Raw genomic sequence first — 71,589 nt, 5'->3', positions numbered from 1 at the left:
TGGTCTCCAGCCCTCTCAGTAATGCTCTTATTTCTGGATGGGTCACAGGGGATGCTCTCACACTTTTAATCTGTAGCTTATTGTTTAAAGATTTATTTGTTTTGCAAGACTACCACCAGTGCTGATCACAGGCTAGCAACCATGGAAGGAGTTGGGCAATTGGAAGAGTTTTCACTTATTCCCCAATGCTTATCTGTGATAAGGCTGCTTTGAAAGATTCAAGTAATTTGCAAACATCATCTTAAAACTGCAGGTGCTTAATTGTTTATAGGAGAAAATGAGGTGCAAGCAGTAATCCCCTGATGGTGCAGAATAGCCTTTTTTTTTTTTCTTTTTTCCTTTGTAGGAGCGCCTTGTTTCCATGGCTACCCTTTGTTAAGATTCCTATTGTTGGGATCAACTTTAATTCTAGAAGTACCCGAGGGTGCCCAGCAGTAGGATGGTTTGGTCTCAGGAGGGGATGGGTGCAAGGTTTTCCCCTCACATACTGGCAGCACTTCCTTTGCTGGGCTCTGCTAAACCCTTCTCCCTCACTTTTAAGAAGACAATCTCACATGCCTTCTTCTCCCTCCAGCAGACTTTGCCACTTCAGGGACACACTACCACAACAGGCAAATTAATTAAGCCAAGAAACCTTAAAGAAAACACTGATCTTTTTCCCTTCTGCCAATTCAAGACAGAATAGCCAAGGAAACACTGGAATTCTTGCTCTGATCCCTCTGTTCATCCAGTGTTCAGTCTGTATCCTGCTAAAAAACTCCAAAGAGAAAACCAAGCCCCAGCCAAAACAAAAAAACTGCTGTCTCTTGGAACTGCTCCTAATTGCAAATAGAGATACTAATGTTGATGTTTCTGTCTCATATTTTTCCCATGATATATTTTTTTTCTTTTCTAGATTCTCTCTTCCCCATGCAGGCAACAACATGTTGATGAGATGAAGTGTTAAATTTTGGTTGTTAGTATAGCTGTACTCATATGCTACAGTCTCAGGAGTGTTGGGTTGGAGATGAAATAAAGGCTGTAATAATAGGGAAAAGCTTTTGAAAGCCTAATGGTGGTTTGATAACACTGATAACTTCTAAAAGTTTGCTTGAGTGTTTCTGTGAGTTTCTAAGTGTGTCACATATTGATCACTTGATTCCCTCTCTCTCTTTCCTGTGTTGAGATTTCATGTTTTTGTCAGTGATGTGTGTCTAGAAGCAGTCAAATTCAAACCTATTCGTGGGTATTTGTAACTTCTCGTTATCTCTTTCCCTTTGGAACTGATTGAATATAGTGCAGACTGAGCTTTCTCTCTTGTCACAAAAAGGAGCAAAGCTGCTTGCAGTCTTTCCTCCTACTTATCTATTTCTGTAGCCATGAGGTACAAGAGAAATCTCAGCTTCTATTTTCTTCAATTTTCCGCTAAATTTCCTTTGAAGGTTATCTTCCCTGGAGGCTTCAACTGATCCATTTTCTTTTCATTTCCTTCTCTCTTATTTTCTTTTTATTCTTTTTTTTTTTTTTTTTGGTACTGCATAATGTGTTCATGTAAAGAAGAAAAGATAGGAGAAGAAAGTGCACCTTTCTGCTGGAATAAAAACTCTTCAGTTCTTACTCTGCTTCTGGGCTCTCTGCTTAGAGATGCTAAATACAGCCATGCATCTCTTTTGTGTCATAAAAGGGAACACAGCTGTGAAGAATGCTATTTGAGCTAATAATTTTCCTTATGGACTTTGAATCAGGCCCTTTTGTAGGAGATCTGTTGTCCATGTATGCATTCGTGTAATCATAGCTCTCTGTTGTATTGATTTAAAGTCTGTTTTAATTAATCCTTACTTTTCTAATTCATCTGGAGCCAGTGCAGCTAAACCACATTGATCATATTTTGTAGAGGGTATGAGGTTAGGAGGGTAGTTCCTGCTCCATAAAGCAGGCTGGTTTTGTTGTAGGGGGGGAAATCCCAACACTCCTGCCCAAGGCCTCTGCCAGGACCAAGCAGTCAGGTGAGGAACAGAGCCATGCTGCTGCTGGGAGTTGAAATGGAGCATGCCTGGGTGCTTGTGGTGTCCCAGACCCAAGCCACCCTTCCCTGTATCCCTGCAAGGCAGTGAAGATGAGTTATGTTTGTTCTCTCTCCTGATGGAACTCATCCTCATTTACAGAATTCATTGATGGTGTCTTTTCCTGAGCTCACTCAGCCTCAACCTTTACTTTAGCCTTCAACACTCAATGTAGAAATTTCAAAAAAAAATAATCTTTTGACAACTTTTGCTTTCTCAGCAGCTCTTCTAGGCTTTTTAATATTTTCTGGCTGTACCTGAGCGCATCTGTGAGCTGTCTGAGGGTTTGGTGAGTATTTACAAAGCATTTATTTACACATTTCCCAGTATGTAAATAACCAAACAGATGGGTAAGTCACAGTCTGTACCTCAGAAGTAATCTGGGGAAAGTATTGCATCTCTGCAATTCAGAACCTCTCTTGTCCAAAAATCATCCTTAGACATGCTGAGAGCTGTTTGTGTTAGAGGAAGATGTGATATAATGCATTTCAGATCAGCCCTGCTCCTGTCACAGGCTGTCTGAGGGGGCTGTAGGATGGCTGGCATCACAAAGTCTCCTCAGATTCTGGGCACTCTGTCCTAGAACCTCTGTCTGATTTAAACCTGCCCTTTATATTGACACCAAATTTCCTTTGCAGGATGAAGGATTTGGTCTGTGTGTTTCTCAGCTGAAAAACACAACCCTAAAATCCATGAGAAAAGCAACTTTTCCGTTCAGTAGAGCTAATGTAGCTTTCCTATATATATTTGCATCTTCCTCACTTGCTCATATCCATGCTGCTTTTCCTTCTGCTTTAAAAGACTTTCTAGTTCCCTTTCTATATTTCTCTGGACAAGCAGTAACATTTTGGCTGATGCAGAGTTATGGTAGGTCAGGATTGATGCCCTTTTTAGTCTGCCTGTTCTTTCATAATAGCCATTTTTCCTCTCTGTGTGACTACTTGCTTGGGTTTCTGTCCTCCATCCAGCTGATTTGCATAAAGAAAAAAAATCTTAAATGGTATGTCAGATTTGGCTGAAATTGGTATTAACAGGAGTATCAGTTTGCTGCTTATGCTGAATAACTTCAATGTGCTCCTTTTGGGCCCCAAGTCATCTTATGTTTTTTGAAATATTTGCCTATAAGCTTTAAAAGATACCAGTAATTGAGCTTTAATCCTCTTTTTTATTTTTTCTGTGGAATTTTATTTATTCATAGGGGAGCAATCTGATAACTTATGTAGCATGTAGACCATTGGCTATATGACTTTAGTAGAAGGTCATTGTGCAGAAGATTAATAAAGGTATTTGACTGTGCTGCATTTCCTCTTTATTCATTGTATGAGCAGTGTTGATGTGTGTGGTGCACTGATACAGATTGTACTCTTTCATCCAACTACACACAGTCCTATTCTCCCTATGTTTTGCCTTTAAAGTGAGCCACTTGTAGTTGTGAATGATGTGATTTATTTTATTAATGGTATCTTTGCTGCAGGCAGTAGCATTGAGTCTCTTTGTCCCCATGAAGTCTTTTTTATGACAATGAGAATATATGGATTAATGTTTGTTTCAGTAACAAGGAGACAACTGTATTTTGCATGTACTTATTTTGTCAGTCTCAAATTCTTTGTCCATTCCCAAAATAGACAAAATGGGCTGAAGCATATGCAGAGATCCTCATTTCAAACTTAGAATTGGAACACTATTTTTAACTGGAGACAATAGCTCAAGAAAACCAATGCATTCCTTAAGCATATCCTTAGGTTTCATTGAAATCAATCTAAGATTTTGGGGCAAGTTCAGTAACCCCAGCCTGTTAAACTTCCAAAGTTAACTGGAACTGCAGATCACTGTGTTTCTTGCCTGCACATAAAGAGAGAGCCCAAGGGCCCTGCATGGGATTTGCTAGGAGGGCAAATCCTTGTCTCCAGCTGCAGCAAGGAGTTGGGATGCAGTTGTATAGGCTGGACATTGCCCAGGGTATCAGGAAACCCTGCTCCAAGAGAGAGTGGCCTGGTGCTTTTACTGACCCCTCATCACCAGGGCTGCCCTTTAGAGCCCTGTGTAAGAAGAAGCAATGCTGCTAGAGTAACTCCTTGCAAACCTTATCCTGCAGTTCTGCCTCAGCGCTGGGTCGAGCCCAGCTCTCATCAGCATCGTTTCCTGCCCACATTGGTGCCACTTGGAGATCTTCCACTGCAAATATTGGTCCAGCTTACACTGCTTTTCTTATGAGATCTGAGGAGATGACAGCATTTGGCCTTCTGGCTGCAGGCTATTATGAATGATTACAACATGAATCAGAAACTCCACCTACCTGCGAGGTACCATGTTTGGGATTCTTTTCTTTTCTTTTCCATTCCCTGCCCACACAGTCTTTAGCCCAAAGATTCTACCTGGGCAGGGAAACGTGCTGCTGGAGGAATCAGGCTGGCAGGCTGCCTTCTGGTTTGTGTTTCTGTCTCAAACACATCAGCTTTTTCTGTTCCTTACATGCTTACAATAAAGCCTTGGGTGAGTGGCAATGTTTGGAGGTCTTTTAGCTCCAGCTGTGTCACTGCTTGTTCAGTTCAGTGTCATGATTCACAGGTCTGCATTCTTTGCACTGAATCAGACATTAGACATGCAAAAGGTCTGTTAGGTCATCTAGCACACCCTTTGGTGACTCTTCCTTTCAGGATGTAAGTGCAGTTTCTGTTCTGCTTAGGAGAAAAAAGGAAGCAGGGTTACACAGTGTCTCTGCAGGTCTGGATTGCTGTGTGAACCCAGGTCATTGGTCCTTTGTGCTTGTGGAGAGCTTTAGGTCCTTATAGTTTCAAAAAATCTGTATTGCTGCCTTTTTTTTTTTTTGCCTGATCATGTGTGAGTTGATACAGCAGAGGCAGAATAAAAGGTGCAGTGCATTGGGTAATCAAAGGGGAAAAACTTTCTAAATTGTGGAGCTTGGGAATTTGTGTCACCTATTCTTTTCCATCACTCAGGGACAAATACAGCACATGTGTATCTTCCCTGGCTTATTTTTTCCCCTTCCCTGACATTTCTTTTCCTGCTGCACTTAAAAGCATTGCTAGAATTGATATTACTCTGATGAGCCTCTCCAGGGTCTTGTTGATTGTCTCACTTAGGAGAAACTTGTGAAAGAGCTACTGACTGCTAGGAACAGATCTTGTTCATTTGAGAAGCCTGTAGTCTTCCTTCAGCACTAAAGCTGACTCAATCCATGCTCTTACAGCTCTTACACTCTCCTTTGCTCACCAAGGTGTTTTTCATGATTATACTGCTGTGCTTGTTCAGGGTGAACTTCCCTCTCTCCATGCTCCGTGCCCCTCCTTGGCTCTATGTGCATCTCTGAGTGTCCAAGGACAAAGGCAGGACTCAGACTAAAACCTCCTGCCGTACTTAGGGTTCTAGCTAGGCTTGCATTTCTGCTCGACTTTGTGTTCTATATTTTGGAGATTATTTCAAGTACCAGCTCTCAAAGAGGAGTTTATTAAAGCCATTAAAAAAAAAATGGTCAGTGTTTAAATCCCATTGATTTAGTGAGGTGTATCTATCCCCAGCAAGAATCAAACTAGGATGTTACCTGTGTTTCAGCAAGACCTGAATGGAAATTTGTCTTACTGGGTTCCATAAATGTATGGTGGGGGACAGCCTGAATGTGGAAGAATTCACTGTTTGAGGAGGCACTGCAACAAAGGCTAAACAAGACAGAAACAGTAAAAGTAACAGATTCAAAGCAGCACACAAATCAAGCTGGAAGTCTGACTTAGAGGCTCATTCCCAGGTGTGCCCAAGGCCCAAGTACACCATCCCTGAACTTCTCAGGTACTCTGCTGAATAATTTTTAAAGCATTGAAACAGTAAAAAAAATCTGATGGGTTTAAGACCATCATGCAGGATTCTCATTTCACTTCATTTCATACTGAGGAGACTTCCTGGATGAAAGGTGGAGTTATCAAATCTAACACAGGAGCCTTTCTTCTCAGTGGAAAAGGGAGTTGCTGCCAACTTGTTTGGATAACAGCAGCTAGCCAAGCCTGTGTCCTGGAGTGTGCTTTAACCCTCAGCAATTCCAGGTTCTCCAACTGGATCGTGGCAGGCACAGTGGGAGCACAGGTTTGCCAGAGCTTCATGTGTGACCTTCTCACCAGCCCTAGTGTGGGGGCAGCCTGGACTTTCTCTTCCTCAGTGAGAAGCACACCGAAGAAACAAGTGCAAAATAATTGCAAGTTACAAGTTAGGGTTAATTTGTGTTTCATTTGCTGGTTAGCAAGACAAAAAGGATAACAGCAAAGACCTTTCCTCATTTTGTAAGACCTAAACAGGTCTTACAAGTCCTTTGAAATTGGGCTACTTAAGGGGAAAAGTCTCCTCAGAATCTCACTGCTCAAGAGAGGTAACAGTGATTTCAAGCAGTCTCTGTCCTCTCCCAAGCCCAAAAATAACCTAATGCTGCTCTCAGGCAGAGGAGTGTTTGTACCTCCTTCCAGCAGTGTCTCTCCACAGTGTCCCACTGGGATGTGGGGTTGCAGGCAGGACAGTGGGCAGTGGCACTGTGGCTGCCAGCATGGAGGATGACAAAATAATGACTTTTGTCCCCTTTTTGTTGCAGCTCTGCATCCCCCTTCTCATACTGTGAGGACATTTTAACCCCACCCTATTTCTCTTGAGTAAATGATGTGTAGAAAATGAGGGAGGGGTTGGTTTTGGTTTTAGTCAGCAGCTGAGTTTTGTGTTTTATTTATGTTTGAGGGAGTGAAAAATTCATGTCCAATTGCTCAGGGTGGGAGATCTTGCCAATATTGTTCTGGTCATGCCTCGAGGCTCTTTGGGAATTCAGTTAATGAAGTCCATACTAACAGCTAAAGACCCATACATAAGAAATGCTTTTTAGAGTTTTTATAAAATCTATGAATCTTTCTTAATGTTTTAGGTTTTGCTTTAATAAAACAAGTGATTTTTTTAAATACAGCAATCTTTCCCCACATGTTGGTGACCTGAGTTTGTAGTTTAGGGGCCCAACAGTCACTGGAGGACAAGACATTTCCCAGAGAGGTGAGTGCCCAGATCTAGTGGAGACACTTCTAAAGGCTGCACTTGCTCTTCTGTTGGACCCATTCAAAGGAGAAATTATTAAGTTTCCCAGCTCGGATTTGTTTTGTTTTGTTTTATTTGCATTTTTCTTACTTGTACCAGTAAAGCCATTCTAGGGTATTGTGAGGAGTCATAACATGTTCCTCATTCTCTGGGTCTGAACTGGTCCCATCAGGGATACCCCCTACCTGGCTTATTTCAGATTACCTTTCACAGAAAATTCAGGGTGCTCAGCAGCTCAAAGCCTTGTGTTTTTGCTGCATCTGCTTGATTATATCTAAAATAAGTAAGAAAATACGAACTTAAAAATAGATAAAAATTATTTTTACCGGAAAATGTTTGGCTTGGAGTTCTTAATCCGTTCATTGATGTCTGTCTCTGAAAGGGCAGATGAATTTCACATTTCCAAGAAGACTATAAATACAGAGCAATATAGTCTCATTTGCTAATATTATAAAGCTAATTTGGCTGTAAATTCAATCGTACATCTATCTAAACCATCAAGTAAAAAGTCACCATACTGGGAAACTGAGTTCCCAGCAAACATCTAAGCAGGAACACAAGTGTCTACTCTTCTCTTTCTGTAAATCACAAAAACGGTGTCCTCTTGAAGTTCTGAAATTAGAAAAACTTTGTAGATTGTGTCTACTGTTGTTTAAAGGCACCTTTATATATATATCCTTTTAATTTTTCTCTGTTTTGTGATTTCTGTGTGTTTAAGGATTACAGAATTTTCCTGCAGGTAAAAGCAGGAAAGTGTCTCCTCAGTTATTAATTTTTAAAAAAATAATGAGAGAAACTTTTGATGGTCTGCCTGGTGTTTTTCCAATAATTGAGTGATAATATGCTAGTCTAGATATCTTGAACAACTCATCAAGCCTTTCAGCACTAAGCAGGCCACTAATGGATGCAGAATCAGTCCCCACTAAAATAATAAATAATAAATAATAAAATACAATAATCTTTACTGGAAATGGTAAGCCTGTGACAGTGTACTCCAGTGTAGGGTGGCAGGGATCTACCTGAGGTGGAATTTGGTGAGACACACAATTTATTGTCACTGGCTTACAAAATGTTCCAGGAATTTCTTCTGATTTTCTGAACTTTCCCTCACATCACCTGACTTTGACTCAGAGCCCAGACTGCAAAATGTAGTTTGGCTTATGAGATAAGGTTTTCAATTTCAACTTTAACAGAATTAAGTATTGACTTGACATTTATACAGATTATGACTCGTGGGATGAGTTGACTGATTAAAATGCGGACAAGCAATCTACCAGAGTGTGAAAAACAATGATGAATAGTGAAGAAATAATGACTGATAGTAATTAGGGAAGATTATATCATGTCTGTAGCTCTGTAAGACTTCATACTCAATGATCTGCAAAAGTTCGTTAGGAGACCCTTCCATAAAAAAGCAGAAAATTCCAGTGAACTTCTTAAATGTGGTTGACTTGAGAGTTTATTTAGTGCAGGTCTTATTACATCAGGTGAGTATTTAGCAGAGGTGTACAATATCAGTTCACACCTTTCTCCTCCAGTAAAGAGGCCAGGACAAAGCTCACTTGCATGTCTGTTTAAAATTTGAATTGTACTATGCTTTTTTCATAACCTTTAATATTACTTTCCATTATCTAATTTTTGAGTGACTGCTAAATAAAACAGAAATGATGAAAAGGTGCTGTAACAAAATATATTGGGGGGGCACAGCTTTTAGAAGATGGAGACTGAGCAAATAAGGAGCTGCATCCTCAAAGTTCTCACTTCTTGTTAGATTTTATTTGCTTTTTTGCCACATATTTTCTTGCCTGCTCCTGTCACTCTTTCCTCTTTAGGAAAAGGTTCCACTGTGTCAGAACCAACTCCTAGACTGTGAACTTCTGCACTGAAACTGACTGAGCACAGTATTTGTCTACATTTTAAAATTCATTAGAAGTGGTGTAATTCATTAGAAGTGGTGTAATTTATGTTAATTATCTCTATGCTGCATTCAGAAATAGACTCTTAGTTTCTGTCTGATATTCCTAGGCAGTACCTTAACTCAAACAGTAATCTGGCAGTCGTATGGAACCTGTCAGTAGATGACCTTGGAAGCTAACATTTTAGAACCAGATTTGTCATCTTTTGTTCCTTTGTATAAAATCTGTCATGATCTATCCATAGCCCCAGTCTACACCAACTTATACCCTGGAACCATGGGGAGGCAGCATGAGGAAATATTGTAAAATCTCTCTAGTAACAGCAGATGGGGGGAAAAAAAATCCTGCTTTGCTCCCAAAGGCAAAATATCTGGGCACAGAGACAAGTATCATTTATAGCAAGAGCTGATAATATTTTAATTTTTTTATTAACTTGCTTCCCTCTGGAAAATGCTGCTTGCTTGCAATGATCTACTTTAGTGAAACTGGGAAAACTGTGAAGCAGTTCAATATTGAAATGGATACTTCTAGACTTCCTTCTCTCCTTCACATTCTTCCATTTCTTTTGCTCCAATGTCTTGGCTTTATTCCCAGGACAACGTGATAAGAATGATCCGATGTTATATATTGTGTTGGAATATTTTGATGTTCAGAGGTTTTCATCTCTATTTTTATTCATGTTCACTAGCTTCCCATTCTCTGTTGTTTGGGGGTTTTTAAAATTTAAAGTTAGTTTAACCTTTGACACTGTTTCCCACCTTCCAATACCTTGGTCCATTGCTCTCCTCCTTTAATTTGGCCCTTAACCATGCCTTTAATGATGTCCTGAACTTTTAAATCTTGTTCTTTCTTTTTGTTGCATTTGTTTGACAATGCCTAAGGAAAGGTGTTAAGGTAAGGATTTTTTGTGATTAACAGTGTCCTAGGAGAAGCCTTGGGACACTTCCATGCTCTTCTGATGCACAATACCTTTTTCTTCTCTTTACTTAGGGGAAACAAGCTACTACAATTCCCAGATTATGTTCCCAGCACATCTACTAGCTATTCACCTTAACCTGTGGGATAATGGGTTTTCATTTTGTCCTCTTGGTGATGATGAGCATCAGCCAAACTCAGTGCAAAATCTTGGTATGAGGGACAAGTGGGCAATTCTAACAGGGGGGTCTAACCATGATTACTGTCATCTCCTTCTTTTATGCCTGACATGTGCTACAGCTCTTGAAAATTCTCAGCAATTACTCCTTTCCTTGCTGTTACTGCTATTTATGTTTTTACAAATGCATCAAACATAGCTTGAGGACACATTTAATAGACACTGTATTAGCCTCATGCATGACCTCTGATCTCAGACATTTATGTTCTCAAAAAGCCTTCCATGAATTGTAGTTCTGTCTCCAATGTGCTTGAACAAAATCTTGGTTTAGCACATTGCAGCTGAAGAAAGGAGATGATGGCAAAGACACAGGGTTGCATTGAGAAGAGTTTCTTGGGAAAGCTGTAAGGAAAGAAAGGGAGAAATGGCAGCGACGATGGAAGTGGGATTGTGTCAATCACTGAAGCTGGGAAATAGGAACACAAAGGAAAGAGATCAGCAAAGGAATTCCTTGGAAGAGTGGATTCCAACACAGTGTGAAGGGAAAGATGACTTACTGTTAGAGCCCTACTGTGACCAGCCTAGGGCAAAGTAAGGCATTGCTGTGAGGGGTTTGGGAGCCCGTGGGGGGAGTTTAGAAATAATCCTGTTGAGTGGGGATCAAGCTTTCCTAGCGGGGGATGTCTCTGTGAGATTTGAACTGAAGAAATGAGTGCTGGGCAAGCAACTCTTCAGATGCTGTGGCTGCTGAGAGAATAATGAGTGGTGAGGAAGTCTGGAATAAGAAGTAGGTGGAGAGATAAATGGAATCTATTTACTAGAAGTTTGTGACAGGGTGGACACGAGCTGCTTTTTAATTGAATGAATAACTGTCACTGCAACTACCGTGTAAGTGAATCTACTCTTTATCCCTAATGTATAATCAGTGAAGTCCTGGCTGACTGTTCCAAGTCTGGCTGTTCCAAGTGGAGGTTAAGGGCTGTTGCAAACCAGACTGCAGCTCAGCTTTCACATTTCTTCAGCATCGTTTTATGTGTGGTGGGTTTATTTGCTTTTCTCATTCTGCTCATTTCTGTTTCAAATACTGAAGGGGAGGAGGGGGAGAGTATTATTTTGTTGCTGGTATTTCTTATATGTGTTATTTAAGGAAGGGCAAAGTTCAGTAGTAGCTAGTGCAACCTGCCTTCTGGGCAGGTGCTGTCTGAAGCTGAAAGATTTGGGAAGCTTTGCCCTGTAAGGATGTATGGGTTGAATTGCAGCCCTCGTGCTTAATTTCTCCTAAGCTTGGCCTTTAAAAATAAATAAATAAATAAATAGATAAACACAAATATTGGTTGCTGGATCACAGATTACCTCCCGTCTTAAGTACCTATATTTATAAATATTATTTTATTAGTAGTAGTGAATAAAATCCAAACATTCCATTGCAGCAGTGGAGTGCAAAGAAAGCTTCTGAAAGCTAGAACGCAGCCTCTGTGGCAATATCAAAGGAAGCTCCTGGGGAGTCTGACACAGTTCATGTGCCATTTCCATGACTAAGATAAGGTAAGTGACCCTGTTGCCTTGCAGAAATCTGCCTATGCCTGTGACCTGTGGCTCACCCTCCTGAAGAACAAGGCCATCTCCATGTAAAGGTGAAATGGAATTGCCTCTGTTTATCGGTTATAGAGAACTGAAGTGTTTGGTGTACACTTAATTGCTTGCAGATTGCTTGCAGATAAACACTTAGGACTTAAAAAGCAAACACTTAAACACTTTAACACTTAAAAAGCACATCTATTTCCTGTTTCTTCATGTATCCTCCATAGTGGCTGCAGAGCCCTTTTTTTCTGTCATATTTGATAGCTACAATTCTTATTATCTCTGCAGTAAAAACATCACCAATTTCAGCCAGTGTTGCATTAACCCCTTAAAAAGGGATAGATAAGATGGCACTCCCGGGGTGAATTGCTGAGTGTTTTGCTTACCTCACCATGGATGCTTCAAGCTCAGGAACCCTGCAGTGAGATCAAATTCATCCTAATCTCAACGTAGAGGGTTGGGAAATGGTACAAACGCATCTTTATCGTCCAGTAGGGGAAACACAGGGAAACTGTAGCTCCTTCAATTGCTTTGTTTCTACAACTGACTTTCTATCTGTGTCCTTTTCCCTTAATATGGTAGTTGCATAGTTAGAGAACCCAAGAGCTTGTTGATAGTCACACCTGTGCCCTCATATATTTCTCTGAAAAGCATTTCATTATCCAGTGTTTTAATTGTCTAACTGGGGATTCATTGCCTTCATTTTCGTTTCTGAGAAAGACAGAGTAACATAAAAAGTACATGCTGTATGCATTGAGATTTTGCCAAGGTTTTATGAACTTACTACAAACCTATTTTAAAATACTTACTATTATATAAATGCTGAACTGAAACTACTAATACAAGAAGCCATTTCTGACATTTCTAAGGAAAAAAAAACAAAACAAAAAACAACATTAACTGAAGAAATTTCTAAGGTCACAGAATCACAGAACAAGTCTGTGAATGGACCACAGGGGAATCATCTTGTCCAACCTCTCTGCTCAAGCAGGGTCATGCCATGGCACAGGATAGTGTCCAGATGGTTCTGGAATTCCATTGAGGGATACTCCCCACCCTCTCTGGGCAGCCTGTTTAATGCTCAGTCACTTCACAGTAAAGAGGTTCTTTCTCATGTTCAGGTGGAAGTTCCTGAGCATCAGTTTCTGCTAAGCAGTGTGCAGTGCTTCCCACAGGGGTCTTGTTAGTCACTCAGGAAAAGTAAACTGCATTTGATGAAGTTCACCCTAGTATTTCAAGGATGAGAGCTCAGATCAAGCTGACTCTTAGAGAAAAAATAAATGATCTGTTGAAACAATTAAACTGAGAAATGCCACACCATGCTATTTTGGCAGTGATCTGAATCGTGACACACCTTCTCCCATTTGTGTGGGAGAGATCTCAAGTGGAATGCAAGATTAATTATTTGGTGATGGTTGAATTTTTTTCCACCGGAGATTGCCTCTTTGCATAGCTATGAGCTGCTGGTGGAAGTTCCTGTCCATATCCCCAGTAAAAGCATGTCCCTGTGTCACAGAATTGAGTCAGAGACCACTGTCAGGTACAGCTTCACCTGGTGCAGGAAATGGGGCTTGTTTCTGTACATGCTGCAGTTCTAAACTGCTCTTGTCTAACAGTCCCCATGTGACCTGCTGTGTTTGCACAGAGACCAATTTGATTTCAGAAAGGCTCTGTGCAGTCACTGCAGCCTGTCTTGTTGCTATCAGCTAAGAGATGAGTGTCATAGATCTTAATTCTCATTGTTAAGGAGTGTCAAAAATACACAGCAGGAGAACTTATGTTATGTGTATATTACTTAGACCTGTGTGTTATCCTGAGGGCAGCTTTTTTATATATTGAGACACAAAAATAGTACAGTCATGCTGCTTTGGATGTAATGTTTATAACTGTGTGCAATCCATTCCCATATGGCCAGAAAAAGTGGTCTTTGCACTATGCCTCTGATTATTAAATGCAGATGGACATGAAAGAAAGAAGAGGTTAGGTTGAATCCATGCTCAGATACAGCATCACACTAAAAGGTCAAAACCAAAACTGAAGCTTTGTCAACATTAGACATTGTTTCCAGAAAAGAAAAGGCCTATCCTTTACTCCCCACACTGGAAAGCATTTACACTTCATTGCCTGATTGTCTATGAAGGTTCTCCAATCCTACGGCAAGTGCCAAAAGAAGAGTCAAAAAGCCTGTAGGGCATGGATGATGACAGGTTTGTCTTTATTCCTTCCTAAAATGAAATGAGAAATTACTTTACTTTTCTGAGAGTGGGAATTGCAAAGAAATTTGGTCAAACATGTAATATGAAATCTTGCTTTCAACAAAGCTAGAAGCATTTTCAGCAAATTCAAAGGCATGGCTTAGTTGAAAGTATTTGGAAGCCAAAGCCTTTTAATCGCTTTGGGCCTAAGTGTAAAAAATTTTAATGCCAGTACTAATGTGAATGTCTATCATTTCACTAATATCAGGTAAGTCCAAACAAAATGAAAATCCAAAAAATGAACAGACCATACGTCTTGGCTGCGTCATCAAGGGGCTTCTGGTGATGGGATTCTTATGGCCCTATTGAGGAGCAAGCTGGGTTTGCTTGTCTTGAGCCCCATCGTGCCATGTAGGAGGCTCCCTGGCCACAGCCAGACAAGGGTCCTCACTGCTGTGGGCTCGGGCTGAAGCCGCACACTCACCTGCTGCCAGTCCCTTTGGGGATAGCTGACTTGGCAGTTCTTGGTTTGGCTGTGCTTGTGATCTGATCTGGTGCCAAGCTGTGATCAGGACTCCACTGTTCTGTCTGATCCTGGAGCTGTAGCACCGCTGTGCCCTTGGTCTGTAATTCCCTCACAGCAGCACTATGGAGCAATTGTCATGGAGCACAAGTTGTGTTTTCTGCCAGCACAGTTCCCTGCTCCTCTGGTTGTGTCCCTAAGAAGAGCTGGGTAGGCCTGTTAAGGGAGCACAAGGAAGAAAAATGTCTGTTGTGTCCACCTCACCTCAGAGTCCTCTTTAGAGGTGGGCTGAAGGGCACAAAATGGCAGCAGCTCTGCTGGTCATGGTGACCTTTTGGAAGTCTCCTCTCCACAATGTGGAGAGGCTTAAAACCACCTGGGGCTCAGGTGGCCTTTTGTGAGGTTCAGCAGGCACAGCCACTCCATGAATAGAGTGGTTGGCCAAAAGCCTTGGTGAAAGGGAAAATGACCAGTATCTCTAGTGATTAAAAAAAAATATATAGAAAATGGGACAGGATAGAAGGTCTTGTGTCACTGTGGACAGGAGGGAGAAAGGATTTCTTTGGTGAAGGGTGCTTTTTATGTCTTGCATGATCCAACCAGCTGGTTCCTTTCATTGCCTTTCTAGGCCTCATCAACTCTTCCTCCCCCATCCATACAAGATGTTTACACAGCCTTATTCCTTCTGCCACTCTCTCCACTGCCTCCCAGGAAGCAGACAGCAAGAAAATCTCTCCTCACCCTCCCCCCTTTCCTGAGCTGCACGGCACAGCCACTTGTCAGCCGCATTTTTCTCCAGTGAAACACGTCGTCCTCAGCCTGTGATGTTTCCTGAGGGTTGTGGAGGCAGCAGTCACAGCCCATGCCAGAATGCTTAAAAGGTCAAAAAGGACATAGAGGGCCAGGACAGACACAGTCAGAGAAACCATGCTTCCTCAGAAGCACAGAGTGAGGTGTCCCAGAGTGTGAGGGTAAAGCAGGCACACCTAAACCTTTCCTCTGGAAAACAGAATGGGATAGAAAAGTCATTGAACTCCACCCTACCCTGCTCAGTTGACCCTGCTAATGAAGGCATGGTCAGACACAGAGGGTCATCTGGCTTCTCCATCTACCCACAGACTGCAGAAGATGAGCATGAAGCTACTGAAGAAATAGTCCTTGCTTGGTCCAGATGGAAAGGCTCAGCCAGTTCCTTGCAGAAGCTGTGTAGGACACGACAGCCATCAGGGCTGCACTGTTTGTGCCGCCTGTGCAGTTTGCACGTTTGTGTCTAGTCTGTCAATCAGGACCTCCCATATTGTAGTCAACGAAAAAAGCACATTCCATTTATTCACAGTATTTCATGGCATGTGGTGAAACTAGTCCTGTTCCCCACAGCCATGCCAGTATGGCTTCACCACCAACAGCACAGAGGGCTCTCAGCCTCTGCCATTCCATGCTGTGAATGATCCTGCTTGGGAAGGAGGTTTGGGCATGATGGAGGAGGGGGAAACACCGATACCACAAGGCTTCCTGGGGCAGCCTGCGGGGATGTCTGCAAATGTGTGTTGCTTGGTCTATCAGTGGACTGAGTTCCCACTGGCACTCCTTGAGGGCTATGTAGCTGGAGCTGTCCTGGGGTGGGGTCTGGTTGGATCCCAGAAACCTGGGGTTTTTGAGCTTTCTGTGCTGTCAGGCACTGACCCCCTGCAGAACACTGCTTTTGACCTGAGGCCTTGGAGACAGCTTCTAAATATGAGTGATGAAGTTAAAATCACGAGTGTGTAGTGAGATAGAAGTGTGTGCTTTCACATGGTGATGGGTTTGAAATCTGAGGTTGCGATGGTTGTGCATTGAAGGCACCTGGGGCGGGAGGGCACACTCGGAATGAGGAGATTCTGTGAAGGTTGGCTAAAAATCCTTTTGTAAGCTATGGGGATGGACTGTACTACATTAAAAATTCCTATAAACCGTGGAAAAAGGCATGGGGGCTTAGAGTGTTCAGAAGATCCTTTGCCCCAAGGGAAAAAGGGGATCTCTGTCCTGGGGATGAAGTATGAACAGAGAAAAAGAGGACTTTTGCTTTTGAACAGTTCATTCTTATGTAAATAAGAATGTAAAAGTAAATACCCCATGAGTTTAACATGGCCCATAAACACAGTATGGGAGAGCTGTGAAGATGGGAGGAGTTAGTGAAAAGTGAGGCCATGAGAGAACTGGGGTTTTTTTATTCTTGTGGAAAAAACCCTATAGCTGAACAAAGAGGAGAGGTTCTCTCTTTCTTAAGTGAACTGAAAAAGATTAAGTTGGTAACTGACTGAAGTGTTTCTGTGTGTTTTTGTTAAGAAGGTGTGGGAGGGGGGAGGAAGGGGCGGTCTGAAGGTTTTATTCTGAATTTATGATTTTCTTTGTGTTGTTAGTAAAGTTTTTCTTTACGCCCTTTTAAGTTTTAGGCTTGCCTTCCTTTTGCTCCTAATTCTATCTCACAACAGAAAATGAGTATATTGAAATTGGCAAATCTAAACTATAGCATTTATTGGTGCACTGGCCGGGAAATCGAGCTAAACCAAGACAGAGGTTTTTATAGTACAGTAATAAGGATGGGACAATATGGAAGATTTTAGGCATTGTCTCTTTCAGTGTTCATCTTCTTTCTTCTTCCTTCTTCTCCATGGGTTTCAGGTAGTAGTTTCTGGTTGGTCGGTCAGTGTCACACTAAGGGTCATGGGAAGTTAGTTATTGGGTTAAAAGGATAAATAATATAGCTGTTAATTCTCTGTTGGACCGTTTGGCTTTAAGAGACCTTGTAGCAGCTGGATCTTTCTCCATTTTCCTCACTTCTAGCAGGTAGCTGGAAGTGCTTTCAAATGCTCTGTGATTTCTGATAAGATTTAGTAAACAACCAAGCCTGAACATGAGGAAATCCGTTTCCATCGTGTTTTTGTGAATCCTGGCTCTGAGTGAAGACAGAAGAGACTGAAACAAACCACTAATTAAGTGGTGCAGGAGGGTCTGAATGGGAGAATGGGATTGTCATAAAGGGGAATCTGTGGAGAGCACTGTCTTCAGTGCTTCAGTGAGACCTCTGACTCCCAAAGTCCAAACTGAGGTTTGGAGGATAGCTGCAGGATTTAGAGGGTGGCTGACAAGGGCCACAAAGAGCTTGAGAAACTCAATGCCTTTTTCTTCTTCACCCAAGCAAAGGCTGTTCAGAAAGAGCCATTTTACTCTGGATGTCCTGAGGAGCTGCTTTGGCTGCCACAAGAGGCCTCTCATTCTGCCTGTGGCCCAGCTCAGCACTGGGAAGAGGTCTGGACAGCAGGTCCATGGGGTCAGCTAGAATAGGACAAGGAATGTTAACAGGAACATGGTCAGAAGTAAAATGTGTGAAAAAAATCTTGTCTCCTGATCTACTCCAGTTTCACTGCATTCCTTGTTAGCAGGCAGTGCTCAGGCAAGAACTTCTATGTTTTCATTTGCTGGGAGCCAAGTAGGCAAATATTTCCTTGGATCATCTGAGCTGTTCCAAAGAAGTGCAAATCTAATACAGTAGACTTGATGCCAGACCCTGGAACACTGCAGGTCACTTTCTGCACTTCCCCACATGGCTCCTGCCAATGTGATAATGTGAGAAGAAGTTGCTGGTTTCCTGCACAAGCTCTGCTGCAGCCAGGGAAGATGTGCTGACCTTGGGGTTGGATACCTTGCCAGCTCTCTTGTCACCACTAAACGAGTTATTTTAAATTGTCCCTGCTGATTTTCATTTTCACCACCTTCTTTTTGTCCTTTGTGCTTTTTGAGATGTCGCTCGTTAAAACCAGGCCGTAGCCTTGACAATGAGTTTGGAGAATGTCCAGGCAGAAGTTCTATCTGGGGAACAAAGAAATTATTTAGTTGGGTAAGAGTTAACTTGGATATTACTCATTAGCATTCATTTACTACAAACTAGTAACAGCAAGTAGTGTTTTGAGTACATGAGTGAGTTTGGTGAGAGGTGAATGCCCACATTTCAGTGAGCTCACAAGTGTAAGCTCCTCAGTGTGAGTTTAGTCTATGTAATATAAAGATATATTTATATTTAGTGGTAAATTTAATTATTATTATAGTTTTTCCATTGTGATTTTGTGTGACTACTACTATTTTTAAGTATCTTTTAAATACACTTTCCTTTAATAGGAGATTTGACAGTCAGCCAAAGCATCTTAAAGATTTTGCTTTATTGCATTAAGACTTTTAAAGATGGGAGCTGGAGTCACTAGGAACAGAAAATCTTAGAGATATGTTTTTTCAATAGTTCTGAAAGAAATTATTTGGCACATAGAACATTTGTCTTGCAGGAAGCTTATCAGAGAAGACAGAATTTTAAAAAATTGTACATTGAAAAAATAGCGTCTGATTACATACAACATGTTCTGCCAGATATTCTGAGACAGCACCAGAAGGCACCACATTTCAAGTGGCAACAACATGTCATGGAAATATCTGAAAAGTCTCCTTCTCAGTGAAATGTCTATTTACCATGCACTTGTTATTAAGCTGGCTTGTTTACTTTTACCTGAATTTCCCCATTTTTCCATTGTTAGATATATTTTCTGTTTTTTCAGATGGATTCTTATTTTCAGTGACTTAAGAGCATAAAAAAGCAGAATATTTGTTTTAAAATATATGTTCATAGGTAATTCATTCCTACAGCAGATATGTTGAGTTCATTGACTCTTATTGACTTCAGTCTCTTGTTTTCACATACATAAATGAAGACAGCAAAAAGAAAATAGATTTCAACAGCTTCTTCACCTGTGGTGTTCCTACTGATGAATTAATAGGCTGATTTAGGGGAAGAGAGTGTCTGGAGCAGAAATAAGTAAAGGCCCTGTGTTGTTCATACCCCAATATGGCTCACTTAACTGTTGTAGTCCTTCTGGGTGTCCTCAGGCATATTCCTTGGCATGTTTGTGCTTGAATGCCCTGTCTGCAATGGGATAATAATATTTTTTCTGTCTGTCTAGATGGTAATTTCCTTGTGACAGACACTGGATCTTAGAACATGTTTGTGCAGAATCCACTGGTGCGGTCCACTAGTATTGCTTCCTTAAATTGATGGTAAGTAACAAATCGACAAATATGAAAATTAAATGTTAATTCCTCAGCTGACATCTCAGTACAGTCTAATTTCATATATTTGAACAAGTGTTTTTTTTCTGCTTGGTGACAGTCTCACAGGTCAAAACATGAGGGATTTGGCAAAATCTCCAAAGTATCACCTTTGAATCAAAACCTCAAGTGCCTCTGAAGCTGGACAGAAGATATTGTGAATATAGGGTGTTTTGGTAGGTGTGTAGGGTTTCCTTGAGGTATGCAGATTGGGGCAGGAGGAAAAGGAGTGGAAGAGGAATTACTCAAACTCTGCAACAGGCTATTTCATCTCCTCTAGCAATTATTCTTCCATTCTTATGTTCCCATAGCTAAACTGGGACAAGCCAGAAGACAGCAATCTCACTTGTACAGTGTATATCTGTTGAGTTTTGGAGAAAGACCCTTCCAGGTCCTTGTGCTGGCATTCAGCAGTGCCTCACAATACCTTGAGGTATCCTGAGAAAGGGCTGTTGGTGACATGAAGAGCATGGAAAGTGTGTTGACTTCATTGTTCAGTGTGTGTTGAGATTACAGGGGATTTGATGAGCCCACTACACTGCAGGACTCAATGACAGAATATTAGAAAAAAGGCCAGCAGTGGAAATCAGTGGAGAGCTTGCCAACAAGGAATAGGAGCAAAATACAGCAGGAATGGTAGACAGGAGAATAAGATAGATTTTACAAGATTTTTACATTGGCATTTCAATTCTCATACCCAAAGAAAGTGAACTGCTGAACCTTCTCCTGTACACCCACAAGTGACCTTATGTGATGAAATGACAGTGCTGAGGGAAATTGTTGTAGGCTGTGAAAAAAGTTTCCCTAAGCGATAGTTGTGATTTCAGCTGGCTGTGACATTTGAAAACACAGCCAGACTAACCTGTCCTTTATTCCCTAGCAGCAGAGATGCCCTGTTCTGTTTCATAAGCAGCTGTGATCAGTAGCTGAGTTGACCCAAATTATAAAGGAAATCTCAACTGTTGGGGCATCTTGGAGGTACAAAAAAAAAAAAATATGTGGCACTCAGGTAATAGGATGGATAAAAAAGAGAGTGAAGATGGGAAAAGTATTTCTTTAAAAGAAATTCATGTCCCCCAGCAGCTTTTAGTCCTAGAAAGAGTGATGCTTATGTATCTGTGAACCTCTCTCCAGACAGGATCTTGCTGTATAAACCCCATTGCTAGAAACAACACTGTTTCAAAATATCTCTAGGTGAAGAATCCTTCCTGCCTATTTTTAGCACTGGAAATTTAAAAGATGATGTAATTATTTTGAAGAACAGCTCTTCTTGTGGTGCCTAGATGGTGATGCCACATTGCATGGATTTTTGGTCATTTCATACACCAGCAAAGGTGGTGTCTGAAACAGAACATGACAGCTTGAAGAGCCAAACATTGGACAACCAACAGCAGAAGGGTTCTCACCATTAGAGCAGCGCTGATGGTTCAAAGAAGAGCCCCACATTTCTTACCAATGAAGACAGAACTTGCACAAATAAGTGCACACTGGAGAGGCAGGGTTGAAAAACTGCTGTGGGTACCAAAGTCATGGATTCACATGTAGATATACTTGTTTAAATATACTTGCAGTATCTCTATCCTATCCAGTAATCTCAGTTTTTTAAAACCAGTCTGAAATAATGATTCTTTAGAATCTCATAATTTCCTAGCCTCAGACATCTGGTAAACTCCATCTGTGCTGTGGAACTATGCTATTTCAAGGTCATGCATTTCAGTAAATGATTCCTAGTGCATTTTACTCCTCTGTGGATTTAGAGTTCTCAGAATTAACCAGACAGATCTGTGCATCCAGCTGAGGTACAGAAATACTGGGACAATGAATTCTAGAAAAATTGCACCCCAAAGTTAATCAGTGGGAATGGGTCACGAAGGGTAAAGGGAAATAGAACTGAGGCTGGAAGTGAGTGGCCTTACAAAAAGTGAGTTTATTGGAAATAGCAGAGTAGGCAGTTTGCTAAATAAATGCCATGAAGCATAAGCACACGTCACCTCAGTGCAAAAGGAGGATGGGAATTTCAGTCAGACCAGTGCCTCAGTCATTAGCTGTCCTTTGATCCCAGCATAAGGAGGAAATATGCAGAAAATGAAATGTAGATCATCATACTAATGAGTTATACTAAAATGGTAATACAAGCCTTTATTGTGGAAATTACAGTGTAAGTTAGCCAGAGAAATGAAGTTCAAGGAAGGATATATCTAAAAGTATATATGTAAAAGGAGTTCAGGCTCAGGTGGTATAAAATACCAAGAAGCAAGGAAAAGCAGCAAGGAAAGTTTTTTTCCCAGTTTTTTTTCTAATATACTTAACTGCAGTCACATAACTAACAAATTCTTGTCTACAGGCAGAACAATATGTCCATTGTTTCTGAATTGCATTCTCTTTTTCTAGAACTTCCCTTTAATTCTTGTGGTTATTCTAAAGTCTTGTTTTCTTCCCTAGCATGCAGCTTCTGAAAATGTAGGACATGTGCTTTCTTGTTTCATAATCTAGGTTATTACTAAAATATTTAATAATACTAGATTGTGTGACATCTTCTGGATTGTTGTGTGCTGCTTGTCAATGAACCACTGAAAATCACTGGGTCCAGCTGTCCCACCTGCCCTGCTGCAGCTTTACTTCTGCCATGTAGCATAGCACAGGGGTTATGTAATAGCCTGATTATAAGCACAGAGAATCATAAAACCACAGAATAACCTGGGTTGGAAGGGACCTTAAAGATCATCCTCTTCCAAACCCCTGCCATAGGCAGAGACAACTTCCAATAGACCAGGCTGCTCCTTCAGCCTGGCCTTAAACACTTCCAGGGATGGAGCATCCACCACCTACTCTGAGCAACCTGTGCCAGTGCCCCACTACCCTCACAGTGAAGAATTTCTTCCAAATATCTAATTCAAACCCACTCTCTTTCAGTTTGAAGCCATTCGCCCTTGTCCTGTCACTACTGGCTGGCATAAAAAGTCCCTCTCCATCTTTCTTATCAGCTCCCTTTAGATATTAGAAGGTACCATTACGTCACCCTGGGGCCTGCTCTTCTCCAGGCTGAACAAACTGAATCATGAAAGATAACATCAAGGTATAGGATGCCTGCTACTCATGTGCCTGTTAATGGATCACAGGTGAACAATATTTTGATTTGACACCATTTGTTCTTGGAGAAGGACGTATTTGTTGTCAGTTGCCTCCTTGTCTTCTTAGAGGTATTTACAAATAGTTTAATTATTTGGTTTAATACTTTTTCTTCCGGAAAACGAGATTAGAGTGACTGATAGACAACTTTCTACTCTTCATTTTCTCCCTTTTTACCATTCTCCTCAACTTCTTGCCCACTTTCTATAAAAAGGGTAAGGATAAGGTTCTAAGATTCCTCTGAGTCTGCTAACCACGTACCTTCCAACAAATGTTGTCAGACTCAGATGATTTAGTCCAACCTACCTAATTTCTTGCCCTTTTTTTCTCTAATCAAGCTTAACTATCACCTAAGTGGATCTAGAGCAGTACTGGTGTGGGAGCTTTGGTGAGAAGTGGAAATGGAGCTTTCTTGGCTGCACTATCTTGCCAACTCCAAAAACACAGTAGAAGCCAACTAAGAGGTGCCCACTGACCTTCAGGATTTTGCAAGGTGAGCAGCACAGTACACCAGGGGCAGCTGATAAAAGCTGCTTCTCCATTTTGGAATTGCAGGATTGTGAATGATGGAAAGGTGTATGAAAATTTGACTGTTCCCAAGGCTGAGATTCAGAGGCAGATTTGGATAGCTCTGTTTCCTACACAAGAACCATCTTTTTATTGTGCTGCCTCTTGTAGTTCGGTGGAAACATCATAAATGTAAGAAAGCAAACAGACTCATAGCATTAGGGGATAAGAAGTTTCTTATATCCTGTATGAGGGGAACAGAAACCAGCAGTGTTTAGCAGTTTTGGTGGTGAAAGAAAAAACTGTTTTCTGAGTCTCGTGGGGGCAGAGGTTCTGATCATACTGTGGTGGTACATGGAGTGGCTGTGTGCATTACTTAAGGTAGCTCATTTTCTGACCAAGGAAGTCCAGCTGGTTTGTGGAATTGCCTTTCACAGCACTACCGGTCCATCCCCCTCCAAATCCCCCCGCATTGTGGAGTGGTGCATGCAGTGAGCTTGGCTGCTGAGCCCCATCAGGCTGGAGGGGCCCTCCTGCAGTATGACAGGAGAGAGGGGCAGCTCTGTGAGGTGTGCTGATGTAAGTCTGGCAGGCTGGGAATCCTCCAAACCGCCCTCATGCAGGCGGCACATGCTGCCATTAGGGACGCACACTGGGACCAGTGCAGGGACAGAGAGCTGCAGGTGTTACCTCAGCTCTCAACTCTGAACTCGCCACCCACGGGTTCTCTGCAGCAAGTCAGGAGCTGCAGGGCTCTGCACTCTCACTGGGGGCAAGTTGTGGTGCTGCATGGCAGCTGCTTTCCGGAGAGACAGCCCCCAACCTTCCCCTGCATCGTGAAATGGTGGATGCAGTCATCCACCAAGGGATGGACACCATAACACAATCTCCTCTAGGTTCTCTCTGGCCCAGAGACAGCTCTCAGAAGATGCCATGAAGACCCTGCAAGGGGTACAAACAGCAACCAAGGGCACGTGTGGAGCTCACCAGCCTCTGGGGAAGGCTCCTGTGGGGTCCCATACTATGAGGAAGATGAGTCAGTCATGACCACAATGGATAGAGAGGGACTTGTGGTGCAAGGTATTGAAGGCACCAGCTCCATGGTGCAATATGGGCATGGTCACTCTGCTCCAGAGGGAATGTCATCTGCTCTGAGCTTATATTTGTGGTGTACCACAACCAGTGTTTGTGCCCACACTTACTGCCTTCATCTTGAAAGGGATCAGGAAAAGTACACACACCTTTCCAACACAGTAAGGGTCTTCTTTCAAGTGGTAATTAGGAGGTGATTTGTGGAGGAATTTCCTTTTGGGATCACTTTCTCATTTTTAAGGTATGTGGGAAAAGTCTAAAAGGTACCAGTTTAGGTTTCTTTCCTGCCTCTTTTTTATCCTAGTATCACAATTAAATAAACAGATAAATGAATACATGTGTAAAAATAGATAAATATGTATTTTCTAAATATGCCTGGAATCTTATCTATCAAATCAATTAAGATTGGATTGCTTTGTTTGGTAGAGGATTGACTGAATGCCCAGGTGTGCAAAACCTGAGCTGCTCACTAGAGCTGATGCTGGTGCATTATCTAAAAAAAAAAAACAAAAACCATAAATTGACCCACACGTTAATTGCTCAAGGCAGTTATGTAAACGTTAGGGAAAACATACAACATCACAAACTTAAACAATCTTATCTAAAAATCCTATTCCTACACAGTTTATTTTACTCTTTTCTCTTGGGATATTATTTCTCTGTAATTACAACTGGATATAAACACATGTGAATTGCTAATGGAATCATAATAATTAATAAAACTTGGTAAACCCATCTTCAACATCACAGGAAAAAAAAATAGGACTTCTGTTCATAGATCAGTTTCAAGCCTAAAAGAAAATTACACATTTTGAATTGTTTACTACAGACTACTTTACTGGAATAGGTAAGTGTAAAAATAGATCAAGATTTATAAAAGGCTGTAGCTACTTGGCTGAAAATAGTTTTTCTTTTTACTCAGATAGAAACTAATATGTGTGTCTGAGGAGAAACTACTTAGTTTTGTCCCACTTTCTGGGGGCTCATTGCTCATTAAATAGTTCAAATTTTTTTGTATAGACAAGAAATATTATCACCTGTTTTATTCTGAATTAGGTCTTACATTCCTAGTCCAAGGAAAACCAAATTGTTTATATTTTTTCTTTCTCAAGCTTTTTGTTTTATGGCTTTGGGAAAGCATATTTCCTTGAATATTCTTATGGTCAGCAGTGGAGTCCTTGATGGGAATTGCAGCACATGGGTGTGCTTTAGGTGAAAATACCCACAATAGGAGGGATGATGTTTAAGGCCTGTTTGAGCAAGGCCAATGATAGGCACATATATAATCCTAAATCAGTGGAATAAGTCAGAGTTAAAAGTTACCTGCCACTCTGACTCAGGTCCCAAACATTTTTGTAACTTTTTTCTGTGCTAAGCCTGAGAAGAAGTTTTCTTCTAATTAAGCTTTTAGTTTCTCATGGAGTGCTTTTTAGCTTTCAATATGTCTCTTACTGCATACACGTCTTCCAGCCTTCCAAACCCACATCTTGCCAGGTTGCCAATGTAAAATAAAACTCTGGATCTTTCCCTCAAGCACTTCCTGAAGTATTCTCCCTCCCTCCTTCCCCCCCCCCCCCATCATTATATAAAGCACTACGGTGATCTTTCTTTTAAGCCTGCCATCTGGATGTCATTCCTGATTTTGTCTCTTTTAAAGTATGCATATTCAGGCTAGACCTGAAGTGACGCAGCTTCTTTCTATGCAATATTTCTAAAAGCTGTACTTTCTTTCCCTGCTGCTTCATCAAAACTTTGGTCATGGCTTCATCATCTCAAGTCTTGGTATTTTGAGTTCTTCCTCTCTGTTATGAAATCCCACACTGACTACTCCCTAGGGGTATGAAAACTCGTGCTGCAAAATTTGTTTTCCTGGCTGCATGGAGCATCCCAAACCCTTTTTGCATCATCTTCCCCTGCTGCCTCATATCAGTCACAAGTTTCTTGTCTTCACCTGCTGGGTAAAGTGCCTCACCAGTCAAGTCTGTCCCAGGTTAGCTGAGCTTGAAGTGAATCCTGGAGGGTGTAGTTCCCTCATCTCCATGTCTTTATTCACATGTATACCCCTTGTCTCCCAAAACCAGGGCTCACAGCAAGGGCTGCTCCTGAGGGAAAACAAGCTATGGACTTGGCTCAGGGTGCAGGGAGTAGAGACTGGCACTTCCAGGGCTGGATCTGCCCTGGTTGCCTGGTTTTAAGACTGTCTCTGTACTTGATATTCTCTCCCTCTACCTATGTTTATACAGCAAAGAGTAAACAATTCTAACTGACATCTTTGGGTGCAGTTACAAAACTACAAAGCCCACCGCTGTTCATTAATTGCAATCCATCTCCTGTTTTTCTGCGATCATTGCTTTGTGTTTTGAAAGAATATAATTCTATTTATGAAAATAGATTTCAAAATTTACAAATGCAAAGAATTGAACAGTATTTCTTTTCAATAGACTCTTTTGATCATAATAGATGTTTGTATTATTCTAACCCTTTGCCATATCTGCCAGTGTTATTTAAAGAACAAGATTTTCTTGCAGAATTCACAGGATTGGATCAGTGACAATACTGATATTGTTTTCAGAATACTGAATTTGTATTAAGTTATGTATACTGAAACTGAAACTTAAAAAATAAGGGATACTAAAAATATTTGGCTTTCTATGTAACTTTGATCCAAGAACTCAGTTATCCTATTCCAGTAGTTTGCAGAGAGATCAGTGTGTTCTTAAAACTCACTTGAAATCTGCTTTTCATGTCACTGCCATTCCTGACAGTGGACTTCAGTGGTTACTGTACTAATTGCCAACTGTGAGATTATAGCTGTATTTTGATTTTAAAACACCCAATACTTGATAAATTAGCTGCAGCTTCACTTCCTCGCAGTCTGTACTTTTGATTTTTCACAGTCTAGAGAATGTAATTAAGAATTAGGAGACTTGTTCTGCTGGATTAGTACTCGCATGGGTCCCTGATCCTGGCAGCAGCCAGTAATTGATTTATAGGTGAGAGAACACCAGAGCCAGGACACGTGGGAAGAAACTGGGTTCTTTGTTTAGCCAACCTGCCTCCAGGCTGCCAGTGCTTTCGGGACTTCCCGAGTCAAAACTGTGTCTCTGGTCACTGTGCTTAGTAGCAGCTTTATGCTGCTTTCTGCTCTGTGACTTTGTCTAACCTTTTGTCACACACATGCAGTTTCATTTTGCACAGCCCCTCCTGCCAGAGATTTCCACAGTGCCATTGATTGTGTCTGTGGAAAACAGTATCCTTTTTTATCCTTTTTTGTTTGTTTAAACTTGTTTCTTCCTACTATCACTGGATGTCCCTTAGTTCTCCTGTTTTGAGGCTTTCTCTGTTCAACTTCCCTGCTCTGCTTAGGAATTTACAGACCTCTGTTTTATCTCACTCTCTCTTATCTTTTTTCCGAAGTGGAAAATATTAGACTACTTATTCTCTCCTGTGTGATTTGTTCCTTATTTCTGATCGGCATGGGCAATAAGGAAACGGATGTGAAAAAGCAGCTTATCACTACTGGAGAATACCGAGGCAACTGAGCCCGAGCGCTGGCATTCCCCTTCCAAAATGTCTTGAGAGTCCCGGGAAAAAGTATCTTCTCATACAGTTACACCATTAACTCACAAAGTAGCAGCTTGTTTTCTGCGTGTCCGACACTTCTCCCCTGATACTGAATGGGTATTGAAGGATGTTGTTCTTGGTTTCAAAGTTTTGGGGGTTTAAGCAGAGAAATTCAGTTAAAGAATTACAAGGCTCAGCATGACAAATTGGGTAATAGTGGAATTAAGATTCAACTACATCATAGATTTGCCCCCATGTGTATATATGATATGATGTTAGTCCTTAATTAGCTCCACAAGCTGTAATTTCTCTGTGGATCTCTGTTAGTTACTGCACCCGGCAGTCAGTGCTGTCCTGGGTCTGTGGAGGGAAGGAGGCTCCTGCCTGTGGGACCCTCCCCTCACTTGGTTCAGAGCTGAAATGTGCTGAATGTTCAAAGTCTGGGTTCCTCGAAGAAGCAGGAGGTGGCACGGATTGCTGATCCTGGCTTCCCCACACAGCTCCAGTGTTGTACAGGTCAGGTCCCTTCAGCGAAGATGCCATGCATGGCCACTACTTCTGTGGTTTTGTTTGTAGGGAGAAGGGGATGTGATTATGCAGGTCAGGAACATGATAACAGCTCTCTGTCGTTCCGTGTTGGCAAAACGATGCACGCGTCTAGGGCTGTGTAAGGTTAGACATACACGGGGTTGTTGCATCGTATCTTCACAAAAAGGGAAGAGGATGAGAAGAAGGAATTCCCTGAAAGTAGGTCTAACAGCATAACTTCTGCTTGGTTGTTTTATGACCATCTGCTGCGTGTTGGGTGGGCAGAAACATGCTGGGCAGTAAGACGTTACCCCAAGGGGCAGCACAGCACGGCAAGGCCACAGCTGCCTGTCCCCAGCCGAGGCGGTGAAGATGCAGAGGGTGAATTGGAACCAGAGAGCTCCGTCCAAGTACAGGAGGGGATGAAGATGGGACTGTGGCATCCACCGGTGGGTGACACTCGGAGGAGAGAGGGTGGACTTGATCCGAACGGCTTAAATGAGTGAGAAACCCATTCACGTGCACGATCACAAGAAAACCTGATGGAGAGTGGCGAGGGGCTTTAGTCACTATTACTTTTCCCTATTTTTGCCTTTTGGTGGGAAGCGATATTAGCGACGCTTTGGCTGTAAACCTCTCCGATCCTCGGCTCTGCGTCTGTACGCAGGGTCACCGACACCTCCCTCCCCATCCCGTGGGCATCCAGAGCCTCATTAATGTTGATGAGGCACTCAGACGGGCGCCCCGCCGAAGCCCACGAGGACGTCGCTAATTACCCCCGCGGCGGGCTGTCTGCCGGGGGGCAGAGGGGACACCCGGGGACCGCCGCCACCCGCGCGGCACAAACCCAGCGGCGGGGCGGTGCCGCGGGGCGGGCGCCCTCACGCATTTGCCGGAGCTCGCTCATTAGCGTGGCCATGAGCGGGCCCCGCCCGCCGCGCGTACCCCACCCTCATTAGCATGCAGATAAGGGAAGCCCCGCCCCCTCATTAGCGTGGCTCTGGCGGGCCCCGCCCCCGGCGGCCATTAGTGCCGCGGTGCCCTGCCTGTGGGGGTGGGCAGTGCTGCGCGCTCGGCTCGGCTCGGCTCGGCTCGGCTCGGCTCGGCTCGGCTCGGCTCGGCTCGGCTCGGCTCGGCTCGGCTCGGCGGGCGCTGCTGCTGCTGCTGCTGCCGCCGCCGCCGCTCGGCGCGGCGGGGTCTGCGGCTGCTCAGCCCCGGCGGCACAAGGAGGAGCGGGAGGAGTACGCCAGCGAGAGAGGCAGGCGTCGGACCCCGCGGCGGCGCTGCCGCGATCGCCCCGCTCGGCTCCCCCATGGCCGCGGGCTGCAGGGACGGCCCGGGGCAGGAGAAGTACCGGCTGGTGGTGGTGGGCGGTGGCGGCGTGGGCAAGTCGGCGCTCACCATCCAGTTCATCCAGGTGAGGGGCCGCGGCGCCCGGGGGGAAGCGCTCCGCCCGCCGGGGCCTGGGCGCTGCCCGGCGCGGGGGGGCCGGGGCTGGAGCCGGCGCGGCGGGCGGCAGCTCCCGGCGGCGCCGTGGGATGCTGCCGGCGGGGCGGCGGGAAGCCCGGGGCGGGGAGGCGGAGGCGTGACCTTGAGGGGCCCGGGGCGGCGGCGGTCGGGCTGGTGCCCGAGCCCCCGGGAAGGTTCTGGAGGGCGGGAAGGGGCGGCCGCCGCCCCCGACCCGCCGGGCGCCGCGGCCGGGGTGGGGATCGCCGGCCGGGCGCGCTGGGCTCCGGGGCCGCCGTGGCGATGGGGACCGTAGGCTTCGGTGTCGCGGGCGGGGTCCGGCCCCGCGCTTCGCCCGGGGAAGGGCAGGCGCGGCCGTGGCCGGGGAGCGGTGACACTCGGCGTCCGGCTCCGAAATAGCTGCCCCGGGCTGAGCATCTTGTGCTGGCCCGGCGAGGAGCCGGGGAGCTCCCGCAGCCCCCCCGAGAGGAGGGGTGTTTGCGGCGGGGCACGCCGTGCGAGCTGGGACCAGCCAGCGCCCGCCGCCCCTCCGAGCGCCTACTGTTGATCCTGCAACCTGTAGACAATTGAACTTTTTCGTCTGTTCCTTTTCCGTAAAAAAACACTCCAGAATAGGCGATGCAAAGGGTTCGTGTCAGTGTTACGAGGAAGATCCCTTTTTACTGTTTCGCCACGAATTCAGCCGTACCTCCTTTACTTTTTTCCATCCCTTGCCCTGTTGCTGTTAGCATTTCTACCTCTGTTTATGGTTGTAGGAGGAGACAACTACTCGCTTCGTGCTTGCTGCTGTTGCTGAAGGCAGAGCAGCAAATTTGGAGAGCATGGCTTCTTGTTTGTTTTCTTTTATTCCGCTGAGGAGAGGCCGTAATGCTCTACCTGCCCCTAAGATGGGCTGCTCGACCGCGAGGCAGACTTGTTTAGTGCTTGAGGCAACGATGTTCTCAACTAATGTTTTGGTAGAACAGGTGATCTGATAGCAAATCGACAGTTTCTTTATTTCAGTGGGTTTTTTCACTCACACATGCATCCGAATGCTCGTTAGCTCAACTACTCTGTTAAGAATTTAAGCTCTGCAGCGTAGACTGAGTAACTGCATTGAAAACAGGACTTTGAATTTTTTTAGTAAGTTCTGGATGCCTGAATGCTTATAAGATCCAGTATTGTACGGAACCTTAAAAGATGGGACTCTTTGAGAGAATTAGTTCTTTGGAGCTAGTGTAGTCTGAATTGTGTTTTTTGAGATGTATTGTACAGGTGTCTTTTGTCAGATGTGTAAATGGCTGGTCAGTTTTTGGTAAAATACTGGCTGGTTGGTCTGTTTGAAGGTGATGGGGCTAGAATAACTTCAGTCCTTTCAGTGCATGGATTGAATTCCTCACTGCTTGCGTATGGAGATAATTAAACCCTGAGTTTTCTGCAGCTGGTTTAGGGTGCTATTCACTGGAGCACACCACTGCTGCTCGAGGTGGTGTTGCCTGTGCCTTACTGTGGCAGTAATGTGTGCAGCTGGATATGGCATCAGTTCTGAGAGGCTGCTGTCTTGGGAAATGTTGCTGAAGGGATTTCTGGATTCAGTGGTAGCATTGAGGGCTTTGGGATAAATTTGCCTTTGCGACAAAAATGCTGTAATTTCTTCTAAAGACGTAAGGAAGAAAAAAGGAAGTTCACACTTGAAGCCTTTGTATAGCCATCTTTTTAAGAGCAGTAAGGTTTTACTGAGTACTGGATAACTTCAATATTTGTGTACTTGTAGAAATTAATTCTTTAACCTAGAAGTTTGAGCTTATATTAAATATAAATTTTGTGTCAAGTGCTGTAACTGACGCTAGTCTTTCAGCAAATACCTGCAAAAGAGGAACCTGTCTGTTTTGTCACGTATAAGGATCTTTTCAAATTAAGAGCAGAAAAATAAATAGTTCACATTGAAAGAGTGTTGAGGGAACAGCAGCGCAGTGTTAAGCTGACACGTGGAGGGTGAATTCTTCAAAACAACTTATTGTCAGTTTGCATTAAGTTATCTCCATCTTCTTGCCCTCTCAGCAGCTTTATCCTGAGATAAAATCTTGCCACTGAAAAGCGAAGTTTAGCAGAAAATTCAATCTTAAAAAAACCCCTAACAACCCAAACCAAAACCAAAGAAAAATAGCTGGGAAGTAAAGACCTGGGCAGTACCTCAGGTACCTTAGAGAAGTTTTGTGCTGTTTCCTTGCTTGCTGTGTGGTTTTGGACAATAAGATGAGGCTTGGTGTTCTATTTATATCCCACAGCGTCTTCCTGAGCTCTGAAAGCTGTGATGTTATCAAGTATGTGCTTTGCCATGCAGGCACCTGGGTAGTTTCTGTACAGCAAATGTATTGCCAAATATGTTGTTTGTCTTTTAAGGCTGCACAGAAACTGCTCCAAGTTGTTTTAAAATTGATTACAAGCAAGTCACGTGTTCCATTGTTGGAATTTCTACGGATTAAGTGACAAACGTGTAGTGGCCTTCACTAAACATGGATCAGCACTAGCTTTTGCTACATGACAGATCCTGATGTCACTTGAGGATTTTAAATTCTTTTTGCTTCTTTATTGCTTGTGTCTAAAATAAGGCTGTCACCAACTGAGTTTTGAAGCTTAAAAGGAAAGCTTTTTTCTCTTACTGATGCTATCAAATATTTCTACACTTGGTTTTGCTTTCCTTTTTAATTTTCAGGGAATCAGTATTCAAGTACAGCTGTTGCTTTTACTTCGGTGCTGATTGTTTCCCAGTAAATAAGACTTTTGTGGATAGGATATCGTGAAGAAGCATGTGCCACAATTGACGTTGTATCTTTGAAAGACAGTGGGGGATTCATGTTTGAAAATGGGAAACCTTTTCCTTGATTTCAGATAAATCAAACAAAGGGAAACATGAGAAAGTGAGGATGTAAGGAGAACCTATTAATCTTCTTTCTTTTGCCAGCTTTGTGGGATCTCTGCACAGCTCATCCTTCCCTGCCCTGTTGAGGTGATGGTGGGAAAGCAGAGAGCATTTGTTCCTACAGGAGTAGCAGTGGCTAAGGTTATGGCAGTGCCAAGTGCTCCTGTGCTTGCTGTCCTTTGTGTGAGAGCATCAGTTCCTGATGATTGTTGTGCCTCAGTCTGCCCAGGCACATCAACGTGTTTGTAGGGAGCTTGAGTGAGCAAACCCATCTCTTACAATGGAAGCTCTTTGGTGTCCTGAGTTCAGGCTCACTGTGCTAATTATTGCAGTGCAGGAGTGAGGTGGAGCTGGTCACTTGTGTATAACTGCCTGTGATCTTGGGTTCACCTCTCAGACATTCATCTGACACCTTGGAGTAACTTTAGAGTACAAATTAGCAGATCAAAGCTTTCAGTGGTTAGATGAGTAGTGTGTTCCTCAAAATTCTTCCTCTAGGGAGGTAAACAGCTCGATATTGCTGTTGGTGGGCCAGGATTTCATCCTGGAAATATCAGATCATTTCCTTTAAATCAGGATATGATAGATGAACTTACTGCTGTCGAGCCTGTGCACTGGTAAGACAGGAAGTGAAGATATTTTAATTGTGGAGGAGAGTTAATGGGATGTTGCAGCTATAAACTCTAGGAAAGCAGCAGTGAATGATAGTTCAGCATTACACCACAGCATTTTGTAAAAGTCTAAGTGGTAGAATCAAGCATTCCTTCTGTTATTGGAAACATACACAAATAATCCATCATGCTCACATCCCAAGAGGCAGAAAACTTTTAAAATGCATTGCAGCCAGTTAACTGGCCTCTTAGCAGGCGGAGGTATTTGGGAGTATGAGCTGTGCAGAGCACACAGCTGTTGCCACAATAGCTTTTCTCCAGCTGTCATGCAGAGGTCTGTCACAAAATACCCCACATTCCCGTGTAACTCAGCCCTTTGTAATATTCAGGTTTCCTTGCTCAAAGGGAACACAGCCTAGCAGTTACCTAATCGCCCTCTGATTTTTATTTTTTTTATCTTGCAGTTGCCGTTTACTTCATGGGTTTTTTTGTTTTTTTTTTTTTTTTTGTTTGCAAAGCTGAGCAATATATAGCTAGTTTTAGCAATATGCAGCAAGAAAGCTACTAATATTTTATTCTTTCAAGTCTGCTGTGCAGAATAGTTTATTTTTGATCAGAATTGATAAATTTATTTGTCCTGGTGATTTTTTACTCTTCGTAAAACTATGGCTTTTGTTTTGTGACAATGGCATGTATAGTTTTGCATACCGAATAGGCTTTGGTGACTTTTATGGATGTATCAGTTAATAAATGTCACTAGATCCTTGAGATGGTATTGAATGGATGTAATTCAGTGTGGCTGAGTTGAGCTTAGTTTGTCAGTCAGCTTAATGTTACCTGTAGTAATGCACAAACATGTTTGAAACTGCTAAAACACTTAACACTACAAAGTCTGTGTGGGGCTTCAGTGTTTGGGCCTTTTTTTTTGTTTTATTTACTGATTTCATGCTGTATTTATAAGCTCAAATCTTACTGTCAAGTTTGTAAAAGAAAAGACTTTTCCTACTGCTCTTAAAGTGTCTGTAACAAATTCTGATTGGATCTGAGTTTAGTGATCCAGTCACTAGTGAGTAAAATGAGTTGGATGTAGATTTTTGACTCTTGAATGTTAATATCAGATACTTTGTTTTAAAGCAGGCGTGTGACTTGCAAATGGATGGGTGAGCTGTTACTCAGGCATTTTCCCCCATTTTTCCTTTCCTTTTCCAAGCTACTTTCACAAGAATGTTCTTGTTAAGTAGCAATAAACCCGAAGGTGGGTTATCTCAGAGTGTCTTTTATCTCTGAAATAGCTGTTGGGCAACTAAACGGCTTGTTCTGAATTTTATGCTCTATATATGAATTCCAAGCTCCAAAATAGAGTAGTAAAGTAGATTGAAAAGCAACAACTGAGCATGCAGCTGGTGTTCAAGCCGGCGTGCTGGGTGTTTGACAGACCCTGATGTTCTTGGTGCCCCACTTCCCTGTGCTGAGCTTGGGATGTGCAAATCCCTCCACAGTTTCTGGGTGTTCTGACTAACCCTCGCTGACCGTCAAAAAATGCTCTTGCAAGTTAAAGGAATAAAATGCCTCGGATTCCAGGCTGCAGATTCACGCAGGGCTACTCTGGGACTGGTATGCTCACACTGAGATAAAGCCTGGGGCCTCCTTATGGTAACTCAAGGTGACAAAAAGCAGTTCAGGAGCAACTGATTGTCGACATCTGGTGAGGTTAAAGGTGGGAAATAAAAATCCTAATCAAAACAAAGGGCTTGTGATGCAGTCACCTGGAATAATAAGGGCTGCTTGTCGCTGCTCTTGTGAAACTTGAACCGCTCGGGCTCCTTGCTTCCTGCAACACTGCTACCAGGCTAAAGGCTGGGCTCATTCTGGTTACAGATCTACAGCCTGGGAATGCAGTAGGTGACTTCAGGCTTACCTTGCAGGCAAACAGGAAACCTCAGGCTGCATGTGAGTGTTCCAGTATAGCCAGCAGTGGCATAATGAATCCTGTTAGCCAGCAGTCATGCCTTGTACTGGTGCACACACAGGGTAGAGCTGAGCTGAGTTCAAAAGCTGGCATCGACTTGGAGCAGTGCTTAATTCTGAGATACTCCCCATTTTGAGTGATTTACAATTTATTTTTTTTTCCAGAGTAGAATTCCTTTTGGATAACTTAACCCACGTGGCAGTCTGAAAGCACCTTTCTGTGTGTTAGCTCCTAGCAGCAGTTGCTTATATAGTGAGTAAATATTGATGTACCTTTTGGTTATCAGGTCTTCTTCTACAGCCACTTGCACAAGGGGTGCTGGCACAGTTTCCCAGATTACTGCCTGGTATGGCCTTTGCCCTCCTGGGGATGAATAGGCAGCCGCTGGCCTCTAGCCCTGTGCCTCCTTCCCGTACTGGAGGGAGAGGCTCCTACCTCTGGTTTTGGCTGGAGCTGTGAATTCCAGTTCTCAGTAGTGGTGGTGGAGGGTGGCTCTTAAAAGTAGGGCCCTTATATTCCAAGAGTTTGGAAGGGCCTAAATGGTTCATACCTTGTGTGACCTGTTTGCACTTAACAAAAGCAAAATGAAAATGTTGTGAGTGAACTCCTTGAAGTACCCAAAGATAAATACCAGCTTCATGAAGTGGAATGTAGCAGACTTCTGGCTGGCTGGTAGGAAGCTTGGTTTGCTGCAGACCTTCCCAGATTAGTCAGTCTGCAGGTCTAGACTGGTGTGACACAAGCAGAGAACTTCTCCCCATGTTCCTACAATTCGGGTGGCTTAAATGCACCAGTTTGGTAGTCTTGTCTTCAATTATGGTTATAAGGCACTGTTAAAGGAAAATGGAACCAGGTATATGCACTACTTCTTGTTCTAGTTCAAGAAGTATGTAAAACCAACATTAAAACAGAGCTCATGCCTGTAATTGCTACTTTTTATTTTCTTTTGAACTTGTTGCTCTGCATAGGACATGTCAAAAGACTTCTGAATGCAACTTTGAATAACCAAGACAAACTCTTACTGTGATGAGTAGGAAGGAACCAGGTTGAAAAGTTTCATTGCAAATAATGCACTTAGGCAGTTTTGGCCTGCAAGTGGTTTGCCATGCAAAGCTGATGGAGTTCTGTTTTAAAATTCTGAGAGCGGTGGTAGCCTGCTACTACGAATTTCTGTTTAGATCCCAAGTGAATTATTTTTGTCTGTGCAGTGAGCAAGGCCCCTTCTGTTCACCTAGAACTGTATCCTTCTTTACCAAGACAAGACTCTATGACTGAATACCTTTTTTCCTTGTCTCTTTTTTTGTCTTCTCTTGTTTGCTATTTTGTATGGTCTGTCTTATGGCTCAAGTGTGGTTGCAGCTTGGGTTTGGGATGGCCTGTGGAGCACTTAATGGGAACAGGTAACACCAAAGAAAATCTTTCTTTCCCTTATAACTTGGTTACTCAAGGTAGATAGCAAACAAAGGATGTTTGCTTAATATGTTTGCTTTGCCTTTTCGTACCTTTTTTCCACCACGCATATACTTAAGCTGGTTATATCCCAGTGTGTGAAGTTCATGGTATGCAGTGGTGTTTCTGGATGGAATTTTGGTGAGATTGAAATTGTTTTTTTGTAGATGACTTGCATTTACTAGGTTGTTTTTAAGAGGGTTGACTAGACTGCTGTGCCTGGACTGTTCTTGGTTAAGCTAAGGAAGGTCAGGTATTCACTTTGAGGTGCTTGGTCTTGAGACTAATCAAGTGTTGTGTGCAAGGGCTGTTGTTGCAGTGAGGTCAGGGATTCTAATCTGCTGCTGGAGTGGGAAAGGCTGGAAAACTTGCTCTTAAGTAGAGCCTCAAACCTGACAGAGTGAGGGCTACTGAGGAGGACTGTGTGCACTTCTCTAGATGCACGGCGTAATGCTGTGAGCTCTGCTTGCAGAGAGATCCTGGTGGATGATGGAGTTCACGGTGAATCTTGGTAACATACAAGTGTACTCGTGCTAAATCTCACAAAGGACTGAAGAGGAGAAGGTGCCTCTGGAAGAGGGATGTGTGAAGTTCCCCAGAAATGCAAGTGAGGGCTGCGTGTGTGACCACGAGGGCTGTGCTGGTGCAGATGGGGAACTGGAGGGCCTTGAAAGCGAGGGCTTGTTGATTGTTTGCTTTTTAGAGGGGACTGGCAGTGGGGAAGCGCAAGGCTGGGGAAATGTTTTTGTTCTTCAAGCCTGAAGAAACAGGACTTTGCTATATCTGAAGGTTTAATTTGATAAGCTAGTAGTACAAGTAAGGAAAAAATGTTCAAAAGGTCCCCTTGCTGCCAGAGCAGTTTGCCATTGTAGCTATTTACTCCCTCCAGTGCACCGAAACTCCGCAAGCCATCGGAGTTAAAAATAACCAGGGAATGTTTTTACCCAGGATCAGTTACCCTGTCTGGTTCACTGTGCAGCTCTGCAAACAACTTCTTCTGGCAGTGGAGCTCATTTAACCAGACCTGCACCAGCTTCTCAGTTGTGAGCAGAAAGTGAAGTGTAGTTTTTGGTGAATCCAGATAGGAATGAGTTCAGGCGATAAGAATGTATGCAGGAGGGCACTATTAAAGATAGCATAAAGTGCTGGCTGCTGGGACCAGCGTGCTTTAATTATTAACTAGATGTTAGCACTGACACATAAAAATGGTGCAGTTGAAAAAAATTAGTGTAACACTCACAAGCAAAGTATTCCACAAAGATGTTTATTCAGGGAGAAGCATTATTTCTCAGCCGATTAGCTGAGAAATAACACATTAATAACTATCAAATGCGTCACTTTCCTCAAGTCTTCTAAGCCAGAAAATAAACTTGAGCTTCCATGCAACTTTACCAGCAAATTATTTTTCCATTCCTGTTCTGAGTAGTCTGTAACTGTAATGATATAATATGTTGAGTCACCAGTTATATTTGCTAGGAAAAGAAATTTTAAAATCACTCTCGTTACCATTTCAAGTTTTTTCCTGACAAAACTAGCAACCTCATAGCAGCTCATATTGGAGAGCATCTTCAGTATTCCTCATTTAAGCAGAGATAAATCTATAAACCTGCAAGCAAATCTGAGTGTTTTGGTTCATATGTGGTAAGTAGACCATGAAATGGTAGGATGCCAGTGATAAATCTGTGTGAAAAATCTGGAATCTTTGGGTAGAAAAATGATCTACTAAATTTCTTCTGTTATTAGACTGGTTCTATGCAGGGAAAATTAGTGGGATTACAGTAATATGCACTGCTTGAGGTAGGGAGTTAACTGTTAACTGTGTGTTCATAATATTTCTGTGTTTCTCTCTCCTTTTTAGAAGGTGATCGTTTAAAAAGGGCACCTGTCCATTATATACTTATGTATGGGCTGCCAGCTCTACTAAGAAAGCATACAGTGTTTTCCTCTGCTAGCTCACACTAACAAGCCTTCATTAGCAAAAGCCAATAAAGTAATGGTGATGTATTTAAATGGATTCTGGCTTTGCATGACCCAGTACAACTGAGAATGCAATAATGAGTATATTTTAACTTTGCCTTGCAATTTCAGTTGCTGCTTATGATTTTTTTCCTACAAGCTTGTCTTTGAAGTCCTCCAGAAACAGAGCATCTTTGCCTTTGCTTGGTATTCTCCTGCTTCCTCTCAGACCCCAAACTATGTTACCTGAATCTTGACCACATCCTGAGATTTCCAACATGTGCCCGTATGTGCTGTATCACTTCAATTTCCCATACTTTGACTTTTCTTAAACTGATGTTCCCCCTCCTTGTGAAGCAGGTTTGCATCCCAATGGGAATTCTCAGAGTATCATGGATGGAGGTGATATCCTCCTGTGCTCAGCAGAACTCCTGTAGTCTGAAGCTTTTTTCTGATGGGTGTATGTCATGATAAACATTTTCCAGACCCTCCAATTTGAAAGTGGACCTGTCATGCCAAGATCCTTCTTAGCACATCAGCAAAATTAACCATCTGTACCTTGTCTTACCATCTGAGAGTATTTAAAGAGAACTTTTAAACTGTAGAGATAATCTTATGTCTCTGTAGGGGCCTTAGAGGGGTGTTTGTGGTGGTGTGGGTTTTTTTTTGTTTTGTTTTGTTTTTTTTGTTTGTTTATTTGGTTTTTTGTTGTTTTTTGGGGGGGGTTTTTTGTTTGTTTTTGTTTTTTTTTCTGGAAAGAAATTGTTCTGCCTGTGGCATCCAGTGGACCAACCACTTTGAATGTCCTGCCTTGCTGCTTTTATTGCTGGCTCTTAGCAGGTTGTCACCAATCCACAGTGCTGTTGTCTACTTAGCTGTGGTTTGGAGTCTTGTGCTTCCAGCTCTTTTGAGTTGGTTTAACTACTTCTCTAGCTGTTGGGGCAATGTTATTTCATGTTGTAGAAGTGATGCTACCAACTGAAGGAGTGCTGAACCTTAAAGCTCTTGTCTGGTTTGATTGCTGGAATAACTGCATGTTTAAGCTGTATGCCATACCTGGAATATGGGAGGTTTAATCCTCAGGCTCTCCTGTCATCAAGAAATTATCAGAAGGGAATCAGGCTGCTCACTGTAACTTCTTGAGAACAATTTTAGCATTAAGTTTTCCATAAAAACCAGACCTTCTGCCATAATGTAATTTAAGATGCTTCTGCTTCTAGCAATTAGGTTGTTTGTGAGTTGCTCTGTCATACCGCGTCAGCCTTGTGGAAGGGTTCACAAAGGTCCAGGTGGAATTGGAAGAATTCTCTGGAGCTCGTGAGGACCAGCAGAGCCATGGTGAGACCCTTGTGCAGGCAGGGTGGGTGGGACAGGCAGCCCTCCTGCATCAGGCTAACCACAGAGGATGTGTGTGTACAACTGGCTGCAGCCTTGTGCAATGGGGGGAAGTTAACCCTGTCCAGGGTGCAGGCTGAGACTTAGGGGTGGTTGCTCCTCATGCAGAGGGCACAGGGAGAGTTGTGAAATGCCCCCGGTGTGTAATCCTGATGAGCAAGCCCTGCTTTCAGAAAAGAGGGTGTTCAGCTGAAGGTCTCTCAGAGGTCACACTGTGTCAGAGCAACTAATGGAGCAAGAAGTTTGATTTCTTTCAGGTTCAGCTTATAGTGTCAAGGCAGCTCTTAAGTTTTTGAGGTAGTGTGGTCTTCTGGCTGATCCAGCTGCACATCTCTGAGACCACTGAGACTGCCTGGCAGTGGGTTTGCTCTTTGATCTGTCCTGAGAACATAACTTAGTGCAAGAAAAGCATTTTAAACAGAGTGCTTTACTTTCGTCAAAGATATTTAAAACCTGAAGCGTTTCTGAATTCCTGTATCTGTGACCTAAATCTACTAACTATAGAAAATGTTTTGTCTCGTGCAGAGTTTCTGCTTTGTTTCTATCTTGCTGGAGCAGTACACCCAAATACATTGCTGCAGACATCTCAACTGCTTTGAATTCAGAAAAGACACTTGAAAGCTCAGCTTTTGAAGTAGCTAAAGGCAGGTTTTCCTTTAGCTGTCTAGAAGTTTTTGTGCCCGTTAGAATGGATACAATGTCTGTGAGGTAACTGAAGGATTCGACAAATTAATTTGGTCTATTAAACTATTTTTAGTCATACATATCCTACAAAAGTTGATAAAATTCACTAGCTTTTGTAAATTTGAAATGGCCCAGTGTCTCTGTTGGTGGGACTGTATGGGAAAAGAGCCTCAGATCTGAAGTAGTCAACTTCCTTGTCCCATTATCTGAGTAGGTTACATTCCACACATTTTTAATAGTGGCTTCCCCTCCTCCCTAGCTGCTTTGACTTGTTTTGTGGGAGGGCTTGAATATTTCAACTGACATGCCAGAGGTCTTCTCCCAAAAAAGGAAGCTGATAATAAAACTGTGCTCTTAGAGCAGATATTCAAAATAATCTGGTCTGTGCTGATCTGAGTGTCTGTTGGTTGAAACTGTGACCTGGGGTTTTAAAATCTGATTGAATTGGGGAATTTGTTCAAGGTTTGAGTTCTTAAATTTTTAAAATTTTTTTTGGTAGTTTAAGAGTCAAAATTGCACCTTGAGACTCTACCTTCTGTTTAGTTCTTCAATTTACAAATACTCTGAAGCAAACAAACAAAAGCTCTGCATCTCTTGAGCTGATCTCCTGTAAAAGATTACTGGATGCCTGTCTGCATGAGGGAAGGTGGTGATCTGGAAAAATTTGTTCAGGGTGATTTCAGAAGATGAATAATTTAAACTGCAGCCACTTGCTTCAGACTAGATAATTGTGGCTGGGTTTTCTAACAGCTGAACATCTTATGTTAAAACTTTAAAAATCCCCTGCAGCACATGTACTTTAGCTAGCTGTTTGTACGTGAGTTAATCCCGTGCCAGTTGAGTAGCGTGAGAAATTTAAAAGTACCTCAGCTTTTCCCCTGTGCTAGTAGTTATGAGATGCTACTGTGACTGCCTAGCACTACTCACCTAGTTATTTATCATCTTTTTGTAACTTCTTCTTTGAATGGATTCCAGTGCGGAAAATACATGATAGGTATAGGGAAAGGGACTCATGCTACTTGATTCTGCTGGACAAAACCCCATGTTCTGTTCTTGCTGACTAAATGTCTCCAAGTTGGAGCACTGACTTTTGTCAACTTCTAGCCTGTGCTTTGAAGTGTGAGCTGTTGCAAAGGACTGGCTGCCTGCTCTCCCAGCAGTGAGCTGTCACTGTGATTCCCGGGAAGAGAGCCCCAGATTTGTTTTTATGTCTTCAGGATCTGATGGTCATTTCCTAAACCTGAAGCATGTAGACTGTCAACGCCAAAACTTACTTGAAGAGGACTTCGTTATACCTCTGCTTTCCTGGTTTAAAAAAAAATATATATATCTTTATATGAAAAACAGTAATGCATTAGTAGTGGGCTTTGATTCTGTTCCACGTGTTTGTAATGCATACGGTCCCTCCAGGCAGCTTTGAGTTTTGAAAGGTTGAGTTTAACACATGCACAGGAAATGAGTCTTCTAAGATTTATGACTTAAATTAAAATACTTTCTAATGCTGGAAGAAAGCTCAAAAGAGAAACTACTTGCCTTTAATTGGTAGCATCCACCCTGTCTTTGTAAATAACATCAGCTTTGCAGCCTATTAAATACTGGCAGAGCTGTGTGGTGCTAATAGCTGTGTGGTGCTGTGATCACTCCTACATCCAAGTTAAGCTACAGGAAGATAAGGTCTTCTGAAAGGTTTCTGCTTGTCACACTGAGGGACTGTCCAGAGACTTCACATATGACTGCTGGAAATCTGAATAGTCCATTATTTTAAGTGTGATGAAGTTGAAAAACCTGTTTCTAATCTATAAAAATTGAGAGAAACTAATGTGCTTTTCCTGTGGTTTTTGGTGCAGAAAGCTGTCTGCCTGTGCATTCCACTCTGTTTTCTCTTCACTGAATGCCTTAACCACAAGATCTCTGCTTGGTAGAATATGGGAGCAGAAATAGCAGCAGGTTTCTTTAAAAAAAAAAAAAAAAAACCAAGAAAAGAAACCCCTCTGATCAAACCCTGTGCATTCTACAGCTGCTTTCCTAAAGTAAACAAATTGAAGGTCTTTGCACACTGCTCACACATTTTGAGATGGCATTTGCTGTACTGCTGCCTCTTTATACCTTTAAATTAAATATTTGCAAGATTTTTTTGCCCAAGAAAGCAATCAAATAATGATGCTCTCTACTTATTTGAGACAATACTTCATTATGTGTGCCTATCAGACCACAGGAGAATGTTGCACGTTGAAATTCGACTTTAGATGTTGATCTGTGGATGAATTTCCTAATGAAAACAAGTGGTGTTAGGTGATGGAGTATGTTCTTGCTTTCAGGGCAAGCTGTCTTCCCTACGACGTGTATGGTAAAGGCACTTTTTCACATGCTGTTAACCTGTTAGTAGCAGGTTAGCAGAGGTTGGAGTTAGAGTTAGTAGCAGTAGGGAAGGACTGTGGCATGTAGTGAGTCTAGTTGGTTTGTTCTGAGTTCCTTACTTCTGTACGTGTTCTGAACTGGGCTTGGATAATTTACTTGTTAGCTACTCGTTTCCTGTCAGTGTGAACTTGCTTGCAGAGAGAGCAACTTGATTTTTCTTTGTTTCTAATGTTTTTGTTTGTGGATTTTATAATTGCTGTATTTCGTGCTACAGAAGCTCTTGGGATGCCTTCTTTCTTCTTGCTCTTTCCATGGGGTAGCAAGGCCACCTTGTTCTGTCCCTTCTGAACTCTAGAATCAGCCTCTGCAGGATTCTGGTCTCCAGAATTGAAGTGAGGAATGGAGGGATCACTTTGGAGAGGACTAAAAAGCAAGTAAGAGCAGCAAAGAGTTACATTTCAGGAGTACTGGCTCCCTTCCTGGAAAGTCTTATAGGACTTGTCAAGTTGAAAGACTGTAAAACTAAACATAGTGTGGCTGATTATGGCATGTAAGTATCATTTGGCATGTTAAGATGAAAAACAAAAGAGATCTTCCTTGTAAGTTCGTTCAAGACTGTGAAGATACCTAATGCTTTCTGTGCTGTTGGTGGGATTAATTTAAGCACCATCTTCTCTGAGCTTGCTCTATGCCTAAAGAATACTGGTCTAACTTGGTTTTCAAAGGCAAAATATTTTAGTAATTAACAAATTAGAGTTACTTTTGTGGCAGTGGCTGTTCACAGTGTCTGTCCTGAAGAAGGTAGCTTACTTCACTGAAGATTTGTTACAAGTTAGTAATCATAAAATCAGAGGGAGAGATAGCAGCTGCTAGTGGAATCAGCTCGTCTGAAGTGGGAAACAAAACTAGCATGATCAAATTTTTTTTTATCAGCTCTTGTCCTTCTTCCCTTTGATCATCCTTGTATGTGGTTTAGACATTATGTTTACCAATGCTCTTCATGCCCTATATTCATCTGATGTGCACATCTGTTTTCCAGATAATAATGCTTTTCTCCTCAACTGATGTCTGTAAAAGAATAATGTATAGAGAAATCAGCCTGTATCTTCTAATGCAAATGAATTAAAAAACATGTGGTCTGGCTGCTTTGTGCAGGCTGGCTTGTAAGTTTAGAAAACAAGTTTATTTGAGAATTTATGTAAATTTTTTTGTAAGAATGAGTGCACACGAGGCAGAAGGGAAAGCACCTTGTTGGAAACCCCCGGAGCAGATCTTGACTATATGCTGTTACTGAACTGAAGTGTCTGAATTTGAACACTTAGTTTTTAAGTTCACACCTTCAGCAATCTAAAAATCCCAAAGCCTGCCAGTCTTCATGAGGAGGTGATGATAAACTGGTCAGTGTGAGTATGCTCGCAGGAGAAAAATAAATTCTTTGCATTTTTAGTGGTGTGCCTTCCTTGTTTTCTCTTAAAACTCAAAAGCCTGCTAAAATACCAGATTGTTTTATTCAGAACAGGAGTAGCAGAAGAGGGAGAGAAGAATTTGTTCTATTAAAGTGAAATTTGTTTGAAGAGTTGTTTTTAAAGGTTTATGTGGACCTACCCAGGTGACTTCAAAGATTTAGCTCTTAGGAAATGGCAACAAAAAACTGGGCTCAAATCTGTTTAAATAAGCACGTAAATCCTTTTGCTCAACTGTAACTTTTTCTCCAGAAAATGGAGAGTGGAGAATGAGGGTCCTGCTATCACAGCAGGTGTGGCTCCAGGTCCTGCTGGGGTTGGTATATGGGGCACTTGTGCTTCAAGCAGGGAATTACAATACCCCTTGTTTTATGAGAAACAGGTTCAGCCTGAGCATCCAGCTCTGGAAGGAAATTAGGCACTGTTTCCCTTCAGCAGCTCCTGTGCTTCTGAATGGGAAGCATTTGCTCTTAATTTGATCTTTAAACTCTTCTTCCCCTTGGAGGAACTTCACTCACAAATGAGTAGAGAGCTATTTTGGAATCTGCTCTAATGTAGTGTTAAATAAGATGTTGGTGAAGAAAATACCAAACAGATTTTCAGTGATCGTAAAGTATATTTGACTCTAGAAAATGCTTGTAGCTCAAATTGTGAATGCCTGAAGTAAGGATGGATTGCCTGTAGATGTGATGTTTGATACCAGTCATGTTTTTTATGGTACTTAGAAGCAGTTCCACCTTGGGAAGTAATGATGCTCAGTGTGAAAGTGCTCCAATCTTTCATTTGCCTTCTTTACTGCTACCATAAATGGCCATATTGTAAAAACATGTGTTGACTGTGTGTGGTGTTTGGTTGTGTAGCACCTCAGCTGAATGCTTCTTGCAGTTTCTTGATGTGGTTCATCGTAGATGTGGCTTTTTGAAATGTGAAAGTAGGTGTTTGCACATAAAACTAGTTTGTGGCATGAAGTAGATCTTAACATTAGAACAGGTCTCCCAATATGCATCTTGAGTGTGCTGTGTCTTTGGGTTTTAATGGAATGAGAATGGTCCCTTACACCATATATTTGGCTTTTTTGCTTTAGTTATAAGAGCATGTGGTTTGGGGTTGGTTATATTCTCTACTGGGGTAGAGCAAGTCTTGCTTTTAAGAGATAAATGCTCTAAAAGTGAAAAAGCCAGGATTAACATCCAACAGGGTAGGTCCTTCATCTCAAAAAGTCATGTGAAATACTCATCTAACAATCACAGAATCAGGCTGGGAAAGACCTCTGGGATCATCAGGTCCAACCTTTGACTGATCACCACTGTGTTACCTAGACCATGGCACAAAGTGCCTCATCCAGACTTGTCTTAAGCATTCTTAACATTAACATCAATGCCATAGATATTAATTAATGTTAGTTATCTCTGTATTTTTCTATTCTGTGAATTATTATTTGAATTATCAAAGTGTCTGTGATAATTCAAAGTGAAAAATAAACTCCCTCTGAGATTTCTGCATGTTTCCCTTCCCTGTGAGTGGGGTGATGCTGACTAAGAGTGCTACTACACCTGCAGGTGCATAGGCAAAGGGGAAGAAACACTGTGGTTGGTTATGGTACAACCAAATGTTTTGCTGGTAAATAAGGGTTTTTTTAGATTGAAATCGTTGCTTGCTTAAATAGGTAGACTGACTACTGAGGGCAAAAGCATTTTTAATAAAATTTGAGGACATAAATGTGTTTCTATTTGACAGTGTTTTGACTTCAAAAGTCTGAAGTTGCTGAGGCTGAAAAATTCTGGCACTGCTTAAGAGCATTTTAATTGTGCTTTCTTGGGCTTTAGGATCTCTTCCTTTTCCCTGTTGATCTGCTAACAAGCTAATTTAGCAAGACAGTGCTTATAAGCAGTTCTGTGCTATGAAATTGTACTCTGGTCAGGATCAGCAATGGTAGAACTACTCAGTAGTTTCTTGTTCCCAGAATTTGACTGTGTGCACATTTCCCTATATGTGAGTATTGGCCGCATTTGTGCTTTTAAAGTCTTGACTAACTGGGAGGATAATGCTACTCAAGAACTTGCCTCTGTCAAGCTCCCTAGTGAATATTCCAATTGTGAATTATTTGGCTTTGTGACTGCCATGCTGCTGGGGTGGGCCTGTGTATGGTACTTGCTTGGTGGAACAAAAGGATGGCCATCCATGCATCTTCTTCCAGGAGAGCATCTCCCCTTTGCTTGTTCTGTGATTGTGATGTTGATGGAACTTCATGCACACCATAAAACAACTCAGGAAAAATAGGTACTGCCCCGTTTGATACTCTCCAGCTGAGTATAAGCGAATTTGGATTCTGAAGGAGGTGTGGAGACAATGTTAGGGTTGCATGTGAGCTTCATGTGTCACTCTGCAAATGTGCTGATTTAGAAGTGCTCTCACTGTGTGACCTTGTGCCACTGAGGTGCAGGGTCTGGAGGTACTGCAGGACAACATGTTTGGGTTGACTTGTGGGACACTGATGCAAACATGGAGTGGAGCCATAAATTCTGTCTTCACAACCATGAATCTTGGTGGTTTGGGCTTACTTGTAGTTTTTATTTATAGTTAGGATAAAATTTTCTCTTTCACCTCTTGTGTTTCTTCTAAGAACTCTTGCTTGTCTGCCTGTAATGTAGAAGTTCCAGTAGACATGGCTTTGCTTCTGAAAAGTCAGAAATGAAGTGCTACATAGCCAGTTGTAAACAATCCCCATGTGCTGTACTGTGCCTTAGGCACTCGATGAGAAATCCGGGCTGAGTTATGCTGTTGTCAGATGGGAAGGAGTAATAACCTTTGATCTTGAAATCTGCTGCTGCTGGTAGTGAGAGAGACTGTGAAGACATCCTTCAGGGACATTAAGATTAAACTTCTCTCCAAGCACTGATTAGGCTGGAAAGGAAAGCATTGTAATCCCCTGGTATCTGTGGTGGAAAATACTCTGTATTGCTTTTCTTCAAAGTGATTTGTCCAGCTGAAACTTTGTTTCAGTTACAGCAGTCCACACTGCTGGCTCTTGCTCCCCAAGTATTTGATTTGTATGCTTTTGTTCTTCCAGAAACCTGGAGTTTTGAGGACAGTGATATTCATTTGAACAATTACTTCTGCAGCAGTAGTGTCCACATCTGTGAGCCTGGCCTCTGTTTAATATGCTTGTGCTTTGACGGGCATCACGCCTCATCGTGACCTCAGGTCAGCCTGCATCACTGAAATCTCTCTGCTCACATGGGCCAGGATTTCTCCATCCAAAGATGGAGTGACTTACCACGTTGCTTTGCTAAGTTCAGTTTACAATGGCTAAGTCTGGGTTCTTTTTCTTCCTATCTGTCAGAATTGGACCTGTGGAACACTGTGCCCAAGCAGTGGGACAAGACAAAGGTTTTATCTTTCCTGTGTGCCAGGAAGATCTGAGCACACTGTCCCTAGCATGAAAAGGCTTACATAGCCTGCCCTGCCTTGGAAGAGATCTCCTTCCTTCCTTTTCACTCCCACAATTAGGCGGGTTAACCTGACACCTTAGCTTAGAGCCACAATTAAAAAAATACTCTTAATCTTGTTGTTGTTTGGCTCTAAATCCCAAGCTGAGGTTATGAGTGCTTCTCCTTGATGTGTCTGGGTTAAAAATCAGGTGCTGAAACATGAATCTCTTGAAAAAGTTCATTTGGCAGAGGGGACATGAAGGTTATGGAGACTTTTACTGATTTGGGAGTGAGTGAAGTGCTTTGTTCTGCTTCTTGGTCCCTGTGGGAGCCCATGTGCTGGCCTGGCTCAGAGTGGCCAAATCTGCAAGTACGGATCACATGGGAAAAAACACCTATTGACCAGTGCAAATTCTCCTTTCTGAGGTTTTGCTGCTTAGTCACAAACTTCTGAGAAATGGTTTCAGGTGGAGGGAAGCATGTTTTCATCTCAGAATATAGTGTGGTTGATGACTGATATAGATGTGCCAAAAAAAAAAACCTTGGGTACTCCCGACTGCTGAGCTACTGAGCCTGCAGCATGGGACCAATGGGCCTTGGGTAAATCAGCCTGGCTTGGTGTGGCTTTCGTGCCCATCACTGTGGTGTATGAAAAACTTTAGAAATTGATGTGTTAAAAGTTTGTGTTTAGAACATTATTGCTGTAGGAGTTTCTACCGTGAATTTCTTGTTGATGGCTTGCCACCTGCAGGCTGTTCAGACACCCTTTTTCTAAAGGTAAGTTACCTAGTGTGTTTCTGTTTTCATTAAATTTTGCAGCACAATTTACTGTTATAATGTATGCACCATGCAGCCTCTGATGCTGTCACTGCTGAATGATTAACACACTTTGAAGGAGTCCATTATTTCAAGGGTAGGCAACCAATTATTTCATTATCATTTGAAACTGTCATGCTGCAGGATAACTGCTATGTGTTTTACTGAGTTGGGTGAGGATGTGGGGGGAAGGCTAGTAATTATTAGCCTTGCTAATGAAAATAGATGGCTAAATAACACTTACACAGCTGTAATTTCAGCATTCCTGACACTTCTGGTTATGACACTTTCCAAACTTAAAGATAGTAATTGTCTGTAGTCTGCAAAATTAGTCTAGACAGTCTAATCTAAGGCCAAAAGGTTGGAGTTGAATAAATATGTGATGTGGGCAAATAAAGCTATTAGAGCTGTGCTTATCTTCTTGGAGCAATAATTCTTATTAGATAGAAGTGCTATAAAATAGCTTTTTCCTGAATAATTAGCTTTTAATGATCAGCCAACAAATCCTTGAAAAATAAAGCACTCCAGACTTTGCTAATGAAACTGAGTGTTATTATGTTGGATATTGCCCAAGCTGGTGTTCAAAAATTCCAGGGAATTTACTGGGAATAGAAAAAATCCTACAGGACAGGAACTAGTGTGTTGCTATCAATGTGTGCAATGATCTGGCAGCGTAAATAAAATGTGTCACTGGGTCTGAAATAGTCATTTCAATGTTTCTGTTTCCCAGCAGAACAAGTAGTATGATCAAAATTTCTGGAAACTTTCATTCTTTGGGTTCAGTCCCTGTTAGGCATTTTTATATTTGAGCAAATTGTGTATTAATAAAGTAGTTGGATCAAAAGGCGTCTCTTGGTGATATTATGTGAACTTTATTAAGGTGCCTGGGCATATAAATGTGGTTGCATGGCTAGTATTTATTTGGATGAGGAATTTTTATCATTTTTATGTGGCAATTTGAACTTTCTGATCTCTCGATCATCCTGAAAGGCAGCAGGGAATTGTAGTGGAATGTCAGGACTGGGGATGATAAAACCTCCCTTTTTCACTAAGAAGTTGCTATAGTTTAATTGTAGAATGAAATACTAGCCTATAAATATTTAATCCTAGCTTGACTCATTCTAGAAACCTGTAGGCTCTGGGTTTAGTGGGCTAATCAACCTGATTATATCTCCATGTTAAACAAATGTTTTAGGAGGAAGAATGTGGAAAATTTGCCTTCCTCATGCTTTCTACCTGACTCTTTCTGATGAACATGTCAGAATAAGAAAGGTGTGAACTTCAAGAACTTTTCATCTTAGCTTGCTGTAGAGTCCCAAGGATCAAACATTTTCAGGTACTTAAAATATGAAACACACATTAGAGTTGCTGGAATGCAACTTTGTTTTACTGGCTTGTTGGGCTAGAAAATCTTCTTACATAAATTAATTTAATTAATGTAATTGTCTGGCTCCAAGTGTCCATAACCTAAGCTAGACAATCTGAAAAGTCCAAGTTCATCAGGGTTATGAAGTGGCTTCTTCGTTAATAGACTGGAAATGCCCTAAGCATGGGTCTCCTTGGAGCCACTAAGCTGAAGTCTGTTGCTGACTGTGGTAGAGTTATGTCTAAGTTACAGGAGTGAAGAGAGATTGTAATTGACTCCAAATCTTCTCCAGTTACCATACTTAGTTTATAAACCAAAATCTCTTCATTACACTGTATATCCTGAGGTGTTCTGCTTATTTCTAATAATGTGTATGAGAAAAAGTGTTCTATGTATTTTTCTCACCAGGGGATTTTTGGAGCAACCTTACTTTTTCTCTTACAGCTGTAGCCCCCATTGTCTGGTTATGCACAGTCCTAAAATCAGATACGTAGTTTAAAAAAAACCCCACTTTTCTTCTTGAGAAAAAACTTGTATGAGCTGCTAGTTTGAAAACTATCTAAACATGATAAAACTTTATGGATGAAAAGATAGTGTGTCATGAATGCTTTAAACATTTCTTGAATTATGAGTGGGTAAGATGAGGAAGATGAAGTACCTGGTGTGTTCATGGTTCCTGCACATATTTACTGTGAGGCAAAAACAAAATGAAATTAAATCAAGATTCAAATAAGCTTGCAGTATAGAATATGCTTTACAGTCAGGCATGTTTCAACTTGAGAAATTGCAGGGCTGCCTTCAAAGAATTCTGTAGGTGCTTACTGGCATTAAAGGACATTAACTGAAGGCATTACAAAGAAGTCTTCTCAGACAGTGAAAGTGCACCTTCTCTGGTCTTGAGCAATGGGAACTGCACCACTAAGAAGTACTCAGCAGGCCAAAGTTCAGTGCCCATATTGCCTAAAGCAGGTCTCTGAGTTAGTGTGCGTGGTGTTCGGTGTGGTTTGATTTTGAGATATTTGAGAATCATAAATTGGAGGGAAATGTTCACAGGCTGATGAGCTGTTAATACCAAGTTGCTGTCTTGTGGTGAGAACTGTAAGCTGGGGACTGAAAGGAGACCTAAGGACAGTGCAGATTCAGTTTGAGTTTAAAAGGTGAAAGCTTTTAAAAAGTATCAATCTGCTGTTTTTTGAAGGAAGCTAATATTGAAAAGATGTTCAAGTGATGTGCAAAATACATATGAAGAGAAAACCCACTCTCATCAGTATTCATGTTGTGTTCATGTAGCCAGCCTCCATAATTTGAATCATAGAATCTTTTAGATTGGAAAAGGCATTTAAGATCATCAAGTTGAGACTGTACTGGCATCTGATGGTGTGTTTAAGCTTGGCAGTGTTTTAGCAAAAGGGCATGTAACTTTTCAGAAGAATAGTTTTAATGATTATTCTTGAAACCTCTATGATTTGAACATGCACTGAAAGGTTGTCTTAGTCAAGGTGGCAAACACACTTTCTTTTCCCCAAACAAATCTACTGTATCTGGGTTTATTTTTTTTTTGTCCACTGGGTCTTGTAATGCATCTGTTTAGCAGTTACATTCTCCAGATTCCTACCTGTAAATTCAAGCTATTTTCCCCGCCATCTCCTAGGTGCCAGGTTGAGGGAGGAAAAAAAGGGTGGGGTTGGAGAAAGAAAAGCTGCTTTAAGCAACAGTTAAGGGAAGTGCAAAAATTAGCAGAGAGTTTTTTAGGCATGTTGAAATGTGTAAGAGCTGATGGATGTTCCCTATCAGTGCACAAAAGTCAGTTTGATTTCAGTCTTTCATATTCCTGAGTTTTGGTCCACTATGTGAACGCAGATGCTCCAGAACCAGCCCGGCTTTTAAATCTGTCACACAAGTCAGTCCTGCTTAACTGGGGATGAAGTCTGAAATTTCCTAAAGTACAGCTATCTGGAGAAATTCCATTGGAAATGAGTGTGTTTATGGATACAAAATCCAAGTGTTCATTTAGGAAATGCAAAAATTAAAGGTGCATAGACAGATTTATGTGTTAACATTCAAACTGAAGACACTTTACCTTGCACACCCTTTCCCCTTTTCTCCCTGATCCTCGCTCATCTTTCCCCACACCTGTGAGGGATGCAGAACCAGTTTTGTTGTTAGGTATTCTGGTTAAGGAGCAGAGCAAAGCCCACATAGAAGAGAGCCATGTTATATTTAGCTATGTACATTAAAAATTCCCATGCACTGAACACAGTTTTCTTTTTCTGATGCGCTGATCAGTGTCCATGGAAGGAGAAGGACAAAAGAGTATGTGGCTATGTAGTACCACTCACACTTTGAGTGTTTCAGGCTAAGCACAGCTTTTGATAAACCTTGCATTGCATAAAAAAATTAAGATGACTTATCTCTACTTAACTAAGTCAGGTGTTTATTCCTATATCCTCCTATCTTTTCTGTCTCTGAGTTGTATGTTGGCAGGGGAGTAATCTCATGGATGTACTCTAAGGCTGCCGTGGCTTATGCAACAACTTTGCGTTTTCCTTTATGATTTTCTTCCTTGGTAGAGCCATTAATGTTTGATTAAGCATGTACTTAATCATAAAGTTTGGTACTATATATACACTTGTGTTGCTGTTTTTTCAGGAGCAAGTACAAATTTTTAACTTGCGTATGGATTTCCAGAGAGCTTAGCTTGTACATGTCTCATGTCATCTTTCTTTCACTGTAACTTCCTTCAGCATAATCCTCTTCTCTCTTTGTGCCTCAGTTTTTCTCTGTTCATTAAATGAAGTGTTTCACATCACTGGGTAATGGCAGTAATTGAAGTTACAAATTACATCTGTTTCCCTGGACAGCTATAACAATGCTGACAGTACTCAGTAGGGCAGTGGGAAGTAGTGCAAGTTGAGGGAAGCATCACTGATTACTTTCAAGCACTATCTTTTAATTTATATTTCTTGGAAGAAAGGAATGGGTGCTCTTACTGTTTGTTATAATTAAAAGAAAGAACCTCTTCAAGATTTGTAGGAATATTGGATGATTGGATGATGCCACGCTTACCTTTCTGTAGTATGAGGCAGTGTTCTAATCATTGTTTCTTTAGTCTGCTTTTTATCAGGATAATTCTAGACCTTTGATCTCCTCCCAACATTCAACACCAAAATACTTGCCCTCATTCTGTAAAATGTGAATGTTTGTTTATGCCAGCAAAGCATGCTGAAAGCAGTCCTGAACATTTGTGTTTGAAATGGTGCTGGGTTGCTGTGGGTACCTCCTGCAGTCTTTTCTGGTACTGGTTTGGGCACTGCACAAAACCTTTGCAGAGGTGGCACTTCCTGTCATCAACCCCAACAAATTCCACCTCCTGCTTTTCCAGCACCAACCAATTAAACCTGGCTGGAAATACTGGGTCCTGGTGAGCCACCTGCTCTTGGGGAGGTGTGTGTTTGCTATTGGAACAAGCTTGTCAGAGGCTCTCTGGTTAGTGGTGTGCTTTTACTTTGTTTGGATTTTTCTGTGACCCAAATGCTTGGGGCTCTGCAAAATGCTAAATTTGTATGTTTTGCTCTGTTTCTTTATTCTGGAATGCAGTCTGGGTCTATGTTTGCTTCTAGAAGTCAGGGTTTTTTTAGTGCATGTTTTCCTTGTTTTCTAGCCAGCCAACTCGTACTCTAAAGAAATGACTTCTCCTTTGTGCTGTGAAAGGAGGTTCTTTTAATCCCTTGAGATGCTGAGCTCCTGAGCTGCTGCTTTGCCTGAGTTCCCCTTCTGCTGGGCAGGTTAGCTCTGGACCAGGACAGCATAGTACTTGGGCAAGGTGACAGGTTACTGTCACCCATCCTCTGGGAACTTGGCTGTGGTGACACAGAAGCTGTCCGCTTGCTCCTCCAGAGACAGGAACATGGGTTAGAACTCCTAGGAATGGTCTCTCATCTCCTTTGCAACCTGGAGGAGGGCACAGTGTGTCGCTGGTTTCACTTTAGAACAGACTTGGTTGCTCTGCCACTCTCAGGTAGAAGAGTTGAAGGCAGAGGCTGTAAGATTAAATGGGTGGGAAAACAATGGAAGTTGCAAACGGAGTTATGCAGTCAGTCATTCAGATGTTAATTCATGGTCTGGGAAGGCTTTTATGGTGTAGCCAAGTACCTCAAACAGAAAGCTGTCCACTTATGGCCCTACTAACTGGCCACGGCACCGGAGCTCTGGTCTTAATCTGTGGCACTGATTTCGTCAACGGCTTGGAAGGGATGCTAGAAATACTCATTTAAATGAAGAGAACTTAGGTTTCTGTCATTTTCTGGGTTAAATATTTCTGGTGTGATCATTGTGGTGTGTGTTAGGGCTGTAGCTGGTACTGCTGTTTGTTGTGTGCCATGGTGAAGATCTGGCAGTGCAGCAGATGAAGAGGGATGAACATTGGTTGAGTGGGTCAAGAGCAGGCATGCTCTTGGTGAAGTTCAGGGGAAATGAGGTAAAACCGAGAGAAGAGAGGCTAGTGTGCAAGGCAGGCAAAGGAGAGACTGCCAGAAGAAATACTGTGCCGAGGAGCAAAGCACAGGAGTGTCCTGGGGTCTTATATTTCAGGTATGTGGGAGTGTATTCAAGTCTGAAGCTTTGGTGTTGGTGGATGCTACGCATGTTTGTTTTAAGTACTAGCATAAAAAATTATAGCTAGAGAGGATTTTTGGGCTGTTTGCAATGCTCAAATTGCAAATGCTTATTTAAATCCAGAGCTGGTCTGTAACTGTAGCTGGAGGGTGGAAACCCTTCTATTTCTTGCCTTTACTGGGTTTGAACCAAAATCTTAAAACATGTGGAAAAAATTTAAATAAGCACCCAGTGGCTCTTTGAAACACTATGTGTATGTTTAGTAAATACAGATGGAGATTATAGAGACAGTAAAGATGAATATGTATTTTGGCATGTACCTCTCCTTTAACTTTTTCACGGTGCTGTGCTCTCACTATGCTGGGCTGTCTTTCATTGCATGGCCTTTGAGCTTGGTGTAATGAGAAAGGGAAGAATGTTATGCAGCCAGCCTCTGGACTGCAGCTTAGAGCAGCTTCCTGTCAACAACATCTACTTCTCTCCCACCCGAAATCATAGAACTGTAGAAAAAGTCTCCTGGCTTTGCAGTTTGTGGGCTGTTGATCACGTTATGAAGGGTAAATGTGAAAAGCTGCTTAAGAGCTGTGAATTGGCACTGGGGCTTTCCATCAAAGGTGTCTTTACTTAGTCATTTTTATTTATTTATGGAGTGGGACTCCATTGTAAGCTAATGGAGGAATTTCTCTATGTGTTTTAAAGGCAATATATAAATGGAGGAAGATTATAAACTTAAGAGCAGATTTTCATGTGTTCTCCTTACCAAAAGACTTGAATGATTGAAAAATGGTTTAGGGATTGCTATTGCCTAAAACAAGGGCTGGTAAGCAGTGTTCTCTGTAGTCTCATTGTTTCCATGCACTGCCAGTAGAAACACCTGTGAAGGTCAGGAACTCATTTAATAATGCATTTTAAGGTGTCAAGTGTATATATAGGGGTTTTAGTGGTGTGTTGCCCAGCTGTAAGTGATGTACATAGTGTGGCATTGGGGATTTTTATGTTCTGAATTTTTCCCCTTTGGCAGCAGGCTTTCCCATGTCTGCTCTTGATTGCCTCAGCAGTCTTAGAAAGAGAAAACCTAGAAAACCTGTTGCATAATATTCTGGGTAAATTGAATGGTTGATGAGACTACTGGGCTCAACTTCTCATTTCCCTTCTAGGAGATGGGTGGAAAGAGTTTTGATTTTGCTGGTGATTAACGGAGTGGTGTAACAAGAGAGCATGTTCAAGTTACTATCCCCTTAGAAGAAACTTAACTGGTTCTAATTATTTCCTGCAGGCAGTGGCCAACTCCAGTGGAGCCAGCTGAGTGAGTCGTGGTCCTTTGGATTTGTCAGAGAAATTCGACTGCTCCTAGAAGAGCAGATCTGACAGCCTGGGCTGTATCAGGTCACTCCAGAGATCCATGCTGTGTGTTCCATGCCACCTCTCATTGCAGGCTCCTGCTGCAGCTTCCTGGGACTGCTGTAGCTTGGTAGTGTGGCTGCTCAGAGGTGTTAGGGTCTGCCCAGGCAGCTTTCCTAAAACACACAGCAGTAGGCAGGCCATGGGTATTCCAACGCTCTGGGATGTGCTTGCTCCTCTCATTTGTCTAGACTTGGCATCAGTTTGAAACCAGTAGGTTGTCAGTGGTTTGTGTCTGATGGAATTGTGTTCCTGTTAGGCTTTTAAGCAGTTCTGCCACAAACTCCTTGACCTCTGCCAAGTTATTTATGCTGGTGTAGAGTCTAGGGCTGGCTGGGTGCACAGGCACCTTGCCCAGATGGCATTCCGGAGCCAAGGGATGGTCTCATGGAATGCTTCAGGATGTGCTCTGCCATGCCTTGATTCTTTAAACACTGCCTGAACAGCAGCAGGAAGGTCCATTTCTGCTCAAATTGATAAATACTGTGTGCTACATCTAATTTTTGTAAATCAACCCAGACTGAATAAGGCCTGCAAGCTGTGGTTGTTGTGTTTTCTGCAGCACGTAGTCCCAGTGCAATTTGGGAGTACTCCTTCAATACCAGCAGCTGTTTCAGGCACATAAGCCTTGTCCAGGGCCTGGAGGTAAACCACATCACTAATTGCCTTGCAGATCTCTCCTGTTGTGGCTGTGACAGCAGATTTGGCACTGCAGCTCCATGGGAGGGGAAGAAAATATATGTAAGAGCAATTGTTACACGGGGGAGATGTGGCATCTGCTCATTCTGAGTATGACATGTGGCTGATGCTGGATCAGGACAACTTAATCTTGTTTCCCTTTTTGAGAGAGGAACCATGCTCCAGGTCTCTGTACCTAGTCTTGCACTTTTGCTCTGTGTTTATAGTTGGGGGTTTTTTTTTGTTTTTTTTTTAATTAAAAAAATAAATTAAAATGGGTGGAGGCAATCACAGAAATGCCCTGCAGATTACAGAACATGCTGTAGTTGTTGGCCCATGGACAGATAATGAGGAAAATAAGAATAATTTGTATGAGATCATTATGGCTTTTTTTTCCTGAACTCTCTTAGTGAAAAAAAGATTGCCTTTGTTGGATATAAAGTTGCTGGTTTAGGTGTTCTACTAACACTGATTCATGAGAATAAAATAAAGCTATTCCAGATTCTCTCTCTTAAGTAAAAGCTGCTACCCTTTACCGTTTTGTAGATATAAAGGTTCAGACAGTAACTTTGAATGCTGCAGGATGAAGGAATGAAAGCTGAAGCTGGAGATGGATAGGGAGTGATTTCAGTGTGCAGGCTTTATCTTCCATGGTTTAGTCACCTAATGCTTTTTATAAATACCACTTTGTTTCCTTAATGAAACATAGGAATTAAATTCCCTTCCTTGTCATCATCCCTTTGAAGTGAGATTCTGTAAATAATTTTGTTTATACATCTGTATGTTCACGTAAGTTTCTAATCCATCTTTCAAGGTTTGTTAAAGGCCACAGAAGAATTGAGACCTTATTTTATAGTTCATGTAAATTCATTCCTCAAAGTCTCTTCTTAAGCTCCTGGATAGCACATTTTGAGTCATGGATACAGGCTAAAGAAAAGATGAGAACAGTTTTGAAGGCTGAATTTTTTCCTCTTTAAATCTTGAAGGAAAGCAAGGTAAAGGGATGTAGTTGAAAGAGCTTCTTGTTCTGAGGTGAGTGTTCTGCTGCCTATAGATAGGCACTTCGGCTGTGTGTTGCATTTGGCATCCCGTGCCTGTTGGTTTACTGGAATTTTTGTAGTGGTAGGGGTTTTGTTTGGGGTTTTTTTGTCTGTTTTGGTTGGTGTGGGTGGGGTTGTGGGTGGGATTGAAGCAGGGAGGCTGTTCAGCCTGCCTGCCATTGATGCAGAACAGCTGAGACTGCTGTGTAGGTGTATCCTGAGAGGACTCTGATGTCTACTTAAAATGCAAAGGAGCTGTTCAGGGTCTCTGCTCTGGGGGGCAGCAGTTTTTTAGTGTGGTGACAAATTTAAAGGAACAGATCTACAGCAACCTGTACAAACTCCTCCTGCAGCCAACTGTGTGATGGTTGTGGTCTATGAGCCCAGGTTATATATAGCATACACAGCTGGTTGAGTGTGCTGCAGCCAGTGATGTGTTTCTCCCAGGAAGGCAGATGCAGCTCAGTCCATGAGCTCTGCTGGGGAGCCCCTGGCCGTGCTGCCAAGCCAGGAGCCTGGCATGGACGTGTCCCAGTTTCTGGGGTCAGCTGGGTGCAGTCAGAACAGCATCCTGCAGGATGCCCTCCTGAGCAGCTCCTAACCTGAACTGCACAAGGACAAATACAGCCACAGAAGTTACCTGCAAAGAGCAGCGTTTACTGTGTTCTGCACTGACAGTGATGTGTCTGGAGAAGGTTAGTGGGCTAGTGCTCTGATTTCAGTTCTTCCTTACCCTCCCTTTTTTTTGTTAAGTTTGTGTGATGGGAAAGGTACTTCAAGAAAGCCCCCTTCTTTTCTTTTTTTTTTTTCCTTTTTATTTCCTAGGAGCCAATATGTAGTTTCAAATAATTCCTAATTCCTTGCTGGTTTCCAGAACTGAATAATGTACACAGATGGTACTCCTGCCATTCTGCACAAATTGTGCACTGAGTGCCTGCTGGGAGCATGGATGGGAAGGAATTTCATCAGGGTTCAGATTTGTTATGCCAATGTGATTGCTTTAGTTTTAGGTGACCTTAACTTTACTATGACTGCATGCAAGCTAAAAACTCATCCTTTGAATTCTAAACTTGTCTTCTGATAGTGTTGTTAACCCAGTATTCAATACCAGATCACCCAGACTCTGGAGAAATGTACCAGAATGTGCTTTGCTGTGCAGTCTGGGTGATAAACAAGCAGCTTGACAGTGTCTGGTGGAGCCTTGTGCTTAGGCCATATGTGGCCCAGGCATTTCATGGCTTATTCTCCTTTCAGGAGTTGTCTTTCTGGAGGATGTGAGTGCTTAAAGTCATTACAACCAGGAGAGAAATCCTGGGACCAGGGATGCTCCAATAAACTTCATTCAGCTAACTAAATGCCACTTGTGCTGTGTGAAGGTGTTGCTAGAAATTGTTCTAAAACTGCTAGGGAATTCTAGAAACAGCTGAGAAAGTCCTGGTACTTCCTAGAAATTGTTGGCTCTGGGAATGGGAGAGGATGTCCTGTAAACTTGAGGATTTTAAAGAACTTCTAAACCCTGCCAGAAGTCCAGAGAAATTATAAGAGACCTTAGAAGCCCCTAGAAACTGAAAGTTTCTAGGGATTTCTGAGAAATCCTAGGAGTTACCAGTAATGTCTAGAAAATGTTAGAAAGTCTGTGGGAATTCTGCTAGTAATCTCTATAATTTATGAGCATTTACTAGGAATAGGGGAACCATTACTGGTTGACTTTGGATGAAGTGTCAAATGGTTGTACATGGATAAACACACTGACCTTCCTTATGCTGTCAAGTGTCCAGTGTGTGCTTGTCTAGGACACAAACTTGTTTTCTTCTCTGCAGTCCTACTTTGTTACGGATTATGACCCAACCATTGAGGACTCCTACACCAAGCAATGTGTGATAGACGACAGAGCTGCACGTTTGGACAGTAAGTAGCCCACCCACAGTACCCACAAAACTAGGATTAGGAATTTGTATTATTCCCAGGAGTTACCTGGGTGATGTGATGGCATGGAAAACACACCTCTGTGCTGCCTCTCCCAAGTGCAATATAAATGCTTTTCTTTAAAAAATTTCGGTTCTTGCGTGTTGGTGATTTCTTTAAGGATAAACCAACAACCATCATCCCCACGTATCTGAGCATTTTCCATCTGTTTCAGATGGTCAGGAATTAGCAGAAGTCCTCAAGTGTTTTGTTGTTCAGTTTGTTTGGTAGGTCTTGAATTGTTCAGCTAGTGCAAGAACTTGTTTGGAATATTAGAAAAATATCCAGTAGTACTGCAAAAAGTGGTTTCTGCTTGGCTATGATGCACAGGAGAGACTCTCACAATATATTATCAGGAATAATTTTTTTTCAGTCTATCAGAACATGAAATGTAGTAATCCATAATTTTGCTTATGTTCAGTTCTGGATACAGCAGGACAAGAAGAATTTGGAGCCATGCGTGAACAGTACATGAGGACAGGGGAGGGTTTTCTGCTCGTTTTCTCAGTCACAGATAGAGGAAGGTAAGCCTGAGGTCAACTTATTAAAACAAACAAGTTTAATTATTCTTAAATTGCACCTATGCTTAACTAAAATAATCTCAAACAAAACAGTAAGTATGTGTCACCATTAGGTTCTTCTTTCAGCACTGAAGAAGGTGAATTTTGAACCAGTCACTTTGTGAAAGTGTCTCTTTGTTTTAATAGATGACTTGAAAGCATACACAAAGAAATGGCAGCTCTGTTCAAGAAAACTTTATTACAGTCCAGAGTACCATTTTCCTGGGAGTGTCTGGTATTCAGTCAGTTCTTAGGAATATCCCTTTGCCATGTGCAGCATCAGGTAGCTGGCTTTGGGTTTCTGAGCGGGTTTAGGGTATGTGCCTGCAGAGGTTCCTTTACAGGCAGATTGAATGGGTGCAGAATGGAGATGAAACATCTTACAAGCTCATGGACAGCTATGCTTAGTGGCATACATCCCTTCACATTGCATGGGGTGTCTGGCTACCTAAATTCTTTTTAATGTGACTTTTTACTGGTGGTCATCTTGCTTTTAAATTTTAGCTAGCAAATTAGGTGTAAATGCATTCAGTCTATATCTGGAAGACTGCAAAAGGTATGTCTGTGCTGAAGGTCTTTATGTAGTGATGTAGCTTTAACAGTGTTTACTTGAAAGTGATTTATTTATTCATTCTCCACAAATCCTTGCTTAGGCCAGAATTAGCTTGTTTAGTGTACTATCCTAGAAGAAGTTTTTTGCTCTGCTCACCTTTCCTTAAACACTGCTGGAATAATTCCTTATGCTTGAACAGCATCAGTCAGTCCCTGGTATAACTTAATTGGTAAATGGAAAGCTTTTTGATGGTTTAGCCTTGCCATTTTTCTGTCCTTGATGAAACTGAACTTGCCAGCTTTGATAGCTTCCCCCAAAATTCTTAAAGTAGCTCTGGAGGTTGCCAGCTGAAATACTGATCACCAGGGTCTCTGTGCTGTAGTTTGAATATTCTAGATGGAGTAGAACTCCAGAGTCAGTGTTTGTAGAATGGACTGTGGTTGCTTGATTGTCTGCAACAGATTGTCTCGGTCCAGAGGGACCCAGGGTCACAGTCAGTGTTTTGCTCACCCTGCAGCCCCACCTCAGCCCAGTGCAGAGGACACTGCTCACTTGGGGATTTTTTTAGTTTGAGTGTTGAATGGTTCTCTAACTGGTCATGCTGTGACTCTGGAGTGCCTGCAGCTGCTGTGCTTGTGTGTCATGGCAGGGCAAGTCCCAATAGGTGACTCACCATTTCTGAACTTTTTCAGAACCTGAGAATCTGTGAATTAGTGCACTGATGCTCTACTTGTGTTCTTTCACAGCTTTGAAGAAATCTATAAGTTTCAGCGGCAGATTCTTAGAGTGAAAGATCGGGATGAATTTCCAATGATTCTTGTTGGTAATAAAGCAGATCTGGACCTCCAAAGACAGGTAATTCATAGGCTGTTAGTTACTGCTCACCTTGTTCCAGAAAACTTAGTTTTTCCCCCAAAACTAAACTTCCGGAGTGGGAACAAACAAATTTAAAAAGTCATATTCTACGAACTAATTCCAATGAAAGAAACCCCACTCAGTTTTTGTACTTGAAGAAACTTAAGAGCATGATGGCATACACCGTACATCTTGTGTCTGACTCAGTGGGGTTATGTTGAGACCAAGTCTATTCACAGAGCTTAGAGTTTTCTGTCATGACTTGATTACTCAGGCATGAACGTGTCTAATTCCTCAGTTCGGTTACTCACCACTGCCCTGTGCCAGCAGAGTCAGCCAACACTGACTCCAACAATCCTTAGTCTTCAGTGCTCTTGCTTTTACCTTTCACTGCTGTTATGTATAAATTAGTGATTATTCACTGTTTTCTCTTCAGCCACTCATCTTCTGCATAACTGACTTAAAGCTTTAACAATTGGAAGTACAGCAACACAATTTCTGTTATATTTATGCACCTTAAAGTTTTGAAACCAGTAGTTTTCAACCTTGCCTCTGGTCGTAAGTCAACTTAAAATACTTAGTTTAGAAGGAGTTAAAGGGCTTTCAAATGTTTTTTCCTTAATTGCTGTTGATGTTTAATGAATCAAACTAAGTTGAGCTGAAATGAAAATAATCTTACTATAGCAGCAGGAAAGTATGTCAGACTTGTATTTTCTTCAGCAGCCAATTTGAGAAGCTTAATATTCTCTCTTGAGACAGTAAGATGACATCTAAAGCTTGGTGGCAAACACATGATTTTCCGAGAATAAAGTAAATATTTCTAAAATTGCTGTAATTATTTTAAGAGTTTCACAAGAAAAAGCATAGCTTGAAGTGCTCAGTGAGTTAGTTTGTGCAATGTTGAATTACAGTTACAGTACAAAAAAAGTTTCTGTTGAATATGGTCGCTTGACTGTCACGGCCTCTTCATCCCAGAAGCAGTGTAGAAAGATCATGACAAAATTAAAAGCTATGCTGCCTTGAAAGAAGTTTTCACAGAAGTAGCTCACAAATTAATCTGAAGTAACTTTGAGTACTCACACATTCACAGAACAGCCTGTCCCTGAGACAGAAGCAAAACTCTTCCATTCTTCAGTTACTATCATGCCCCCATCAAAATTCCTAGATTTAACCTTGCAGGTCCTGGAACATGTATACTTTACTTCCTGCACAAGTGTTGGCATGGAAATTATGGAGGTGAAACTGAGCTATTCTACTAATTGTAATTGCTGAAGGACAAACACCCAGATGCTTTGGGAGGGAAGTATTGATGACAGCTCTCAGGATACCTGCAATTGGAGTTGGTAATCCTGTACCTCCATTTCTAGAAACAGCTGTGGACTTTGTACCCTTTCCTCCACCTTCCTAATGTAATTACACTGCCTCTGTTTCTCCCTTAAAGGCAGAGAGGTGCCTGTCCACTCTTCTGCTGGTCCCTCTGTCCTGTTCCAAGCTGCTTTTTCAGCAGAGAGATGGGCTGGAGCACATTCAAGCTCGAAACAGCTTTTTCTAAATTGCCTAACGTTGCAATTTTGCTGCTTATATCAATATATGTCTCCAAAATTTCCTTTTGCTTTTTATGGCTTTATTAATTGCCTCAATTGATTAGATGCTGATGGGCATAACTTTTTGATGCTCTCACTCACCATTTATGTACCATTTGGTGGACTTGTCACTCCCATCATAAGCTGGGGTTTAGGCAGATGTAGTTGAGAACTCTTCTGGGTTTACTTAAACAGCTACTCTTAAGTCTTCCCTGCCCCTTCCCCATCACATGGTGTGTTGCACTTGGCTTTCAGTCAGTGTGAAGGAATGGTTTAGGGATGCTGAGCTGACATAATTGGTCCCCAAAAGGGAGAGGCTCCCCTCCCTCTTGACTTCACATTCCCACTCTTTCCCAGATCTCACCTGAACCATTTTTGGAGTTGAATCACCTCTCTGTATGGGAAGGAGCAGGAATGGCTTCCTGGGACCTATGTGAGCTAAATCAGCGTGCAGAAAGATTTGGAAGGATGGACAGGGGTGGGACTGTGGCTTGGAGCAGAGCAGGGAGGAGTTGGGGTGGGGGGAAACAAGTGAGACTTTGCCTTTTGGCAGCAGCAAGCAGCGAGATGCTATCAGCTGAGTGTTAAACAGGGGCTTGTTTCTGCTCCACCATGTGAGCTCTCAGTACAGCCACCCAGTCACTGAGGGGGACCAGCTGCTTCACCTGGCTGAAAACTTGTCAACTAGTCCTGCCACCAGCTAAACTAGCTAGTCCTAAAGTGAGGAAAAACTTCAGCCTGGCAAGCAAGGTCACCCTGCTCTGGCTGCAGGTTTCTTGTACAGTCAGCTGCGATGGGAGGTGTGGGGTGAAAGCAAACAGTGCTCCCTCACCTTGGCTGGGAATGTGGGGTATCCCCAGGCTATAACTCGTGGGCAGAAGCATGATAAGGGCCAGTCCTCTGTATTTCTACACTTTGCCTGCTGATGTGTCAGGTCTGTCTGGGCGCCACCATCACTGCTGGGCCATGCTAGTGTCACGGGTATCTTGTACTTATCTGGTTCTTTCTCTCTTGTTTAATCCCAACTGTGCATTTTTCAGCTTCAGAATTAACATAACATTTTTAGAAAGTCAGGAAGCTGGGAATCAGGTTTTAGGGCAAAACTGCTTGTGCTAGGCATCTGCCCACTTTTCCAAAAGGCAGGAGGCAGACTAGTGAAACACCTGCAATCTCTGAAAGAGTTTAAGTCAAAGACAGTAATTTAGTGTGTGTTTGGACCATCAAATGATACTCAACACATCTTCCCAAAAACTGAAAGGGTTAAACATATGGAAGAGTTCTGGATGTCTTAAGGGTCTGGCCACACCTTTATCCAAGTAAATGTGTGTTGAGGTTGAGCAGAGTACTGTGGTTGTGACACCATAAATCCGAAGGTTAATGATGCATAACTAATCATCCTCGTGTGGTGGCAACTGTTTCTCAGGAAATACATGAACTGGGTTGTACAGAAGTGCACAAACAATGGTGTGATCTTGATGAATTGTTGGGGCTCACCAAAGGTGTGGCATAAATTAGTGCAGCTCTTACACACCAGAGACCAGCTCACAAGTGGTTTTGGGAGGGATGTGAAAGAGTAAGTTTGAAAAAGCAATTTGCCATGGTAAGAGCTGTATAGATAAACAGAGTTAAGCAGCTTTCTTCTGATTTTTTTTTTTTTTTTTTGTCTCTCGATATCCCCAGGTTACACTGACAAAGTAAAGTGAGTCTTTAGAGGACAAGCAAGCATTAATCTTTTGAATGTATGATAAGAAATGAAGCTGCCAGTTTCCAAACGCCCCAGTCACAAATGGGTGACTCTGAAACCAGAATTGAAGCACCACCTCTCACTACTCTTCACTAAAGTAAATGCCTGCAGCAGCCCTTCTGTTAAATGGGTTAATCCTTAGAACTAACACTGGATGTTTCTACTGTAAGATAATTCAGTAGAGCACCAGATGTTTTAATAATAACCATTAGTGATGGAGGAGTAGACTTGTCAGTGCAGGATATGTATGACTTTCTGTAGATAACTGCTAGCTTAAACTGGGTCAAGTCTGATCATTCCCCAAATGGCAGGGTTTCAAGGAAAATCCAAGTTGCAACAGGAAAGTGCTTGGGTTTCATTAAATGCTAGTTCTTGCTTTTGCATCATGACTGAACTAACACAATGACCTAGTGCTGAGATCATCTCTGCTGCCAGTTATCTTTAAAGCAAGGTTTTAAAGAGAAGTCCGTGGGGCTTAACTCTTTAACTATCACTTTCTTGTATGAAAGTGTGACAGGAACTTCTTGCAGTGGTAGATGCTGGGATTATGTCCCAGGACACCTCTGTGCCCACACACAGATTGTACCTTTTGGTTCTCCCATGTGGCTTGTCTGATTTTAGGCTTTATATAGATCAGTTGGGCATCAGAATGCAGTGAGCCAGTCTGAGTATGTGTCAGTGCTTACGACCACAGTTTGCATGTGCCAAAGCAACCTTTGACAGGAGAGTGTGGACAAACTGGAATTGGGGAATAGTGAACTACCCCTGCAGGAGAACTGGGGTACTCTTGGCAGGAGTGGGCAGTATTTGTATGCTGGGAGCGCTGTAGGGTGACCACAGAGTGGTAGAAATTAATTCCTCTCAAACTTGAGGCAACATTTAATTGTTACCTATATGATGTGTCCCTTAGTCCTGTGTAAGTGTCCAGGCAAAATGCAAGTGCAGTGTTAGCTTAGGCAGCCTTGTAGAGTTGCTTTAGGTGGAGGAAAGCATGGAAACTTCAGAAATTAATGTGTTTCTGACAGATACCAAGCAGGTTAGTGCAGAGAGAAGGACATGCGTTCACAGTATTATTGTGCAGATACTCAAATGGAAACTGTTTCAGAAGGATGTTAACTTAGGGAGGTGGGGAATAAACTTTTCTTTGTTTGACTGGCTCCCATATTCTGTAATGGTTTTCATTTGAGAAACTTTTACTAACTGTCTGAACAGCATGAATGAGGGATTTCCAGAAACAAACAGTAAAATATCCTAGAGCAAAAAGGATGAGCATTATGAGTGGTTCTCATTTGTATTCAGCCTTAAGCTCATTAAAACTGCAGAACCAACACACACATATGTACACACAGACACTACTATCAAATCTGGTTCTTAGTTCTGGCAAAATAACATCCAGTCTCATTTGAAGAAAAAGGATTTAGTTTTTATTTTGGTGGTGATGTTAAATAGGCTGTTCTGTCACACTTCCTGGAAAACCTGTCATGTTACAGGGTTGTTGTACTCAGGAAGGGACAAGAAAAATATGAAAATTCATGTTTTTATTTACAAGTATTTCTATGTTTATACTTACATTTCCCTCAGCTTTGAAGATGGAACTGGTATGTTCTGGCCTCTAATTTGCATCTCGGGCACTGCACATGTTTCTATAGTGTTTCCAAACCAAGTATTTTTTTAAACTGACTTTGAGGTCACTAAAATTGACCATAAGTAACTTGACAATATACTTGTAAGACGGACAAAATAGATTATTTTGGAATTTAACAGTTGCAGATATTCTAGTAAATACAACAAGAACTTTAGTGTATTTACAGTGTTTTAGATGCAGGATATTGTAGAAGTGTAGCTTAACTTTATTACAGTGTTAGTTTGAGTTGTACCTGTACTGTGCTTTAGGTACAATAGCGAAGAAAATCTTTAAACATAGGTTTAAGGACTGAGTTCAGTTTCTCCTCAGAATTATATTCTTTGCCAGTTATTTATTTTTGTTGAACTTCAGCCTCTCACTTTCTGGGACTGCAATGAACTCTGCAGGGATGAAGAAAAGTAAAAGCAGTTAGTTTTGCTACAACTGTTATCTCTATAACTTAATGATCTGAGGTAGAGATGCACAGAAGGTTCTGGAAGGGCTGGTGCAAACTTTAGGGGATTCTGCAGTCACTGATGTGCCAGAAAACAGCTACAAATATTTGTGCAGCCTTCATAAGCTTTGCAGTTGGAATATTTCAACATTTGAGGTCGTCATGGAGGGTTGAAGTAGAATTGTTCTAGCTAGGGGAGCAGGAGTCTTCATTATTATTCAGTTTTCAAGCAGCAGTGGAGGATTGAATGCTTCCAGTTCTCTCTCCCTATGTGCCCTGCAGTTAAAAAGCCAGCTCCAGTAGTTGATCTTGGGGTTGAGTTGGTTCTGAGGATTTCTGTTTTGGCTTTAGCTGGTGATGATAACACTGAAATGAATGCAGAGTTGCTGTGAGTGTTTGAGATCAGTAGATGCATCCTGAAATACTCCAGCTAATGGCACAGGGTGCTGGGAATATTTTGTAGAGCTTCACGAGGGTTTAATGGGAGCAGCCCTGATTTCAGCAGAACATATATGGATATAGTACCAGTGGGATGCTAAGGACAGAGGAATAAAATATGGAGATGCCATGCATGAAGGCTCTTAAACCACTGTGCAGCTGTTAAGAAACTGTTCTGCCAGCTGAAAAGTACTTCTAGATTATGCACTGTGGTGAATGCTGCCACTATTTTCTATCCTCATTTATTTCCATTTCTGTGTAGCTTCTTAACCTAATGAATATTCTCCTTTTCAAAACTTAATGTTAAAATAAACCCTCCTTCTTTTTGTTCTTGTATCAGTCCTCTACGTGCTGGTTTACTGTTTTTCTGTGAAAGCAGTGTAATCTTTGACATTTTATTCATTAGGCATTGTCTTGGCAAGATCTGCTGTACTTCCTTTTATCACTGAAAGCTGCCCTTTCCTCCCCAGCCCTGTGGGTGACCTTCCCCTTGGAGCCTTGCACCACTCAGGGTGGCCTCTGTTCTCTGACCTCACTGCTTTCCACCTCATCCAAAAATACACAGTGGTCTCCTTTGGTTTTGCCTTGTGCCTGACTTATTCCTCCTTCCTAGAATGGTCTACTGGCTTCCTGTCTTCTGCCTCATAGCTTTAAATTTTGTACCAACTTCTTGTGATGCTCATTGTTTCCTGTTCCTCTCCTTTTCCACTGTTGTCTCAAGGAGTCACTATGTAGCCAGTGTTTCTTTAGTATTTCTGGATTACCTGAAGGCCTCATGTTTTTTTAGAACTCTGGTAATCTAAGTTATGTTTAAAACTGGATGTGTTAATATTTTGCTATGTCATTAATAAATCTTTTTTAATTACTTTTATAAATATTGTTTTAATAGTAGTCTGATTATTTTTTTTTCCTCTAGGTTTAGCTGGGACAATGTGAAGATGTATTTAGTAATAATATTCATACTTCTGCCAGTAATCCAGCAGATGCTGACTGAAGCACTTGCTTTGAGGAGGAGCAAGGGACTAATGTCTGCCTGTGAAGGAAAACTTACTCTTACACAGAACTGGAGGCACCTGGAGTGAGGGGAATTTCTTGGAAAATCAGTCTTTGTCTATTGCAGAAACTTCCTTTTAAAAAAGTCTATTTCCCAGCTGTATGACATGGACAGGGTGAAAAAACTGTTGTGTGCCTAACTAACCATTATTGTTTAAGGGAGCTGGATCCTTAACATGTCCAGGCAGTGTGTACTGATGCAAACCTGCCTGCAGAACCCTTGATATTAATGACTGCTCTCTGTTACAGGTGACACAAGAGGAAGGCCAGCAGCTGGCACGGCAACTTAAAGTAGTATACATGGAAGCCTCAGCAAAAATCAGATTGAATGTAGACCAAGCTTTTCATGAACTTGTCAGAGTTATAAGGTATGCTAATTGAGATAATTCATGTCCATGTATTAATGGATAACTGCAGCCATGGTGTTGAAATGCAGTGCTAGGAAGATTCTGCCTGCTGTTCCCTCTAAGCTTTAGCCAGTGATCTCCATTATAAAACACTCAGGTGCATTAGGAAAAATGCTTACATGAATTTAATATATACCTGAAAGAATTTTGTTACCTTAATTTTTCTGGATTTTATTGATCACCTGGGCAGTAAATGTGATAAATTGCATCTGAGACTGGCCTTCTGTAAAAAATTTGGTTTCTTAAAGAAAAAAAAAAAAAAAACAACCTCAAAAGGTGAACTCAAAAACTATCACTTATTTTATAAGTAATTTCACTTCTTTTATCAGTAATTTGAGTGTAAAAAGGAAGTGCGTTCCCTATGAAAACATAAAGTGTAGAATGCAGTAGTTGTATGTATTTTACATTAAAAGTTATTCTATGAATTTAATTTGAAATGCCTATTTCCAGGAAGTTTCAGGAACAAGAGTGCCCTCCTTCACCAGAGCCAACACGGAAAGAAAAAGACAAGAAAGGCTGCCATTGTGTTATTTTCTGAGAATCCCAAGAACCAAGCTATCAACTGCCAGATCATTTTTTTCTTTACATCATTTTACATCACTTCTGGTATTGGTCTAGCCTTATATGTGCATGTCCTAAAAGTGGTCACCAGAATAGCCTTAGTCCAAGAAGCTGGCAGAATAGTTCTTGAAGAAGACTCAGTCATCCTGGGGCAGACTTCAAACCAAAACACTAAGGCTGCTTCTCTAATACCACAGTTCCTTCCTTCTGTCCCTTCAGAGCTTGCACCTTGTGGAGTTTTATTCGCAAAGGAGATGAAACAAAACTGTGTAGGACGAGGTGTTGAGGTCACGCATAAGTTGTCTCTTGTGAATTAATTTATTTTTACTTGTGACATTTCATTAGCTATTACAAAGACCTATATTGGAGTATAGAGAATACTTTTTAAAAAAGGGGTGGATTGGCTTTGTTTTTTTTTTTTTTTTTGTTTTGGTTTTTTTTTTTTTTTTTTTGTTTTGTTTTTTTGGTTTTTTTTTGTTTCTGCCCTCAGTTAAATTAGACTTGAGTATTCAGCTAGCCTTAAGAATTACCTACACTGAATTTCATTGTCAGCAAAAATTTTCATCTCTCATTTATGCTGCAGTTTTATTTCGGTGGCCAAAACATTCTACTGTATTTATTTTTTGTATCCAGAACAGCTACAGGATGATTACTACTACTATTAAGATATGGCCAAATACCTGAGCTCATTCTGGATTGAGGCATTTCAGCTTATTAAGAAATTTCACATTATGTTTGAAAATAAATTGTGTCTTCCTTTGTATTTCTGGGTAAGGGATTAAGGAAAACTAAAATTGTAGCTGTTTTTGTTTCATGTGATATAAAAACGAATTTGATCTTTCCATTGTCAGAGATGATTAAATGTTTTTGCTATATACTTTTATACATTATTTTCTTATCAAACTAGTTAACAAGTATTTTTATATGTTTGTAAGCAAATATGCTTTCACAGCATAACTTGTGTATATGTAAAGATGAGTATTTAATTCTCACAGTTCACTTTTAACTGACAAAATGTGGGATTTGCCAAACTGTGGTAAATTTCTCCTTACTTTCCCAGTTATACCCAAGAATGGCCAATTATGTGCCTGTCCAGCACACCTATGGAGTAAAATCTAGTGTTGTGTTTTAATGAATTTCAGTATCCCTTACTAAAGACTGACCATTATGTGAATTATTAAACTGTAAGACTTTTAACTGATTGTTTAGTTAAACTGTGGATGGTTGTTTAATTTTGAGTTCTGTGGATTGTGTTTAAACAATTCAAGAGTATGGTCCCTGATATTGAAATACTGAGTGGTATTGCACAGTTGTCACCTTAACTGAATGTGTCCAACAGTTCTTTGAAACTTGATTATTAAGCAAACCCTTGTATAACTTCAGGTGCTAGAATTAAAGATGATCTAACCATTTTTGGGGGGTAAGCACACTGCCTCTTTCTGAATCTCTTCCAAAACCTGCATTTTTCTGGGGATAGGGGGGAGAAGGACGTGATGGAACCTGGCTAGGGAATAGCAACACATGTCTGCAATTGCATTTCTCTCAAGCTTGGAAGTAAAGGAGCTTTAATTTCAAGAAACATTTCAACTGAAGTCATGACAGATGACAAAAGCTGATGTTTGCTTTGGCTTAAAGTGTGTAGTCAGTGGGCCAGTCAATCCTTGTGTTTTCAGGCTATGCTCATGGTCAGGTGTTCTGCCATAAATCTGGAAGTGCCTCCTGAGAAAACAGGTCTGAAACAAGTTCCATGTACCTTTCCAGCAGCAAGGCATTAAGCCTTGAATTCAAGCAACTGCCAGGCATTGCAGAGGAATTG

At 41.9% G+C, this 71,589-nt stretch overlaps 1 protein-coding gene across 1 annotated transcript; it reads left to right on the top strand.

Moving 5' to 3' along the window:
- Window positions 1-29,688: 29,688 nt before the first annotated feature.
- RRAS2 (RAS related 2) lies at window positions 29,689-71,102 on the top strand. Its single transcript, XM_062494320.1, has 6 exons — window positions 29,689-29,793; window positions 59,797-59,884; window positions 60,363-60,465; window positions 61,801-61,909; window positions 69,055-69,173; window positions 69,663-71,102. The coding sequence occupies exons 1-6, from the start codon at window positions 29,689-29,691 to the stop codon at window positions 69,748-69,750; spliced, it is 612 nt and encodes a 203-aa protein (XP_062350304.1). The 3' UTR covers window positions 69,751-71,102.
- The last annotated feature ends 487 nt before the right edge of the window (window positions 71,103-71,589 follow it).

This window comes from Cinclus cinclus, chromosome 6 (assembly GCF_963662255.1).
Source record: "Cinclus cinclus chromosome 6, bCinCin1.1, whole genome shotgun sequence".
Classification (NCBI taxonomy): domain Eukaryota; kingdom Metazoa; phylum Chordata; class Aves; order Passeriformes; family Cinclidae; genus Cinclus; species Cinclus cinclus.
This window is presented reverse-complemented; position numbering and strand designations above follow the sequence as displayed.

What these genes read in the sequence shown, in the direction of transcription:
- RRAS2 (XM_062494320.1), top strand. Translation starts at nt 29,689, where the DNA reads ATGGCCGCGGGCTGCAGGGACGGCCCGGGGCAGGAGAAGTACCGGCTG. An exon ending in TCAGTCACAGATAGAGGAAG is followed by an intron (nt 60,466 to 61,800) that starts GTAAGCCTGAGG and finishes GTTCTTTCACAG; the next exon opens with CTTTGAAGAAATCTATAAGT. An exon ending in ATCTGGACCTCCAAAGACAG is followed by an intron (nt 61,910 to 69,054) that starts GTAATTCATAGG and finishes TCTCTGTTACAG; the next exon opens with GTGACACAAGAGGAAGGCCA.